Here is a 72,089-nt window from a genome sequence, read left to right as displayed (position 1 = left end):
ATTGATTGGGAGGCCTATGGATGACAACCATTATAGAGAATTCCTGGAGTCCTCGTAAGATCTTATAAGACTAATTAACATTCGAGGACGAATGTTTGAAAGGGGGGAAGGATGTTATGCCTCATAATTTTGAAATTTGGAATATTTTCTTAAACTTTTTGAAAGTTGCCATGTCACCCAGATTATCTATAATGTTATCAAATAAAGGAAAGGAGGATGTGATGCCCCATAGAAGTGAAGGTTGTAAATAGGGTCATAAGGATTTTAAAGAAGTTAGAAGTTAAATAACAAGTCGTGGAACTCGACTTACTTGCGTAAGCTAACAATTTGGAGGTCTTATATAATTAAGCTACCAGAGTACATGTTGAGCTTAAGTAGCAAGGAATGCATAGGCTCTTAAAGTGAGACGAGATTACAAACTCACGAAAGAGAAATAAAGAGACGACGCGCCTACTCGAAGCAAGTAGGTGATGCAGCTACTTGGACCAAGTAGGTGACTCACCTGCTTGGGGTGGACCACACACTACCACATGGCATCGTATGATTGGGAACATAGATGAGGTGGCGCCCTAGGGAGCTGCCACATGTCACCCCTAAGGGCTACCATGTGTCACTCTCCAAGGGAGTGTATATATACATGTCTTGATGACTAAGGATTCATTTCCTTAGTCTTTTACATAGAAAAAAAGAGAGAAAAACGTGAGAGCAAGAACAAGGCAGTCACTGGCTGCTCCAATTCAAGGTAAGCCTCCGACTTTCGTTCTGTGACTTAATTATTTAGAGTATCTCATGGCTACATGATGGTGTTAAATAGCGTAAAATTAATGTTTGGGGCAGCGAAGAAGTGATGCTAACAGCCCGCAAACTTTCAGTATGTTAAGGAGCTTCCGAAGTTGATTTTTAGCAAGGTATGGCTTGGTTCTCTTCTCCCACATTTTGGTAAGGATTTAGACATGTTATGAAGGTATAAATATGGATTGGAAACATGAAAATATACATGTTAAGGCTAAAGAACATTACAGGTCATGTAGGGCTGATTTGACGCGATTTTAACGAGTTAAAGTTTGGCTAGAGTCGTTGTTATTGTGGTGTTGTGTTGGGTGTTATTTTGTAGTGTTGCAGGGATGGAACATGACTAAAAATGACTGTATACGCTGCTGGTTGCAGCCAAATGACACCCCATTTCTTGTGGTTAAAGGTTTTACGAAATAGAGATTAAAAATCCTATTTTGGTATCCAAGTTTTAAGCGAGTTGTTTGGAGTTTGTGTTGTGTAATATTGAAATGGTTTACTTGTATATGAGCTTCTGATTGTTGTTGTTGGTTGTCTGTAGTAATTAAGGATGTAATTGCAGTTTCGGATAGGGCGAGTTATAGAGGAGATGCTGCCTGAATTCCGTTAACTTCTGAACTAGCTAATAGACTAGTCGAGACTAGTCGAGAAGTGTGATCAAGGAAGTAATTCCTATGGGTAATTAGTGAAAGAATTACTAGCTGGAAAGTCGAAGGTCACTAAACTTAGCATTACTTTCGTGTTAAATAGGTTAAAGGAGTAACGAAGCGAGTCTGGATACGATTAACCCATAACAGGTATGTAAAGCCTATCTCTCCTTTCTTTTGCCGTATCTGCAAGTTAAGTAATGAATGATATGAGCTTGAAGGTAAATCTACTCATAAATGCCAAGCATAATAAACGGTCCTTATTTACTTCTTGATGAAAGCACTTTTAAAATGATTGAACTAGGGCTTCTTAAGCCTTTCATACGTTAGAAAGTGATGAGTATGTAAAGCTATCTTTCTTTTCTCTTGGTATGTCTTAACTATAAGTGGTTTGTATGTGAAAGATGGGGACAATTCCATTCTTAAAACCCCGAGAATGATTCATACATCTTATTCACTTCTTGATATTAAAACTCCTGCGATAGTTGAGTTACTGTCTTGTAATCCTTTTACGTGATGAAAAGTATTATACGTGAAGCCTATCCCTCCCTTCTCTTGAAATGGCTTAATGTAGGTGAAACGATATGTGATAGGAGTTAGAGATAGTTCCATTTATAGATTCTGGATGTGATTCATGACTTGTACTCACTTTTGAATGACAAGGGCCTTGAAGTAGCTGAACTACGACCCTTGAGCCTTCTATAGGCTGAATAGTGATCGGGTGCGTAAGCTCCTATACCTACGGGTTCTTGAACATACTTTATGGTGATACTTGAGGGATGTTTGATATGTCACAGAGTTTTACGTGCATGTATATGCATTATGATATATATGAATCGGGCCAAACATACCTCGGTATATTTTACTATATAGGGATCAGGCCGACGTACCTCGGCGCATATTACTATATAAGGACTGGGTCGTACGTTCCTTGACACATATGTCTATGATGACTACATGAGGGAAGGTAGAGAAAATGTAAAGCTTATCATGTCTCTTCTTTTGGCATGTCTTAGATGTAAGCTAAATATGATACGATTGCTGAGGTAATTCCATTCTTAAGCTCTGAACACGCTATATGTCTTCTATTCACTCATTGGCGGGAAAACTCTCATCATGGTTGAGCCACCTTACCTTAACCGTCTATATGTCGATTAGGGGTGGGATGTAAATCCCATATTCCTAAGGACTTGGTGATGACAAATGTCCCTGATTTCCTTAAGTCGGTTGACATTACCCTAAAATATGCCTACAACTCCTGAGACTTCACTTAATGTAGCCCCAGTGGCACTCAAAGGGACCTGAGATGATTACTATCTTGATCCACGAATAATAGTTCTGTATGACTACCTTATTGCGTTTCAGATAATGATCCACCTGTGTGTGGTTGCTTATGACACCGAGTCCCATAAAGGGCCGGGTACGGTATATGATGATTATGACACTAAGTCCCATAAAGGGCTGGGTATGGTATATGATGACTATGACACCGAGTCCTAAAAAAGGCTAGGTATGGTATATGATGGTATGGTGACACCGAGTCCTATAAAAGCTCGGGTAAGGTATATGATGATATGATGACACCGAGTCCCATGAAGGGCCGGGTACGATATATGATGATATGATTACACCGAGTCCCATAAAGGGCCAGGTAAGGTATATGATGATATAATGACACCGAGTCCCATGAAGGATCGGGTACGATATATGATGATATGATGACACCGAGTCCCATAAAGGGCCGAATATGATATATGATGATATGATGACACCGAGTCTCATAAAGGGTCGGGTACAGTGTATGATAATGTTGATGACTACATGTCTTAAGATGCAGGCACAGTGATTGTTACCTTTCATACTTGTTTCCTTCATCCCTATTTCAGTTGTTATCTCAGTTATGTTATATTATGCTTTATATACAATCGTACTGACCCCCCGTTCTCCAGGGGGCTGCGTTACATGCTCGTAGGTATAGATGTTCATTCTGGAGATCCGCCAGCTTAGGATTTCCACTCAGCTATATTAGAACTGCTCCACTGTTTCGGAGCCTAACTTTTGATGCTGGTCATTTGATGTATATATTGGTTTATTCAGGGGTACGGCGGGGGACTTGTCCCGCCATATGATGCAGTTAATTCTCTTAAGAGGTCTATAGACATGTGTATGTGGGTTATTTGTGAGTGTGTCTCAATTGTAAATGTTTTTATGTAATGGCAGCCTTATCGGCTTGCGTGCCCTTTTATGATATTATACGAATGAAAGAGGCTATATGTACATAAAAATGTTGTCACCCGCTGGGATTCTTATGTTGTATATGGGGGTCCAAGTCGGACCCCAGTCGCAGCCTACGGTGTTGGGTCGTGACATTATTGGGAACTTGGTAAGCTTGTTGCTCCTCATTCACATTTGCTCTGGAATTTATTCAAATGTAAGCTTTTTATGGAGGAATGATTCTGTAATCGCAAAGAAAGATCTATAGAAGGGAAAACCTTAGAGTTCAACTCTATCACACGACATAAGAATGATGAAAAAGTGAATTTTCCTAAATGTCTTATAGCCTCCTATTCATATATGTGATGCACTTCTCACCCATGAACAAGACTCTACTTAAAACGGAATGTTAGACTCCCTAAGACACTTTAAAACCTTGTGTTATGATACCAAGTTTGTTACGGTCCAAGCTAGGCCCAAGATGTGACATGGTGATTGAGATATTAAGAGACCCCAACTGAGCCTCTTAGCATATCATACATGAGCATACAAAAGGTAAATTAGAAACATCAAGAGATAATCAAGAATACAAAATATAAGTCTCAACATACAAAATCTCGACATAAGAGAAATCAAATCTAAATATTCGAATAAACGGGAAAACATAGACGTAACAATCTAACATGCCTATACTAGTCTAGATGGGGCATAGACCAATTTCCTAGATCATCAAAACATAAGGAATGAAAGTCATAGAAACATAAAGGAAATCATGAATATTGCACCCTCAAAACATGCAGACTCACCAACAATAGCTAACAACTCAAGATCTAGCCACGAGCGGAATGAGTAGAATGATCGTCGAATCCTACATTAAGATACAATGTAGGAAAAAGTATATGTTAGCACATGGAATGTACTAAGTATGTCAGAAAAATGCATGAACACGGATAGTCAAACATAGTCAATGTGAACATGTGATGCATGACCAAATGTCTTGAAAATATGAAGTAAAGCTTGAAAACACTTGAATACTTTTAATAAGTTTAATGCATCATAAATCATCATATAGAGCTTATAGACATATCATATACATATGTGGAATATTAACCTTAATTGATATGTAAGACCATGTGATCTATAACATGAAAGTTGATGTAACTCTCACACCGAGAAGAGAGAGACTACTTGCCAAGGTACACTAGGTATAAATATGAACATGACCTATATGTGAATCCTCTAGCTAGGCCATAAAGGCATCTATGGTGGCACATAGTTCTTAACTAAGGATTGCTACTAGGGTTGCCTTGTGGATCCCTACCATGAAGTTCTCTCGGTGCTAAGATAATTCCAACGATAATACATAAATCATAGTCATTAGGAAAGGCAATAATCAGCCAATCCATATCATAAGAATAGCTCCTTGAAAACCATGATCATAACATAAACATGTAGATAGCATCTAAATCGTAATTTCTTGCATATTGTGAGAAAACCTTTCACAATTCATGGTTTCTTACTTGAAAACATACTTGAATCATAATTCATAAATTTCATAAATCATAAGTGATACATCATAAAATCCATGATCATAGATACATATATTATACTTGAAATTCATAACATAATGCATGGGTCCTTGTAAAATTCATTGAAAACATGTAATTGAGACCAAATCATATATGAATAGATCATTGTAATTGAGTAATAGCAAAATTGAATTAACCAAATGCAAATTGATCAAAATTAGGGTTTAGGAGAATTTTATTAAAAAGATAATTTGAGAAACCTATGGAACCCCTGGATGGAAGAAGATCCATGGATGAATTCTCATACACTTTGATAATCAAATCCCAAATTGAGCTCTAAGTAATGGAGAATTGACTTGATATTAAAATCCTAGCTTGGAGAGGAAGATTGATCCTTAGGAGAGAGTTCTAGTGAGAGAATTATTGTATGAAGTAGGTTTAGAGGGAATGGGGTAATTTTGAAGGAATTGGGTACTTACAGGCTTAGCAAAACACCCCAAAAGACATGATTTAAGCACTGATAGGATAGGAATTTCCCAAAATACCCTTTATTAAATGATGTTGGAAGGTCTTACGGTGAAGACCTACGGGTCTTAAGTCTTGCTATGGTCCATAGAAATGGCTCATCAAATCAGACATTGAAATTAGGGTCTTTGAAGATTACCCTAAAGTTTACCCTATGACCTTGTCCTACGGGTCGTAGGACCATTCGTAAAACTAGTGCACAAAATATGAAGCTTCTGGAATTGTACGGCTAGACCTACGATCTCTATCTATGGGTCATAGGTTCTTATACGACCCATAGATGGCCTTTTTTGATGATCCAACACTTAGCCAAAATCTCACTTCTCAAAACCCTTCCTACGAGCCTTGTCTACGGCTCGTCAAAACTTCTATGGATCGTCAACTTTCCTCATCCTTCCAACTTTTCCAAACCTAAAATGTCAAGGATTTGATCTTTCTCTATGGTTCAACCCTAAAAATCGTAGAACCTTCTACAATCTGTAGGACCTGCTCGTAGAGTGACTAGACAGTTAGCGAAATTTCCATTTCTTCAAGATCCTTCCTACGAGCCCTTCCTACGGTCTGTAGGACATATTACGATCCATAGGTAGGCTCATGGGAAGTTGTACCAACAACTTTTGTGCAACATTTCTCGCTTATTTTGGATTTCCAACTTCCACAGTCTTACATGGGCAGTCTCTCTGAAAGTTACCTAATTGACCACACTTATAACATCCACTTGTGCCATCAAGACACTTCCCCTGATGGGGCCTACCACACTTGCCACAAGGTGGGTTGCGAGTAGTTCCTTGTATCATACTGCCTTGTGTTTGTGAGCTCTGTGCCCAAAAGTTTTGGTAGTTCTAAAACCTCTGATCATTCTTGTTTCTTGGTACAGGTGCACTAGCTAATGATTGTGTAGGTCCAGATGACCTCCTATGAAACAAGGACTTATTACCATTTCCATTCCTCTGTTGATTGGGCTCATAACCTGTTGACTTCTCCCTCTTACTCTGGTGTTTCTCTCTATCTTTCTGTTTATCCTCCTCAACCTTCTGAGAGTAGACCATGAATCTAGACATATCCATACATATGATCAATATTGTTGCATAACATTCTTTCACATGCTTGCCCAATTCAGACATAAGCTTCCTCATTCTAGATCTCATGTCTGGACCATCTCCGAAGTATAGAGGGATAGTTGGGTGAACTTAAGACCATACTATCTCACGCTCATACCACCTTGCTTCAGATTCACAAACTCTTCCACCTTAACCTCTCTCAGCTCCTAAGGAAAGAAATAGTTGAGAAACACTTCCTTAAAGTTATCCCAAACTACTGGAGAAGCATCCCCACCATGATTTTTCTCCCACTTGTCATACCAAACATTTGCAACATCTTTGAGTTTATAACAATCAAGACCATCTCTATCAGTTTCAGTAGCTTGCATCACCTTTAGGATTTTCTAAATCTCATCAATGAAGTTCTGAGAGTCTTTTTCTTACTTGTACCCTGTAAACGCTAGAGGCTTCATGTTGAGAAACTCCTTAATCCTTGACGCACCTGAAGGCTTTTATGAAATGGAGTTCGTAGGTGTTGTGCCCGACTGAACAGAACAACTCAGTGAAGATCTGAATAACTCCCCTAAACTCTGCCTCAGATGTAGTAGTACAGGGTCGCTGAGGGGTAGATAGTTGTGAAACCCTCACAGTGTTAGCAGGAACAACTTGAGCCCCCAACACTTTTTCCCTGATGTGCCGAGCTTCCAAATATGCATCCTAGTCGATGGAGGCAGATTGCTTGCATCAGTTCCAAAACGAACCTCAGTACTTGCAGCATTCTTCTGTCTGGCAGTATACTTTGGAGGCATGATCTGAAATATGTGCACACACGAGTTAGAAGAAATTTTATAGAGTTAAACTCTATCGCACGAACAAGAATATGAAAGAAGGGTAGTATTTTCTAATATCATGTAGCCTCTCTATTATAGATGTAGCACGCTTCACACCCATAAGAAGGACTCTACAAGACACGACTTTATAGACATCCTAGGATATTTAAACTCTATTCTCTGATACCAAATTTGTCACACCCACCAAGCCGATATCATGGTATGGCCGACACTCATAACCATTGATGGTCCTAAGCAAACTCTTGGCCTGGCTTGCTACTATGTAAAAGAGTGAACAACTTATGCAGAAACTATATAAAAGATAATAAATCATAATTATTTAAGCAAAACCAGTGTCATCTCAACAACTTTATCTTAAAGTCATGTAAAGTCTAAATAATAATAACTGAGTATGAAAATATCTAGAAAAAATAACTTGACTGGCTTGTCTAATTCGTCTAACTCTTCTTTGAAGCCTCTACAGAACTGGAGATAGGTGTCGAGACAAGACCCATGGCCACTTGAAAACACTACTAGAAATATTTACTAAATACTGAATAAGATAAGTAAACTAGAGCCCTTCAAAAATAAGGAGGTCTCACCAAATGTTGTTGGAAAACGATCCTAGTAAAGCATTTGTTGTGGATCATGAACACTTGAATCTGCATCATTTAAAGATGCAACACCAAATGAAGTCAGTACATGAAATGTATGGTATGTAAAATAACTTAATAAAACAGCATGCTAAACTAAATATACTGAATTGAAGAGTAAATATGAAAGTAGACTATAAGATAGCTAACTGAAAGTAAAGCACACATATGTAGTTTAACAGTCAACCTTTACAACTAAAAAAGTATGCAATATTAGCAAATAATAAAAAAAATATAATTTACTTTTCTTGGGGAGTTTCTCTAACCGACAACCATCATTTTGAGCATAGTTATGATGCATGTCTTGCCCACATTTTCAGAGTCATCCAGTACCTTACTAGGGTAAAGGACAAACTAAATTATACATCCAATATCTAAGCCCTTACCAAGGGATTTTTGAGGAGTTGTCCGAACCAACGACATGATCCTATCTTATACTGGCGGCACAGTTCTAGGGTTTGCATTTCCTAAATCCTTACCCAACTTGGTGCTTAATACTACTCCCAAAACAATGCAATAATTCTCAATAACTATATGATGTCCCACTTAGGAGAGTTCCACTTTAGGGTAAAACGGATAATGTTTGTCTTGAGTTAATACTCAAAAATGCTTTTTTATAACTGTACTAAACTTGCTTTAAAAGGCTATACTTTTCTGAAAACTCATTGTACTTTCTCGAGACTAACATATTCTCTCTTTAAAACTAACTATGCTTTTCTTTTTGAAAATAATGCACTTGAAGCAATTCATGCTTTCTTGAATCTTTTTGAAATACTACTTTAAGACGAGAAATTTATTTTACTCATGAAAACAATGCATAGGAAATAATGTGTCAAGGTTTTCAAATATCTCTTTGCTAAAAAGAGTTCATGTGAAATATTAAGCATGAAAAATAATCAAAGATTATTAATAATGTGAAGTAATGAAATCTCTATATTGAAATTAAAATCAACAATGGGAATGTAGAGAGAATTTTGAACATTGGCAGCTTCTACCAAGGCCATCTACGGTCCGTGAATTGATCTATGGGTCATAGATATCTATCATGGAAATTAGGCCTAAATACTGAATTTTTGAAGTTCCATCTACGAGAACCATCTACGAACCATAAATAAAGCTCGTAAAAGACAAGATAGAATTGAGTTTTCTGAACTTTAATCTACGAGCTAATCCACATATCACAAAAGGTCTTACGATACATAAACATGATCCATAAAACTCAGGCAAAATCTCAATCTCTGAACTTGATCCACGAACGTCATCTACGAGTCTATGGTTCATTCCATGAGCCGTAAACTCCACCTGTGAAAGTCAGGAAATTTTCCTATTTCTGAAGTTGGTCTATGAGCCTCATCTATGGACTGTGGTTCCATTTATGGACAGTAGATGCTACCAGTAAACTCCAGATTCTTCTATAATTTACCCTTCTCAACTTTACATAGTTAGATATGTAGGATCTAATCTCACTTATCTAATCTCACTTGGGATTTATGAGGTGCTATGAAAATCTCATCTTCTATCCACATTATTCTAGGGATGTCATTAGAGAGAAGTGGCTTCTTAATAGGGATCAACTCCACCATATGAGTGATGGCCAATATAGAATAATTGTAGAAGGCTTCAAAAGGTTGCCAAAGTTTAGCTGAGGGGAGGCATTAATACCGGAGTGATGTTTTACGCTAGGAAAAACACTTGGCACAGTAGACAACATATAGGTCTTGAGGTATTTAGAAGGGAAAATGGGAGGAAAACTAGATTAAGATGAAAAAAAGGAGGATTGGTCAACCTTAGGAATAGACTGACCAGCGGCCAAAGCGACCATCACTGGAGAATATCAAGTTTTACATATGAGGGAAATTAAGTTTGTAGGGCGCGCTACTCATGAGGTTATTATTTAAAAAGGAGTTCAGAGACAAAAGGACAACATTTTATTGCAAAAATACCAAAAGGGAAACTGATTTTAGAAAGAAAAAAAAAGCAAAAGAGCAAAGGAACATAGGCCATTGCACCATCCCTGTAAGACCCCAAAAGTTGGAGAGTCGAAACTGAAAAAAAATATTGCAGAGAAGTCGTACCTACAATTTGTAGGAAGTCCTACGGACCGTAAGAAGGGCACTTAGGTTGGAAAATTTGACAAGTGTTGGACTTGAGTTACGAATGGCTTCTACGAACTGTACACGATTCTATGGTCCGTAGAAGGGGGTCGTAGGAAGGCCCTGATAAAATGAAAAATTGACCAAGTATTAGGTCATTCTACGAGAGGGTCCTACGAACCGTAGAAAGTTCTACAATCCGTAGAGTTGACCCATAGAGGAGATTTAGAGACTTGATTTTGGGATTTTGGAAAGTTGGCAGACGAGAAGGATCTCCGACCCATTGAACCTTTGACTATCCATAGACTTGAATCGTAAGGTCGATGTGTAATTTCAGTAGCTACTGTTTTGGTGCACCAGTTCTACGAAAGGATCCTACAACCCGTAGGGTGGTGGTCGCAGGAGTTGAGTTACTTTGGACATGGGTTTCTACAAGTGGTGTTTGACGAGCTATAGAAGGACCTACAGAACGTAGGTTCCATTCGTAGTTCACTTCGGCAGTTTTAAGTTACTTCGGCAGTTTTAAGTTAAGGGTAATTTGGATATTTCCCCTTCGTTTAGCTTCTAAACTGCGTCATTCTGGACTATTTTGAACATCCTATAACTACCCAAACCCTTCAAAGAAACCCCATTCCCTCTCACTCACATAAAATTCATCTAAAGCATCAAGTTTTCTCTCAAGGCTTCCTCACAAACTCAAGGCTAGGGTTTCCAAGTTCAATACCTTCAATCTTCTTTGCTTTTTAAGGCTTTGATTTTCAAGTATGTGGAAATTCACCAATGGATTCCATTCATCCATTGGGTCCTAAGAGAATCTCAAGTTTCGAACTCAATTTCACCCAATTCAATGAGGGTTTCATGTCAATTATCCATGGGTCTTTTCTATATTGATTCAATTGATGTTATTTCACTTGATTATGCATGAATTTACTTTACTACATGATTTTCAATTGATTTCACATGGTCACATGCATTATGTCTATGATTTTCAACTTCGAACTATGAATTATGATCATGACCTTTATAAAGGTTTTACTAATGATTTATGAAAGCAATGAATTACATTTCAAGTATGAATGAATGAATTGTGAAAGGTTTTCTCACAATATGAATGAAATCATGATTTTAGATGCTTAAAAAGGTAAGTGTCTATATGAATGATGTTATGAAATCATGATTTAAAGAGCTACTCTTATGATATTTTATGAATGTGGATTGGTATATGACCAATGCCTTTCCTTATGATGTATTTTATCCATTATGTTGGGGTTTGATATAGTACTGAGAGGACTTTGAGATGAAGGTTGGGCAAGGGAGTCCTTAGTAGCAATCTCTAGTCCCAAACTCCTTTGGCCCCGTAGGTTGTCTTAAATGTCTTAGCTAGTAAATCCACATATAGTTCATGATGTTATGATACGGAGTTTACCTTGAAAAGTAGTCTCTCTTTTTTCGATGTAGGAATTACACCGGACTTCATGTTATAAGTCACGAATTTTATTGTTAGTTATGGTCAATATCCCACAAAATGATTATGTTTTCTTATAAGCTCTTAAATGATGTTTTATGATGTATTGGCCTTATCTCATGGTTTTATGTTTTACTTCATGCTTTTCAGGTTATTTGGTCATGCATCACATGTTCATGCTTATTATGTCCATTCATTCATGTCATGCATATTTCTCACATACTTGATACATTTCATGTACTAACAAATACTTTTGCCTATTGTTTCATAACATAAGTCACGACACTTCCGCTCCTCCACGTGGCTAGTTCCGATCTCCACTTGGTATTGCTATATTTGGTGAGTCCTCATGATTCGAGGGCGAACCCACCATGTCATTTTCATATGTTTAGACTATATAACTTTATAATGTTTTGGGTGAGCTAGGCCTTGTTGTATGTCCCCATCTAAGTTTAGTAGAGGCATGTTCAGACTAGAAGTATGTTTAAGTTCATTAATTGACTTTTATGTTCGAATTATCTTATATCGAATTCTATGTTTTAAGATTATCTTCCACTTTAAAAGTTTACACTTGATTTGTACTATGTTTTGTCATACTATGTATGCGAAGAGGCTTGATTGTAGTCTTTCAAAATTCTAATCGTCGTATCACGCCTAGGTCCTAACTTGGATCGTGACATGCCCTTTGTCAAAGACAAGGCGTATGGCGCCACGCGCCTTATAAGGTGCAGGGGCCGTGGGCCTTACTCATATTTGTGGGCCACACCCTTTTCTCCGTTCTCCACTCGGTCACCTATCCGAAATAGTAGCCACACAATTATGACCAGAATACATATTACTACTACAATACACTAGTCTCGTCAATTCTACTTATCTTATATCAATATCTAGAACATTAAAGAAACTCACATCACTAAATCTTGTAAAAACATGGAAATAGAATCAACAAATATCTTTGACATACAAATTTGAGAAAATTGAATCAACAAGTTTCTGCTATGGTTAATGATAGAGCCAGAAAAGCATAAACATACTTAATGATAAAAGGCTTGTCGTCATTGCCATGCTTCAAGATCCCCATATGCCCAAACTCAACTTTCAATCAACAACAAATTGGCGAAAAATATTCCTCAATTCTCTTTTTTATTTTTGTACGAAAAAAATCCATTCTTTTTTATCTTCCAAATTGCAATGAGTAATTCATTAAGAAAATTACTTAAATAAGCAAAGCTTTTAGAATTCAAAACAAATAATCTCAACAGAGATTATGAAAATTCATATAGGGGATGTAGAACTGTTCCTTACCATAAGTAAAGAAAAAAAACAGAACAAAAAAGGATAAAAATTAAAATCCCAAGATTTGGTTGTTGAAGGAGACACTACTAATAAGGACGTTGATGATGGAGAATGGAGAAAAGGGGAGTGACCCACAAATATAAGGCGCACAGGCGGTAGGCCTTATAAGGTGTGTGAGGGACAAAGGGTAAGGCACAACTGCCTATGCGTCTTTGCCTTTGATTTCTTTCCGAAAAAAAGTTGCCTTTTTAATTCCGGACACGAAAAAAAATATAGATCCTTTTGGAAAATGATACGAAGTACTTTTACGTGAGAAAATATTTCCCCATATATTGTATATTTAATTTAGAGAAATATTTTAAGAATATAAAAAATAAGAAAAAAACTATACACTGTAATTAAAAAGTTAAAAATTAGAATAAATTGTAGTCATTTATTTTATTTTAATAAAGTAGTTATACCTTTTTAAAAAGTTGTGTCAGTGTAATTTCCTCAAATACCATTGCAAATAAATAAAAATAAAACCCCGAAAGAATAAGAAAAATAAATAAATGTGTGATCTCCACCTAAGCTGTTGTGAGAAAAAGACCAGAGCGCAGTAATAGAAGATAAGGAGAGAGAAAGGGAAGGATATGGCAAGCAGAGCTGGAGGTTGGATATCATCAAGAAGCTGCGTAAACACTACTATACCAAAAAGAGAACCTACTAAACCTTCCTTCTATTTTCCCCCAAGGGCCACCAACATCAAAGGAAATGACTTGTCATTGGTAAATTATTCTTCTTAGTAATGCTAGTAATAAAGCTATATTTTTCTTTGTTCTTTCCATATACATGGATAGAGTAGCAAACCTCTATTAATTTGGTTATTGTTGAAGATAACAAAAAGAAGCAAAAAGGGTTGTAAGCGTTTGGTGACAATTTCAAGCTCAGATGGAAGATGGCGTGGAGAATGGAATTGTGATTACATTTTCTCTCTTCGAGACCTTCAACTTGAAGATTTAGCTGAAGATGGTCAAACAGATACTCAAGTTTCCATTCAACTCTCTATCCACAAGGTACAATCCATATATTATTTTTTACACTACATCAAATGACACAATAAACATTGATTGGTCCATTACGACCATTAAAAATAACAAGAGTAGAATTGAAAGAAAAAATGAATATAAACGAGTTTTTCACCAATATTCAAATAGTGTAGTTGAGTATTTGCAAATAATAATGACCAAATCCTGAATGCAACAATTCATGAGCAGCACGCAGGCTTTGGCCTCTCCGTGGATGGAAGAATTATCACATCTTTCACCAGAAAATGTAGCAACTGCTCTTCCCCATACTGCAGAGAGGTACTTTCTAATATTATAAGCTCTACCTCTTTACTTCTATCACTTTTTTTGTTTATACCTTGTCGTTAGTAAATCATTTCATAGTTGTTCTTGCCACTAGCTCTAGTGCGAAGTGGGTGGACTTTATGTGTCCGAACTCTTTTGAGAAATAAAAGATCTAATTTTAACCCTTCAACTTTTGACTATAGTTTAAAATTACTCTCAAACGAAAGACTTTTTTTCCTAACGAGTTTAATATTAGACCAAAGCTCTTAACTATCGGCATAGTTACTCAATTCAACATACCGAAATTCTTGTAATTTGTCCTTGATCAATCTTTTCCTAACGAGTGTAATATTAGACCAAAACTCTTAACTATCGGCATAGTTACTCAATTCAACATACCGAAATTCTTGTAATTTGTCCTTGATCAATCTTAATAATTTCTTCCTCTTTGATCAGATTGATACAAGCTTTAAAGTTTGGGTATTACCATCAAGCAGAGACAAAGGATGTACAGATGAACTTCCACTGCTTAGTTGGGATGATCCATCTGTAAGAATTCTTTATATACAAATTAAACTATTAGCTTGTTAATGAACTAAGAAGAATTATCCTTTAATTTGCAGGTTATCTATGTGAAACCAGGATTTGAGGCTGGCCTTGATTCTTTGATACAAGATACCATTAGACTTACTACCTCTGTAAAAGTACTTGTCCATATCCTTTTCCTTTATAGGGAAAAGAGAAGTAGAAAAAAGAAGAAGATGATAGACACTGATTTTATTTTATTTTTGCAGGAGACTTGTTCAGAATCATGTGAGAAATCTGAACCTAAATTGCAGCGTAAGAAACTCCTCCTTGTATTATAAGTGAAGTGAAATAGGAAACTCAATTCATATAATATTAACATCAGTTACTTGTTTAAATGCAGCTTTGGGTAAACAGAATGCTGCTTCCATTGATAGGAGGTGGTCCAGATTATTGGAGCTCAAGAAGGAAACTTAACTTCCATGAAAATCTCAATAGCTATACAAGGCAAGGCACCTGGATCACAGTAAAAAGAAAGTATATTAAACATATTACTTTCTCCTTTTGTTGAAAGTATTATGTTTTCATATCCTATAATACTATAGTCGTCCAAATTGAATGTATACTGAAAATCGGTTGCAGTAAAGGAATATCAACTGTTTGCTCATTTTGTTGCTGGAAAAACTATTATAGAGGATTAGTTTTTCAGAAATAAAACACCGAAAAGACAAAAATACTCACTTTTCATTTACTTGGACGCAAGGGTGAAACTGTAAGCTTTTATATCGTTCAGAGTATCCAATTTTAACCAATAAACCAACTATTCTCAATAAAGATCATATACGCTAAACAATACAGCGATTGTTAATCATACTATAATCTTAACCAATAAACCAAGTATTCTAAAATATATATATATATATGCTAAACAATACAACAATTTTTAATCATATACTATAATCTATTTATAGCTTTGTCCACAAACCAAACAACCTCTAACTTCATACGTGAAAAGGGGTATAGAGTATAGACTATAGAGGGGAGAGGGATGGAAGGACGGACAGACGACTCATCAAGATGCCATAGGTAAATGAAGGGTATGGTACATAAACAGACCGCACTAGGATATTTGAATGTCATTTATCCAAAATATTACACACTGCCTATTGAAAATCAAATTCTATTGTTGAACTCTAATGATTTTCGTACTCTGGCTGGCTCTTGAATGAAATAAATACCTATAAGAAATTCAGCAATTTAATAAGACGCAGAAGATCTAGGTCATTTCCAAGCCCAATCTATTTGTTCCTCATCGTGATTTCTTACCACCCAAGCTCCTTCAGCAATTTCATCAAATAGCTGGCCCCAACCCCAACTCGAAAATCCCAAAAAGAACCACAAGTCATCGATAGACTGGTTTCCTAACCTTAGCTCTTCTATGACACCTACTGTGGCCCTTTGGTCAAGAAAAAATGTATTTGGAAGCACTTCCATGGACTGGTTAACTATATAATTTCTGGAAAATGCAACAAAAGGCATTCCACGTTTCATGACAGGGCCACCAAAAGATAGAGGAGCCTCCTTCAGAAGCTGTACTCCATCTTCAAGTTCATCAAGAGAGTCCCAACTGATATGTTTGTTGACAATCAGACCTTGAAATCCTGCGTTTTGATCCACTTTCACAATAAGTACTTTGGATCCATCAAATGGGTGAACATTTAGAAGCTTCTCTGTAGCAACAAGAACAGAACCAACAATCACGCGAGGGGCTTCTTTCGCTGAGCTACTAAGAGTAGCTCTAATTTGGTTGAACTGAACATCTAATGTTGGTGATCCTTCTTTTAGTATAATTTCATGTGGCGAGTTCTTAAATGGAGCCTCTGAATTCATGTTATAATTTATCCGTGGTTCACCTCCAGTCCACAGTATACCTGATGTAGGAACAGGGAAAGATAAACTTGGAAACATAAAAAAAATAACTTGTAATATGCAGAGTATAAAAGATAACTGCGCCAAGAAGCAAATCATCAGAAAAACTTGTTGATGATAGGTTTCAACTGGATACTATAGGAATTTTCATTTAAACAAGTATTCACCAGATACTCTATGAATAGTCTTATTCTTTTCTCTTTTTACAGGAAGGGGGGAGGAGGAGTTGTTGTTGATACTATGGAATTGGTAATAATTCTCTCCTTTTGCGTTCATTGTAAAGCATTGGCGTCTCTTTACTGTTTGACATGAAATGCAAACCAGTAACATATGGAATAAGAACAATAGAGGATTGAGTTATATACTTTTATAGCATAAGAGAAAACAATCTCAAATTTACTACAGGTGCCACTAATTTCCTTTCCTAAACATGGTGGGGAATTTTCGATAAAATTCTTGAAGCTCTGGAAATTGGAAGTTTAACTATTTTAAGGATCCATTATACTATATGCCTTCGGGGTTAATTCAAGTGGCAAAGGTTGAGGGATTTATGACTTAGATTTCAAGTTCGAGCCCTGCACCGTGGTAACTAAGCATGGTATTTAAGTGGCGAAGCGTAGAGTGGTGGACCCATTATCTCCAAGTTTTGAAAGCTGTAGTTGGTCCCTAAGGGTTGGTCCACAGAGATTTCTTCGTAGTCAAAAATTTTTTAAAAAAAATTAAGACCCTCATATTGTACAGGTTTCTTATTCTACCAGGCATTGGGTCCAACCGTAATTTAAGTTTGAATACTTTATTCTCAAGTTAGGAACGGGTTCTAGCCTTGGAAACAGCCTCTGGCAGAAATGCAAGGTAAGGGTGCGTACAATAGACCCTTGTGGTCGGGCCCTTTCCTGGACCCTGCGCATAGCGGGAGCTTTAGCGCACCGGGTGGTCCTTTTTTAGGAAACTCAGAGAAATGATATAAAAGTAACTTTTAAGTCTTGAATTAAGAAAATGTGACTTTGGTCAACCGATATCAAATGAAAATTAGTCTGATTAGGGTGATTAAAAACTTTGGGAGGAAGATAAAAATTTTGAATTTTTTAAGAAGGTTTCCCTCCTACTTTTGAATTTCAAATTTAAATTCCCGCCTCTTTACATTTTCATCTTATTTTTCCTTTTCCTCCTCTCTGCCATTCTTCTTCTTTCGCTTATTTTATGGACTGTTTTGCTTTGGTCATGAGTGTGGAGAAGATTTGAAAATAACATAAAATTCAAGCCATTGAAAAAAACCCTGCAAATCCAACAAATTGTAGAAGTTGTTGTTCCAACAAATTTCAGTAATTACTGCAACTTCAGAATTTAATGCAACAACTTTCAATGTTGTTACAACAATTTACCAAAGTTGTTGAATTTTCTGCAGAAGGTGCAGAGGTGAAAAGAGAGGTGAAAGAGGTGGAGGAGGAGACCGTGCAGGTGGAGGCAGAGGAGGTGGTGGCGGGGGAGGTGGTGGTGGAGGCAGAGATGGTGATGGTGGCGGAGGAGGAGGTGAGGGGAAAGGGGAGGGAGAGGGTGGAGGTAGGGGCTTTGAGTAAATAACAAAATCTGGTGGCCTTTAAAATTAGTGCATTAACATTAATCTCAAGAGACTCACCCCCACCTAATAAAAATAACTTGTGACAACCTCGATTGTCAACATTAAAGCTTTTAACGTTTTTTAGAATCACCACCATCCTATTACATTGCTCTACTGATTTGCAGACCTTTCCATTTGATAGCCAGAATTATATGATTGTTCTATCATCCTAATATTATTTCCTTTTTTAACACCTAATTTTGTAGTGATATAGCTGACAATAAAAAAGGCATGTACTTACAAGATTCAGTGTAATTTTAGATGGTAATGATGCATTTAAATTAATTATAAGCTATTTTTGTGTACTAAGGGGTCATTTGGTAGTGTGTATAAGAATAATGCTAAATAAAGTGTATTAGTAAGCATTAGTAATGTTTGCATTAGTTATGCTTGCATTAATTATTTTTTAAGTATTGGTATATTAAAAATAGCATGCATTGCATAACTTTTTTAAAAATATATTTATTTACAAAGACACACTACTACACAAATATGGTGGAAAAGATGTAAAAAAAGGTTTTTGATGGGCAATTGGGTCCTTAACCATGCTAATGTATGCATTAAATCTCATTACATTACTAATACCTATAGATCTGCCGTATTAGTAATACACACTTTAATACCCAATAAAGTGTATAACTAATGCTTATACAGAGCATGAAAAAGTGTACCAAACAAACTACAACTAATACGCCAAATTAATGCATGCATTATTTTTGCTAATGCACTCTACCAAACGACTCCTAAGAGGTAGTTACGTAAACCAGATAGGTGACATTTTCAATTTATCCTCTCTTTCTTTTAGAATATCAAATTCTGTAGATTTTTGGGACCTTCAATCAAAAAATCATCTAATCCATAATTCTTTTTTTCGATAACCGAGAAATCCTCAAACTCAACGGCACACAGTTCAAAACTTAATGGATAATGGACTCTTCACTCTACCCTTCTCCACTTAAACATAAGGCTTTTGTCTGTGGAAGGGTTAGAACCCCTCACATGCTCCTAATCCACCCATCACAAGCTACGCTCTTACCCCTAGACCAAAGCCCAACGGGCATCAACAATTGTCCTCTTGTTACCTTGTTATAACCAGAATTCACTGTGAAGCTACAGTCTTCTGAACTTCTCACAACTAAACCATCTTATCTACAAAGGATTTCTCTTGTACATTACTCCCATCATGTCTATAGAGATCTTTCATTTTCCACTTTTACAAATTTCTTCAAATCTGTAGATCTCACAATAGTACACTTCCCATAGTAAACAAATTTGAGACTTTTGTTGTATATTGATTGAGTGGATTTTGTAGAGAATCATATCCTTTGGTAGATTCTTTAGCTTTTAGTATACCGCTTGTATATGGACAGCTTGGTCATGTTTACAAATGTACAAATGAAAACACATTTACTTGATCGAAGAAAATGGTAACCTCTCCGTTAGAAAGAGAGATGGAGAATCGTCTCAGCTTGCATTTGGTGGATAACTTGGAAAGAGAGAAATCAAAAGTTCTTTGAAGATAAATGCAGGACTAAACAGAAGCCAAAGATGAAGTGTCTAATTTTTTATATTTTATTTTGGTAATTAAGGGTACCCCGAAGATCTTGAATCTATTTTTTTGCGTTTATAGTCCTTGTGATTAGACAAAGGATTTGAATCCTACCTGCTCCAAACTGTAATTATGGGTGTTTACAGATGTTGTGTGCAGTCTTTCTTATGTATATACTTTACAACATATGTTGCCTTCTAAAAACAATACTTTCATATTCCCGCCTCTCCTTTTTCACAGCAATGCTAAGAAAGATGCATTGAGGTTCTTCTCAAAATTCCTCGTGGAACGGAGGTCTTCTATGGCACCGTGGCATCCTCATTAACTAGTTTGTGACATTGATGTTGAAGGCCATCGTGAAGCAATTCTAACCTAGCACTTTATCTCCTATACAACTCCTAAGCTAAGTTGCTCAGACTCAGGTGCAAGTGTCTCATACATGTGCAGATGTAGAAGCCAGATCCTTCATGATCTAAATTTTAAGATTCAGGAGTATGGATTCAGGTGTGGGTACAGGTGCAGGGACTCGGCTAAAAATAATTTAAATATCCAAAAATAGAGTTGTATAAACATGCCTTAATTATGGTGGTCTATTTGGAAGTAAGGAAATGAACGCATTTTCGAGAACAAGTTTGAATCTGTAATTATTATTATGTACAAATGCATCTCCTTACTGTATTTTTGGTGTTACAAGGTTATCCCTAAAGATATAGATTGCATAACATACTTCTTGAATTCATTAAAAATTCTTTCTTCTTTTTAAAAAATTAATAGGGTCGCATGGTCATTTTATTGCAGAAAAAAATGTCGACAACTACAAGAAATGAAAAAAGAAAAAAAAGCTACACTAGTAAAGAAAACAACCACCACACAAAAGATATATCGACATTTAGAAGCTTCCTTCAACAGTGATGATTTAAACAGTTATATTGACCTTTAAATATCTTTAAAGTACCTTCTGGTTGCTGACTTTTGGATACAAATATCTTTTAACGATATAAGCCTATATTATGATTTCACCCTAGTTGTCGTTTTGATTTGAGAAAACATTGTATCTATCTCGAATTTCTCGATCAATTTTGGTCAAGGTACCCAAAATTGATTGACCAGATTCGACACGGGCGCGGATAGAAGGTGAAGAGTGTTATACCCCGTACTTTTGTAAATTGGAACGCGTTCTTAAGCTTCTTAAGTTTCTTGAAAGGCTCTTAAGTTTTTTGAAAGGCTCTTAAGTTTCTTGAAAGGTTCTTAAGCTTCTTAAGTTTTGTGAAAGGTTCGTAAGCTTCTTAGAAGTTACATGTGAGCCGGATAATCTATAACGCTACCAAACAACTCTAAGGAAGGGAGAATGTGACACCTCATAGTAGGGGAGATTGAAAATATGGTTATAAGAATCTGGAAGAAGTTGGAGGCCAAGTAATGAGCCGTGGGACTCAACTTACTTACGTAAGCTACCAACTTGAAAATCTTACATTCTTAAGCTACTTGAGTTCATACCAAGCTTACGTAGCAAGAATTACATAGGTTCGTAAAGTAAGACGAGATTACGAACCCATGAGGAAGAAGAGAGAGTGCCACGTGGCAGCAGCTGAATTAAGGGGGTAACCCCCACCTGCCACGTGGCAGCCCATGAGTGGAGGCTTGATGCGTTGGCCCAATAAGGGCTTGACACGTGTCACCACCTAGGGGCTGACACGTGTCACCCCCTAAAGTAGCCTATATACATATGTTTTATGACTTTTAGTTCATCTTTATCCCATAATTTCATTCTTATCCAAGAAAATTATAGAAAAAAAGAGGAGAAATCCTTAAGCTAGAGAGAGAGAGCTACGGATTTGGGGAGGAAAAAAAAAGGTAAGTTCTCCGATTTCGTTCCGTGAATTAGTTATCTAGGGTATACCACGAGGGTATGAAGGTGTTCGTAATGTAAATTTATGGTTTGGAGCAGCACCAAAAGGATAACAAACAGCCACAAAGTTTCAGCCGCGCTAGGAGAACTTCCGAGGCGAGTTTTGGCGAGTTTCGGGCAAGGTAAGGTTTTTCCTTTCAAATTGGAGTTTATGATGTTGTTATGCAGTATATTACATGCCTTAAATGAGGCTGGAAGAGGAAAAATTGTATAAGGATGCTTGACGTTAGAAACAAACTAAATTGAAGTTGTTATAGTCAAATCGAAGTTGAGTAGTGCGTTGTGATTGTGGTGCTGCGGCTGCAGCTGGTTGGATGGCGTGTTGCAGGGCTGGAAAGTGTTCTAAAAGGGGTGTGGGTACCGCTGGTTGCAGCCACACGACCCTCCGTTTCGTATTGTTAAAGGTTTTACGAAATAAAGGTTAAAAACTCTATTTTGGTATCATAGTTTTGAGCTAGTTGCTTGGAGTTGTATTGAGTAATGTGGAAGTGATTTGATTGTATACATAGCTGCTGGTTGTTCTTGGTAATATGGCTGCTAAGATTAGCAGTGGGATAGGGCAAGTTACAGGGGAGATGCTGCCCGATTTCCGGTAACTTCGGAACTAGTAATGAACTAGTTGAGGGAAATGGATACTTGGTTGTAGAGTTGGAAATTGGAAAGTGAAAGGTTATTAACCTTAGTATTGCTTTCATGTTAAATAGGTTCAAAAGACGACGAGGTGAACGTGGTGAACGGTAATCCATAAGAGGTATGTGAAGCTACCTTCTTTCTCTTGGCATGTTTTTGGCATAAGTATGCAAGCTACCCTTCTTTTCTCTTGATATATCCTTGACATAAGTTATGATGTTATGATGAGATGTTTATGGTACCGAGTCCCTTGACGGGCCGGGTATGGCATATGTTACTATCTAAGGATCGGGCTGTATGTTCCTCGGCATATGTTACTATATAAGGATCGGGCCGTACGTACCTCGGCACATATGTATATGATGACTACATGAGGGAAAGTAGAGAGTATGTAAAGCTGTCCCTTCTTTCTTTTGGCATGTCTTAGAATTAAATAAGAATTAATATGAGCTTTGGTGGTAATTCCATTCATAAGTCTCGAGGGTAATTCATCAATCCTGTTCTTAGAGATTCTCTGATAGTTAATGTCCTTGGCTTTTATAAGTTATTTTGTATCGTCTTGATTCATGCCTATGATTTCTAAGGCTCTTTTGATATGATCAATAGTGATATTTGAGGGGTGATTGATATGACTATCGTCCTGATTTTTAAATGACAATTCATCTTTATTACTTCATTGAGACTTTGACAATGTTTTAAATTGCATATGGTTACTCACTACTCTACTCGTGTATACTGTAACCCCTCCTATCACCGAGTCCCGGGCCAGGTACGTAATCGTGCGCAGTTCACTGCATTATCCACTGAGTCCCTCACTAAAGGGTCGGGTACGCTATACGAGGACATGATAATGCAATGACATGAACAACTCACCGAGTCCCTCACTAAAGGGCCGAGTATGCTATACGAGAAAATGATAATGCAATGACATAAACAACTCACTGAGTCCCTCACTAGAGGGCCGGGTACGTATATATATATATATGTATGATGATGTGATGTGATAAGGTGATGATGGCGCCGGGCCTTATGATGGTCCTACAGTTATGATTCACCGAGTCCCTGAAAGGGCCGGCTATATGGTATAATATGAACATGCATGTTTTTATGATTCACAAGGTACAGGTACCATGTGAATCGTACGTAACGAATTTATCCCCCTGGCTCTCTTTATTTCAGATATGCTTCCAGTTATGCTTTGTATACTCAGTACATATGTCGTACTGACCCCCCCTTTCTCGGGGGGCTGCGTTTCATGCTTGTAGGTACAGATACACACTTTGGGGATCCGCCAGCGTAGGAGTCCCACTCAGCAGTTCAGAAGCGCTCCATTGTGTTGGAGCCTAGATTTTGGTACTAACCCTCGATGTATATATTTATATGTTCACGGGTACGACGGGGGCCCTGTCCCGCCTTATGTTACTGTTCTTACTCTTAGAGGTCGGTGGATGTGTACGTGGGTTGTGTATACGTGTATGTGGGTTGTGTATACATGTATGTGGGTTGTGTATACATGTATGTATGTGTAGTTGTGCCTATAAGATGGATGTTTTGGGACGTCCCCTTTGTCTTCCAAGCCTTGTCGGCTTGCGCGGGTTTTATTATGGGACGACCCTATATGTTACGATGGCCTCGTCGGCTTATATGTTATCATGCCTGCTGATACATTATAACCCAAACAGGGGACAGACTTACTTATAGTTAGCAAGGGTATATGCGAGTGTCCAGTTCGGGCACCCGTCACGGCCTACGGGGTTGGGTCGTGACAAAGAGTCCGTGCAACTTAGCTCCTAACCACCTCCCAAACTTCTTCCTCCCCAACCTCTCTCCAACCACTTCCACATCATCTTCCCTCCAATATTGCTGAACTTCACTCCCTCTAGCCTCAGCCTCTACTCCACGTAGTAATTCTATCAGTGTACAACTGTAAAAGATCAAGTGGTCCCTTTCCCATCCTCTTCCCCCTCACACTCAACAACAACAACATACCTAGTATAGTCCCCCTCACACTATAAAGTGTAACCCCTCCCCCCATCTCAATTGTGCTCAAAAGATATCTCTAGGTGTTGCCCCTTGGGGTATCCTGAATATACTTCATTACTTCAGAAAAAAATGAAATAATATTATATAACAATCATTTATTTAATCGGGAAGGTATTATACTCGATTCATTCATCCCCTTTACACACTTCTTTATGCATCTTCCCTCCTTCCTCCCACCTCCCTCCCTTCCCCCCCCCCCCCAAACCAAATCTCTTTTCCTTGTTTAAATGTGTGATCATTTATGAAGCATGTCAAGTTTTTCCAACCCCTCACTTTTTCAGTTTTGCTCCTAGATGGAATGATATTTTATGATCATGTGCTTTGTTGAGCTGAGGGTCCTTCATAAACAACCTCTCTACCTCCACAAGGTAGGGGTAAGGTTTGTGTACACTCTACCCTACCCAAAACACACTTTGTGGGAGGATTTCACTGGGTATGTTGTTGTTTTTGCTCCATGAAATGCCTCCTGTTTCTAAATAATTGGGGCATGTACGTCTTATTAGTTATTACAAAATTTACGGCCATTTATTTCACATCACAGATGCATTTTCCCCAACACTGTTTCATTAAACCAGTCATAAAATGCATTATAGCACCTATCCAGTGAGATATTTCTAATGAGGAAGGCACATAACATCTAAAATGATATTGACTGATTTAGACAACAGCAATCTATGTAGGTTGTCAAACTCACAAATATGAAAGATAAAGAAAAGAAAAGGTATATCAGTGAATCTTGACTATCAACAATTTTCTTATTTCAAAATACATACCCAGTGGAATCCCACAAGTGAGGTCTGAACCGAATCCGAGAATCCGAGCCACTGCTCGCGGACCACGCTCTCGCACGATGGGAAAAGGAAGGCATGGGATGCAGGAGCGGCTTTTGGGTAAAAATATCAACAATTTTCTTATTTCAAAAGACATACCCAGTGGAATCCCACAAGTGAGGTCTGAACCGAATCCGAGAATCCGAGCCGCTGCTCGCGGACCACGCTCTCGCACGACCGGAAAAGGAAGGCATGGGATGCAGGAGCGGCTTTTGGGTAAAAATAAATAAATAAAACAAGAACAATATCCTATCAGATTGACGGCTAAGTGTGAATATACCAATGATAGAAAACATACGAAATTTTTTTTTATGAATAATACGGAAAATTAATGATATTCTCCTTCCCTGCTTCTTTTTTTTCGGCTGCACTCAGATGGGTGGTGAGCAACAGTAGATATTTTAAAATTGGGAAACTCACCATTCTCCTGAAGAAGATCGTAAAAGTCGCTCCCATGGTGAGCAAGAAAGTTAATGATATTAGATACTGCCATATCTCCAACATAATGGATAGCTTTCTTCCTCCCAGCTGGAAATAAGAGTAGAGATGGATAAAGTTCCCTCTGCAAAATGACAATGAACAGGCATACGGTTAACACTCACACACATATGGATGCATGACTGAGCACTGCTTGAGTTTAGTTTGGAAGCATTATAGTTTAGAGACTACAGAAGCCACTAATTTTCCACCTGCATTTCACATGCCAGGAAGAAATTTGTAACAAGATTTCGGCGCAGAAGAGAATGATTTTCAGCCATTAAATTTTATTTGATTAACAGGATCACCCAACAGCAATGCCCTTTTGAATTAGTTAAATTTTATTTCAGAACATCTGAGCATGGGAAGCATTGATCTTCTTTTTTTTTTTTTGATGACCGTAGTGTACATGCTAGCTTTCGTGCACCTCAACTATTTCCACAGGATACCTGTCACCAGCAACAAGTATCAGGTAACTCTGTCCACCAACGCAAGGACAGATGAGAAGAAGCCACATAGCCTTTTTTTGTCTCTGCTGGGATTTGAACCCGAGACCTAATGGTTCTCAACCCACTTCACTCGACCACTAGCCCACACCCGTGGGTACAACATGGGAAGCACTTATCTTGGCAGATCCCTAACTATACAAAGAAGATCTGAGCCCAAGCGTGTGAGATAGTAAAAGTGGTGGCATCTCTTTGCAAAAGGGTGAAAAGAAGGATGAGAAACCAGATTGCAGAAAGTTACTGCGTGCCTTTGAGCCCAACCATTTGGCAGCCAAGTATGCTAAGTTGCTAATGGAATAAAATACTTCTACAAGTTAGATCAGTCAGTTTATGCTTCTTCCCAAAGAGAACATCAAGAGGCTGTGTACCGAATTTCGAGATACTTGAAAGGCTCACCGAAAAAAGGGTTCTTATTAAAAAACAGTGATCAAAGGAGCATCGAGGCATACACAGATGTAGATTGGGCAGGGTCCTCTACAGACAGAAAGTCTACTTCTTGGTATTGTACAGTCATTTGGGGAAATCTAATGACATGGAAGAGTAAAAGCAAAGCGTTGTGGCACGAAGAGTGCAAAAGCAGAGTACAGATCCATGGCTCATGGAATCTGTGAGATGATTTGGCTTAAGAAAATCGAGGAACTAAGAAGACCTATGACACCACTGATGAAGCTACATTGCGCCAATAAAGCTTCCATAAGCATTGCCCACAATCCAGTTCAATACGATAGAACAAAACATATTGAGGTGGATAGACATTTCATCAAGGTGAAGCTTGAAGAAGGAAGCCTGTACTTTCCATTTGTGCCGACAGATCAGCAAACAGCCGACATTTTTATTGTGTGGTTGTTTGAACCGAGATTTGACGGTCTTGTAGGTAAGTTAGGCATGTTATATATCTACATGCCAACTTGAGGGGGAGTGTTGAGTTGATTATCTGATTATGATCACATGGAGTCAAATGAGATCAGATAAGTTGGAAAGTTTCAGATCTTTTAGGGATTACTTTAGATTAAAATTATCCCTTAGTTCAGGACTATCTAGAATCAAGGATTACTTCATTTTTTATTGATTTGTTTTCTCCTATAAATTTTATACTCTTCGAATGAATAGAACATACTATTCTGATACCAAAAGGTTCAGTTTTCAAATGTAAAAATTAATTTTTAATACCCTCAAACGCTCTCCTATTTCTCTGCCTCCATCCCGTACCCTTTGTCTGGACTCTGCATCTCCTTGATATCTTCTTATCAAATACTCCCTCCATTTCAAAATAAGTGGTGTTTTTACCTTTTCATTCTGTTTCAAAATAAGTGGTGTCTCACAAAATCAAAAAAACATTGATTTTTTTCTTCCAATTTTACTGTTACTTAAATAAATGCAATTTTACATAACTAAGAAATCATTAAAGAGCTACTTTTTTCAAGACAATTGATTAAGGTTAAATTAGTAAAAACACTTCTTACTTTCTAGGAGCGAGTAATTTTCTCAAGGGTCTGACCAAGCTAAAAACACCAGTTATACGAAACGGAGGGAGTAATGCCTCTTGTTTACTGTTCAAGAGAAATAAGAGTGATCAACAAATGAAGCATGACATAATTACTCTAAATGTGACCTTAGAATGATATACTTTGTAATTAACAGGAGTACAAACATAACAAGTATACCAATGCCAAAATGACAAATTTTAGTCAGTAAATAGTCACACCTGAAGCACTGATTTCAGGATTAAGCTGCAGTCATTTAATGTACAATCCATCAAGTAAATCACTGGAAACATCAAGATCTCATTTCTCATCTCATCTGCCACAAATTTAACCACCCATCAATAAAACAAAGGATACTAAAATAAAGCAAACCCCAAGCATGTTGCCACGATGGTTAATCAACATTGCTTTTTACCGGAACCAAGATTTCGGCAAAGATGTGCACAATAGCACAGGAAGGATGACATATAGCCAAGCTTTTGCACTAACTTGATTAATTTGTAATGCAGGATATCACCTGAACAAACTAAAATTGGTTTGTTCCGATATTATTATGTTTATTATTTTCTTCCATATGGACTAAGAGAGAGAATAGACATGGAAGCAAATAGCTTCTTTGCTTTGAAGAAGTATATATAACACTTGTTTAGTAACTTCTAGCAGAAAATAGGCCATTTATACGATGAGATGAAATCATGCGGATTTTATGTTTTAAATGATATGATAGTTTAAAACAACTTTTTTTTCGACAAAATTGTTTAGAACAACGTTAACCATTATACATGCTTACAATCATAATCTCAGACCTAGTTTTATATAAAAATAGGGTATCTTACAAAATTATTAGAATATAAGTTGGCTGGAAACCCAAAGAAGAGCAAATATGGGCTGAACTTCTTACCCCTATTCAACGACAGTTTCTCAGTCTTAAACCCATTCTTCAGGGTTTTATTATACCCCTTGATTGCACGGTATACTTCACGAACAACCAGTTCCATCCTCTGGCAAAAACCACACCAGCTATTGCTAAAAAGAACTAAAATATCCATATCTCGAGAACTACCAGAATTTCTGGAATCAGACTGATTATAAAGGACCAGCTCATTGAACATATGCCCTGTCACTCGAGGGATAGAATCAGCCTCATGAAAATCCGGATTAACAAATGGTGGAATTGGAACCTCCTTAATGGTTGGAACAACATGCTCAGACTGTTTATATGGGTTAAGACTTCCATTGAGAAAGCTATCAAGAAATTCAGATAGCAAATTGCAGCTGAAATCTACTTGCTCACTTAAAACATAGTGTTGCTGTGAAGTGGGATCAATTAGTACCACAGATGGTATTTTTGAACCTGATGTCAGAGCTCTAAGACGTCTAGAGTGACCATCGAGAAAGAAGAAGGAGCCTCTGAAGTTTTTATTTTCCTTCTGCTCATTCAGCTCCTTGATTGTTTCCGCTGCAATAGGGCTATTAGCAACCTTCTTCATATCATCATGACCAAAATTTTCAGATATTTGTGAACTATCATATTCAAGGAAATTCTTCTCGACATTTTGCTGAGGCAATTCAGCATTAACAGGGTTTGATTGTTCGATGTGTTTCCCGTCCTCAACATGCAGCTTTCGATCCGTACCTGAATCAGTACGTTCTTCTGGAATACCTTCTAAAGGACAGAGTTGATCTGACTGAAGCTCTGTGAGTACCAGTATAGTTTCAGAATACTTTGGGCAAACATGAGAATGCTTGGCTTCATTTGATTCAGACTGTTCATTGTATTGCTTCCCCAAAATGGTATCTCCAAGCAACATTATTTTTCTATCTGGATCAATAATACCTTCAGGAACATCTTCCACAAGGATCTCTGAAACCTTGTTTGACTGAAATTCTGTTTGACCTGGTAAAGCTTGAGCAGTTTTGATGTCAAAATCTTCAGATAAAAGTTGAAATCCTGCTTCTTTCGCAAGTGAGCTCAATTTCACTTCCTTCTTTTGCTGAAGTACATATGTCAAGATTTCATGCAATGTACTGCCTTCTAAACCTGAAACCAGATCTTCTAGGATGACTTGTTTCCCCTGACTCACTACAGCAATTGACATCTTGTCTTTGATATTTATCTTTTGAGATGCTGTCAACAGACCCACTTTAGGGTGTCTGGAAGTACTTCTTGATGGTTGAAAAGCCTTGAGAGATGTCTTTTGTGATCTGAATGCTTTTGGTTCACTCTTTTCATTTGACAGCTGAGCTTTCAGGGCAAACTCTCTAAAAGAATCAAGAGAAGTCCTGCTTTTTTCTCTAATCTTCAACGAGTCAGATGATCTATCAATAAAAAGAACAACAGATGGCTTATTTGCTGGAAGAGCATTCTGAAGATCATCCACATCATCCTCCAGCTGCATAGTAGGATATCAATGAATCAATATAGAATGATAGATAAATGAACTGAGAGAGCAACCACGTCAACACAAAGAAAATTATTTGATCATCTATACATATAAAAAAAAATGATGCCAAGCATTATCTGCTTGGACCATGACTTAAGTAGGTCTCCTTGCATTAATATGTTAGCTGTGATGATTAACTACAATTCAACAGGTCATTAATACCCATAGTTCTATCCAAAAGAAAATTAATATCCATAGTTCTATAGTTCCTAGTTTTTCATTTGGCTTCCCTCAATCTGCCCTTCCAACCATAGCCTTGCTAGTCAAAACTTCATCTCTCTGCAACATTGTCCTCCGTTCTTTTCTAGAATTGTCTCCTTTTCTTTTTCTTTTTCTTTTTTGAGAAGCTAACATATATATTATAAAAACAAAGAACTTCACCAAAGGTGTATTCCAGTAATTATTACAAATAGTAGTCAATAAAGCAAAACCTACCACCTATCTACTCATAAGTAATTTAAAACACAAGGAATGTCCTCAGCTTCTAAAAGGATATTCATGTTTACACCTAAAGTAGAAAAAGCACTAGACAGTTCATCTTTAAGATCTAAAAAGTACAACTCTTATCCTCAAAACACCTCTGATTCCTCTCCCTTCAAATAATCCACCATATGCAATCTGGGACAATCTTCCATCTATTAGGTAAATAATTTGTCTCCTTTTTCTTAGGTAAATAATTAGTTGATTTTGGGAAGGTCTCTATATACAAGCAATATACCAGAAAGTAAACAATCTACAACATAATATGATTTTCTACAAATGACAATCTTCTATACAAACTGAGTGCTACAATACATAGATGTTCTCTATTCCATCAATGTTCTCTTATTTCTTTCCTTCCACAAGATCCACATGAGTGCCAATGGTGCTAGATCCCAGAGTCTTCGACTACTTTTCCTTCTTCTAAATTCTAACTAAAGAGTGCCTCCTTCACTGAGCCTGGCATCACCCATTGCAACCTGAACCATCTCAAATCTCACATCACAAACAAGTTGCCACCTGACAATGTAGGAGGAGGGTGGTCCACATAATCACCAAAACATTTGCGCACAAAGCACCAGCTAACATATGTAATCCTCCTTTTTTGTCAAATTCTCAGCTATCAAGACTGCTCCTTTTGCTCTAGTCAAGTGAAAAAGCTCTGGGATCCAAACCAATAAGTATGGGAAATTCGTTTCTTCCCACACCAGGAGCTTATGATAATATGACTGTACCAATAATGATCCATATCTTCCCATCCCATAATTGAGCTTATGATTGTACTAATAATGATCCATATCTTCCCATCCCAGAATCCTTTCTTCCCATCAATTTTCATCTTATGATCTTTGGAGTTGTTTCAAGCATTGCAACACCAACTTGTGATTATAATTTATATCTGGTTAATTTTCTCTTCTTTTTTTCTTATGAATCCCCAAGTGGAGAAGCTTAAACACCAAGATAACATATTCCAAGCTGCTTGTGTCCTGTAAATGAAGGCATGTTGATCACACAAAATGAAACACTCTTATCTTCTAAGTCAAGGTTCTCTCCAATATATCAGCTGAGCGTTTCATGATGTTTGGGACTTCTTTTAGCCACAATTTCAGTCTTCTGTTTGATACAGATTGATAAAGGATGTACTTATAACATAACTCACACATCCACAACTTAGCCTTCTCTTGAATTGTTAAAGCTTTTCTAACAAAACTAATAAAAAAGGTAGCATGTAGCCCCCTGTACTTTCAAGAATAAGTTTTTTTACATGTGCAAATATTATATTGAGAAAATTGGCCTCCAAAGTTGTCTCCATGCCCACCTACAACGACACAAAATAATAAGTATATGATTGGCAAATAGATTTTTTAGCTGTTCCGGAAATGAATGAAGCAGCACTTTTTTCTTGCATTACGTATATATGTGTATTTTTTCTTCTTTGCACCTTTTTTAACTGAAGTCTACACGTTAATTGTTCTTTGCAGTTAAAGCCCGATAGACTTGGAGCTCTTTTTAACGTTTTTCACTTGAACAACATTGTTTTCAAACCCCACACCCCCTACCCACCTCCCCAAGCAATCCTCTAGGAAATTCCATGTCATCCACATTCATAGTAGTTCAAGTCACGTACTCCCATAGTCCATTTTCTCTTCACAAAATTCCCTTCAAGCTGGCAGAAAAGCAAGAAAACGACTATTACGTTATCAATATCTCTACGTGTGATTCGGTGAGACCTAAAATTTCTCCAAATTCTTTTCTTTCTAGAAACAAGGATAAAAAGATTTGATTGACTATATATGTTTTTATTTTTCTTCAGCATTTGAGTTGATGAACTAAACCAAATTCATGGAGATTCCATAACTATTCCAAAATGGAAAGTTCGACACAATTGGGATTTATTTTTTTTGGAAATTGGAAGCAATTACTAATTCATGATCATGTAGATAAGAAAGGAAATTTGTGATTCAACTTTTCTAAATGAGAACTATTGAAGATATAATTAAGTAAATAAGAGTGTGTTCTCTCTAGCCACTTAAACTTTTAGAAAAGATGGTAGAGATCCTGCGTTCAAATCTTATTGCCAACTTTCATCGATAAATTTTTTATGTGCTTGGTTCAACAAAAAAATTAGGCCCGCACGTGAGAGGGCGTGTTAAAGACATATAAAAGTATGTCCTCTAAAACAGCTTAAGCTTTTAAATGAGATGGTCACACATTTCCAAAAAAATAAAAATTAATTGATAAAAGAGAGATTTCCACAAACATAGGAAGGAGACGAATCAGTCTCACTAAAGTGCGAGTAATAAGGCTACCAATGTAGCACACCGTCGTGTAATATTTGAAGATAAAGGACAAAAGTAGAGAGGAAATTTATATGTCAAATTTAGGAGAAAAATAAATACTTCCCCAATTAAATGAGATCTTGAAAATTTAATTGTTTGACAGGGAAACCTCTACATAAAGGATGTACAAGTATGGTAGAGAGTCCACATGGGAAAAGCGAACAATTAAGTAGACTATCATGAGTAATACCCCCACTGAAGGAAAATTCAAACGTGTAACTAGGAAAATCTAGAGAGTGCAATTTTACACAAAAGTAATCAAGAATCCAAAACACAAGTTTCCAGTCATTTATGCAAAGCCAAATGGTCCATTAAATTGCTGGATCAACATAAGGACAAAGGAAACAACAAAAACTTGCCTCTGCAACTGGCCAAGCTTGAATCTTGGCAAAGGCTTTGAGATCATCACCTTCTTTGAGAACCTTCAAACAACTGGGGCATCCAGCAAAATGCAATGTCACCAACCAGGATCCAGAATCCTTAACGTTCAATGATGAAAGCAACGCTCTATCAGGAACCAGACCAAATTTTAGCCTTTCAGGAGGAAGAAATAATTCTCTAGAAACTGTCAAAAACTTTGGTAAGAATGATTCAAAACGTTGTAAATCATCAATTTTACAGGAAGCCCCACTAGTAAGACTTGTATTATCAGCCGCGAGGAAAGCACTACTGTTTGCTGAGGCAAACTCACTAAGACAAGGCCTATCACTAAACAGATTGTCAACACCACAATCCACCTTCGCATTTTCCATCCCCTATTATTAAAAACAAAAAAAAGGGCAAAGTCATTAAGTAATATGTATTTCACAAATCAAACAGTAGTTTCCTAGTCATAAGCAATAAGAAGCTACCATCTGCCACCTGATTTTCATTCTCTTTAGCTGCAGTTGTTCCATTAAACTGTTTGTGAAATCCTGTTGCAGAATAAGCATGTCTATGTTATTGATGCATTTGTCGGGAAAAATTATTAAAGACGCAAGAACTAATAGGACGGATAATAATTAATATACTGGATTATTTTGGTGGTCGAATAGAACTTCCCTGAGTGGATTAGGATTCTTATTATTTCAGTTTTATAGGACTTCTGCTATTTCTAATTTATTAGGACTGTCTCTACTGTAAGCCTCTATTTAATAGAGTTGACTTTATTAATAAAACAATTTGGATTTTATCAAGTTATAGAGATTCAGAACTTTCTCAAACAAGTTTCCAGGTCTGCAATTTCCTAAATAAATTGCAAATTTCAGCAGTCATAGGCAGGTCAAGGAACAAGAACAAGGGCTTAGACCTGGTGTTGAGCCTGACTTTCCAGTTTATCATCCAACGACTTGATCCAAAACTAGGGACCTTAATAAATTGGTATCAGGGCTTGTCACATGGACGAAAAATATTGTAGAAGCAATGTTGCAAAATCTGTTATAGGAAGCTCAAACTCAAACCAAAGCAAAAGTAGCAACTTCAAAAACAAGGATGGACACCAAATTGCAGAAACTATCGCAACAAATTAAAACCTTAATCCGCACCACGGCACGTGCGAAGGGAGTTGAAGTTGGAGTAAATAGCGTTACTTCTATCCAACGAACCAGCAAGCCAGGTGAACAGCTAGTTGTGTTTCTAGGAGGAAGAAACAACAATGGTAACTTTGGTACTGATGACAACAACGGAGGAAGAGGTATAGTTCCCAGATACACTAAATTAGACTTTCCTACTTATGTTGGAAGTAAAGATCCTCTTATTTGTCTTCACCATTCTAAGAAATTCTTCGCTAAACAGCATACAAACAACCAAGAAAAAATAGGTATAGCTGCTTTTCACATGGTAGGGGAGGCGCAATTATGGGTTTATGAAATGGAACAGGAGAAACCCAATTTAACATGGAGTGTCTTCAAAGAACATTGTACTCTTCATTTTGGCCCACCAATTAAAAGCAATCCATTAGGCGAATTGATCAACTTGAAACAAACTAGTTCTGTTGAACGTAATCAGAGGAACTTCCAAAAAATGTTGGCTCGTACATTATTTGTACGTATAGACCAACAAGTAGATATGTTTATAGCAGGGTTGGTTGATTTGATTAGTCTCGATGTTGAATTGCACAACCCATCTAACCTAGTACAAGCAATGAGTCTGGCAAGAGCATTTGAGAAGATACAATAGCACACAAAGGGGCAATATTTCCACCTCAAACATTAGTGCAAGGGCTGCTACTACAGCAGTTACTCTGAGTGCTAAGGTAACTGCTTCCAATCGTTTTGTGAAAAAGTTGACTCGCGTCGAGATGGCTACCCCACGTGCAAAAGGGTTGTGCTACAACTGTGATGATCCTTATGTTCAAGGCCATCAGAGCAAAAAGATATTTTGGCTGGAAATAGAGGATAAGAAATCTCAAGACTTACCAACGGATAGTAGAGAGCCTGCCATTTCACTCCATGCTATCACAGGCAAACAACATGCAAATACAATGCAGTTGCATGTTGTAATTTATAAGAAGTTGTTGCTTAGCTTAGTGGATTCAGGTAATACACAATTTTATTAGCTCAACGGCGGTCCAACATTTAGATTTGCCTATCCAACATAGAAGAAATATTTGTTTATCAGTGGCAAATCGCGAGAAGATTTCCAGTTTGGGCATTTGCACAGTAGTGCAATTTTGTGTAGTTAACCATTCCTTACATGTTGATTTATGTGATTCCTTTGGATGCTTTTGATATTGTCCTAGGTATCAAGTGGTTGCAAACACTAGGGCCTATTCTGTAGGATTTTGCATTATTGACCATGAGCTTTCAAGTAAAGGGAAAGCAGATCATTTAACATGGACAACAACTATATCAGCCACAGCTACATCTTTTGCACGATTCTAAGCAAGGTGAGCTCGAGAAGGTATTTGACCTATTCCAAGAACTTGTAGGTCTGCCTCCATTGCGTTCATGCGACCATTGCATATGTTTACCACCGGGAACTGGTCCGGTGGTAGTTCTGCCCTATCGCTACTCTCACTTTTAGAAAAAGAGGAGATTGAGAAACAGTGTGATCAAATGCTGAAGCAAGGCATTATTCAACCCAGTCGTTCTCCATTCTCATCACTTGTACTCTTAGTCCAGAAACATGATGAAACATGGCGCTTTTGCATGGATTATAGGGAGCTAAATTCCAAACAATAAAAGGTAAATTCCCTATTCCATGGAGGAATTACTTGAAGAATTGCATGGAACACAATTTTTCACCAAGCTTGATCTTCGCTCTTGTTATCATCAAGTCCACATGGAATCTACAAATGTTAAGAAGACGACTTTCAGAACACATCATGGTCATTTCGAGTTCCTTGTCATGCCATTCGAATTGACTAATGCTCCTTCTACCTTTCAAGCATTGATGAATAAGGTAGTACGAAAGTACCAACATCAATTTGTACTTGTATTTTTTGATGACCTCCTAGAAAGACTTGGAAGGATCATTTGTCACACATGCAAATCATCTTTGAGTTGTTGCAAGCTCATCGCCTTTATTTTAAAAAATCCAATTGTTCCTTTGGCGTAAAACAAGTAGCTTATCTGGCCACATAGTCTCAAACATTGGTGTATCAGCTGATGTTAGCAAAATTTAAGTCGGGTGGACTGGCCTCAATCGCAATCAATAACAAAGTTCTGTGAATTCTTAAGATTGACAGGATATTACTGTAAATTCATCCAGAATTACAGTCTGATTGTTGCCCCCTTAACAAGCATGCTTAAGCGAAATTCTTTTAAGTAGAATAATAATGCACTTGCTTTTTTTGTATCTCTTAAAAAGGCACTAGTGGCTGCCCCGGTGTTATAGTTACCACACTTTGAAGAAGAACTTCTTGTTGAGTGTGATGTTTCGGGTGTTGGAATAGGAGCAATCCTTCAACAGAAAGGACATCCAATTTCTCTTTAAAGTCGTAAGCTAGCTGACCGACACTTGAAACTTCCAGCATATGAACGAGAATTGATAGGCTTGACAAAGGCAGTTCAACATTGGAGGCCTTATCTCTCAGGTCAAGCCTTTCTAATTCAAACAGATCACCACAGCCTTAAATACTTGTTAGATCAACTTCTTACTACTTCTCCTCAACAACATTGGCTTAGCAAGTTGATGGGGTTTGATTATCAGGTGGAATACAAGGCGGGGTGATTGAATACTGCTGCATATGCGTTATCACGCCGAGGAGAGGCTGAAGATATGTTATTTGCTATTTCTCAACCAGAAGTCTTGATATTTGAGGAAGTTCGGGCAGAAGTCAAGCAGTCACCAATTCTTGAATTTCAAGCTAAAATTGAACAGGGAGAGATGGATGGCCATTGGGTATTTCGGGAGAGGTTATTGTTCTTCAAAGACAGGGTCTATCTCTTGCCAAACTCACCATTGGGAAATTCTGTCTTGTTTCATGATAGCACACATGAAGGTGTTCAGAAGACTAAGCTACGTATTCGCAAGGATTTCTATTGGACAGCTATTAAGACAACTATCAAGGATTACATTGCTGCCTGCTCAGTTTGCAAACGTAATAAGGCTGTTAATTTGAGTCCAGTAGGACTGTTACAACCTTTACAACTTCCTAATCAAATCTGGTCGGATATCTTGATGGATTTTGTAGATGGCCTGCCAAAATCAGGAGGTAAAACAGTGTTATTTGTGGTAGTGGACAGGTTCTCTAAATATGCACATTTCATTTCCCTAGCTCATCCATATAATGCATCTTATGCAGTGTTTCAAAACGTGTTGAGCGCTTCGCCTCACTTTATGTGCGCTTCAATGTCATCATCAAGGTTCTAAGGTAAACTTTTCCTTGCCAATGAGCCTCTTTTTAAGAAGTGACACTAAACAATTGATATTTCACTTTATCATAATTGGTTTTCAATTTCTTTGGTCATATATTTGTCATTCATGTTTATAATTATTAGTCTTGAACTAAACATATATATTTGTATTTTTTTCTCCCTTTGCGCCTTTTTTCATTAAAGTCCACGCTTTATTTGCGCTTTGAGCTTAAAGCCCCAACGGACCTTAGAGCTTTTTTGCACTTTTCGCCTTTGATAACACTGATCTTATGTAGCAAGGATTTTCTTTGAGAATATTGTTCGTTGCATGGTATACCAGAATCAATTGTCAGTGATTGAGATGCCCTCTTCACTAGCACATTCTGGAAAGAATTGTTTCGTTTATGTGGGACTAAATTACACTTATCATAGGCTTATCATCCACAATCGGACGGTCAAACAGAAGTTGTTAATTGCAAGATCGATATGTACTTGCAATGCTTGGTAGGCGATCGTCATACAAAATGGATAGACTAGATTCCCTGTGCTGAATTTTGCTACAAAACTTCTTACCATTCAGCACTTCACGCATCCCCATTTCAAGTTGTTTATGGCCGTGAACCTCCCCAGTTGCAATCCTACATGTTGGTTCATCTCGGGTTGATGCGGTAGAACGAGCATTAATAGACCGAGACGTTGACTTACAGGACATTCAAGCTAAGCTCCAACAGGTACAGCACAAGATGAAAACAGTTTATGATAAGGGACATCGCGATGTGGAATTTTCTCCAGGATCGTATGTCTGGTTATGTGTACATCCATATGGCCAAAAAACTCTAGCTAGTCGTGGCTATCATAAGCTTGCACCAAAATATTATGGTCCTTTTGCGGTCTTGAAGTGCATCGGAACTGTTGCTTATCAGCTTGGTCTACCTGCAGGTTGCAAGCTTCATGTGTCACTTCTTAAGCCATTCAAGGGTGAGGTACCTGCAACTCCTTCTACTATTCCTCCAGTTCAAGAAGGACGTGTTGTTCCCACCCCTTGCTCTGTGCTCTGATCGCGTCTTAATCGTGGTAATTGGGAAATTCTGGTTCAGTGGTACGGCCTATCTGTTGAGGACTCTACTTGGAAGACAGCACATCATTTCAAATCTGTCTTTCCAGACTTCAAGCTTGAGGACAAGCTTTTTCTCCAGGAAGGGAGTAATGTTATTGATGTGTTTATGGGAAACAATATTAAAGATGCGAGAATTAATGGGTTAGATAATGATTAATATTTTCTGAATTATTTTGTTAGTCAAATAGAACTTCCCTGAGTGGATTAGGATTCGTATTATTTCAGTTTTATAGGACTTCAGTTATTTCTAAGTTATTAAGAATCTTGCTACTGTAAACCTCTAGTTAAGAGAGTTGACATTATTGATATAACAAGTTGGATTTTATCAAGCTACAGAGATTCGGAACTTTCTCAAACAAGTTCCCAGGTCTGAAATTCCCTGAATGAATTGCAAAATTCAGCAATCATAGGCAGGTCAAGGAACAAGAACAAGGGCTTAGACAGTTAGACCTGAGTGTTGGGCCTGACTTTCCAGTTAATCGTCCAACGACTCGATCCAAAACTAGGGACCTTTACAGTCTATTTAGTAGGGGTGTACAAAAAGCGAACCTACCGATAAACCGAACCGAAAAAAGTGTTATTGGTTTATTGCTATTGGGTTATTGGGTTAACAATTATTTAATGGTTTTATAAAAAATAATTATTGGGTTATCGGTTCAGTATTGGTTTTATAATATTGGGTTATTGGGTAAACCGATAACCCATTAAGACTATAATAGTTTACTAATTTAATTTTTAGTTTTTTACTCATAAACAAATATTAAACAAAAAATACTAATATAAATTTATAATCAGTTAATCACTATATAATACTATTTAGTATTTTAGTATTTACCCTTTAGGCTTTGCCACTTTAGGTTCTGCGACAAGGATTTGCAAGTTGCAAGTTTGCAAGTTGCTACGAAGGCGGTTCCAGGATTTGTATATTTGTTTTAAAAGTTTTTCTCATTGGGTAAACCGAAAACCGAACCGTTAAAGACCAAAAACTGATAAACCGAAAACCGATAACAAATATCTTATTGGTTTGGTTATAGGTTTAGTGTATTTAGAAACCGAAAATCGATAAACCGAACCGATAATACTTAAAATCGAACCGAACCGACCGATATACACCCCTACTATTTAGACCTTTCTAAGCTATCATTCAAGCACTTAATAGAAGAAAGAGAAAATGCAAAGAGAAACAATCATACTAGTTCATGTTTATCCACACAATATATCAATCCCCACTTAATAGCATCTTATTTGCATTTCACAGGAGCAATTTCTAGTTACTAAGCAAGAATGATACAAAAAATCACATAAAAACATCTACAAGATTCTAGAAACAATGGATTCTGCGAAGTGTTGTACCACCCAAGACAAAGGCATCTTTTCACTTCAAGGCTCACAAAGACATGCATAACTAAGAGCTCTAAGAAGTTGAGCCCTTCTGGTGGGCCCCATCCAATAGTTCTAGGAGCAGGAGATTTTAGCATGTTCATAAGTAGGTGGTAGATATAGAGAATGCAACAGGATAGCATTTTCAATCACAACGTTGCAGGAAATCAATACCTTTCCCAAATTCAGAACACATGCAAGGACACATGTCCTTTCGGAACTTAAATGCTTAGACATAGAAATGCATACATTTAAGAATGTTACTTTATTGCTCCCCAGACCAACTAAGCCTCTATTGAGATGTAAATATGTAATGACTACTACACTTTTAAAATATAACAACATCATTAATAATGATGCCAGAAGAATCGTTTACATTAGGATGACAATGACTTTCCCACCTTTATTAAAGTATAACTAGGACCTGTCAATCATACTATGTCATTGTAGAACAGTTTTCTGTGGATGCTCAAATATGGACATAACCAATCATTCAGTTGAAATTTCAGAGAACAAGGTTTGTTAAATGCTACACATTGTTAAGTACAGTAAGAACTTTGAAAGTATTAGAAAGGACAATAAAATCATTTCAGGGTATGACTCTACTACTTATCTTCCATGAGGACATTTCACTTTCTTTTTTTAATTCTTCCACTTTTTAAATATTAAAACATTATTCACCTTTCCATTACTGGAAATAAAGCAATAAAAACCTGAACTGAAATTCACAAGTTACCAAAATCACATTCGCTGCTGTTATTGCCACCTGTTGCGAGCAATTTCTGGGTCCATCCACAAAATTCAGAAAGAATCAAAGCCTTGTCGGTTGAACCAAGGAAAATTTCTAAGTCTTCGGGTGTTTTTAGAATTTTGAAGGGAAGCTGTTCTGGCAACAGAGACATAACATAATGGACAGATGACAATATATTCTGCACACGAAGTCTTCCCATATACTTGTAGGAGTGTGAGTGATGATAATAAAATATTGTTATTCCATCGTCAGCTCCAATTGCATCTGCCAGCATTCTCTCACTGTTCCTATATAAAACCATCAGCTTCAGTGATGCAAATCCTCCTTGATCATGGGAAACTACATCAGTCAACTCCTTCATAAGGGACCGAGACTCCCCCGACCCTAATCAATAAGCAAACTCATCACACAATATATAGAAGTGAATAAGAATCTAATGGAATATGGTTGCACCCACCTGTCCCATTTACCATGTCTCCAACAAAACAAATCAGAATCAGTTTTCTGTATTATTAGAGCTAAAGGATGGGTAGAGGAGTAAAGCATTAAACTAAAAAAATAGAAAAAGGAAATTGTACAAAAGTAACAAAAATAGTCTAACTCAAGAGTCATTCACTAATTTTAAATCAACTCAAAACAAATAGTAGCAGAGCGGTGAGAACCAACCGAACCATGGGTGTTAAGCCGGATAGGTAATAAAGTTGTACGTAGCTAATGACAAATCGGGTGCCCCCCTTTAGAACCTTAAATTGTATAGTGATGGCAGATTAAACCTACAAAGGATATTAAGGATTTGACAGATTATTGTGTTATACTCCAGAACCACATTTAATACTGATAGATGATTCAAATGGTTTGTAGCTCTTTAGGTCCTTTTCTCTGACAACTTGAGCTTAAGCTTCAATTTTTAGGTATACTCCGGCCCACATTTGATACTGATGGATGATTCAAATGTTTTGTATCTCCTTGGGTCCTTTTCTCTGACAACTTGAGCTTAAGTTTCACTTTTAGGAAATAGAGGATGAAAACATATCTTGAGCCAAGGGTCTATCGGAAACAAACTCCCTACCTCCCAAGGCAAGGCCGCAGGGGTAAGGTATGCATACACACTACCCTCCCCAAACCCCACTTGTGAAATTACACTAGGTATGTTGTTATTGTTGTTATTGTTGTTATTGTTGTTGTTGTTGTAGAGGATGAAAGCATACAAGATATTTGCACCTATAGCTGGACCCAAGTGACAACCAGAAGTCCATTGAAGATATTAAAAATATGGAACAATGACAACCTAATTTCTAGCACTACACTCAGTTTCAACGCAAAGCAGCCACCTTGCACACCTCTCAAAGCTTCTTCTCTTTACTGAACCAAAACCATAATGCTTGAGTTGACAAAGTTCCTTATAATGTCCAGAAGTAAAGCTAAATAGCAATCTGCACAATCCTTTTCGAATAAATTTTTTATCAAAGAATAGCATCTAGACAGTGCAATAGATGAGTAGTCCAACCCCCAGCCATATGCATCTTAGTACACGAGTTACATGTGAAAAGAACTACGGAAGTTAACCATCCTATCTATTTACTGTACATTCTACTTCTTAAACCAAAAGGCTAAGAGGGCTAAATATCTAGGTATTGAGGTACAAATATTTTTTATTTTTTATTTTTAAAATTGGTAACTTGTGTGTATAATAGACAAACCAGTACATAGGTTGTATTGATACCATATTTAGTTATTTACACATGCACTTCAGGTATTCAAAGCTAAGTTGTAACATGGGTGATTTTTTTCGTTTTCACCACGGCAAGGCAGTCATGCAACTCAGCACAACTTCAGCAACACACACACAATCGTCTAGGAACTTAGAATAATTTAAAGGCAACAATGAACAGCAAGAACACAATGTTTACAGGATGAATCCTAACCTTTTTTTTTGAACTTGGTAAATTTGTATTATATCACAACAGAACATGGGTAGTACTAAACCTTATATATAGATGAACTCCAAACTCCACTGTTCTAAATCTATACTGAGTATAATTGAAGCAAAAACATAACAACAAAATGCAATTAAGTTTAACTTTCTGCATACATTCTCTATTCTCTCAAAACACCTTGAATTCCTCTCTTTCCGGATTGCCCGCCATATTGAAACAGGGATAATTCTCTTTAGCTAGCACACCTGCCTCCTCCAAACCTTTTAGAGCTTCAGTAATTCTTCTAGGAATAGTCCGTGATATGCCTTTGAGATTCAAAAATATCCTCCATAACCGTTGAGTAAATTTGCAATGAAGAAAAAGATGGTTAACAGTTTCTAATGTTTCTCCACATAGAAAACACCTAGAACATAAGATTATCCCCCTTTTCATAACATTATCCTGTGTCAAAGCTGCTTCCTTAGCTAGCAGCCATATAAAACATGAGACTTTATAAGGAATTCTGCATTTCCAAATTTGTCTCCATGGCCAGGTAGGAATCTGTTTGCACCATCAACCTGTAAGCTGCACCTACTTTAAATATACATTTGCTACTGCCTTCCACCATAATACATCCTCTTCTGCCTGGAGTCCATTGAAATTTCCAACAGTGTTGAGAAATTCTGCCAACCTCATCACTTCCCAGTCTTAAAGTTGTCTCCAGAAATGGAAATTCCAGCCCTCTGTTGTCCACATCTCTGCAATGGTCCTTTGTTGTGAGAGAACTAGGCTATATATGTCTGGAAAAAAGAGTTCCAGATTACCCAACTCATGCCATTCTTCCTTCCAGAATTTGGTCTTGTTCCCATTCCCCACTTTCACCTTGGGGTTGGGTTTGACTTCCTCCCATAAATCTCTTATGGATCTCCATAAGGTGAATTCACATCCTTGGTCATCCATCTGTCTTCAGCCTCATATTTGGCACCTACTACTCTTTTGCACAGTAATTGATCTTCCACTGAGTACTTACACAGCCACTTCATTCCCCAACTAATGTGAGACTTTAACCCACTCTAACATAAGAAACTTCACCTATCTTCTCAACAACTTCAAAAACGGTTACTCTTATTTGTTTCCAAAGTTGCGGAGTAAGTTTGAGCAGCACCTTGTCGCCCACCTTGAACTCCAATGAGTGTCTATGCTGATCTGTATACTTCTTCATGCGTTTTTTCAGCCTTACGCAAACTGTATTGCGCCTCGGCAAGCATCTCATGCTTGTCCTTCACGTAATAATAAGCAGTTGGACACTTTCCTTGACTCTACTGATTAGTCACATCTACTGGTGTCATAGGTTGGTGTCATAGGTTGTCTGCCTAAGACCAACTCAAACGGACTCATCTTTGTTGCCGATGACTTATGCAAATTGTAAAAAAATTGTGCCATATCTAACAAGTCCACTTAGTTTTGTGGACTCGCTGTCAAAAATGCCTCAAGTATTCCTCTAACAAGTGATTAGTTCTTTCTGTTTGGCCATCAGTTTTGAGACGATTGGCCATTGAAAACTTCATATCAATTCCCATCAAGTTGAAGAGTGTTGTCCAAAACCGACCCGTTAATCGAGCATCCCTATTACTCACAATATCACCTGGACACTAAAGAACTTGACTACATGTTCATAGAACAAATCTACAGAAACTTTCGATGGGTATACAACTGGTAGCAATAAGGATAGATTACTTAAAGAATCTGCCTACTACAACCATTATAGGTGCCTTACCGTCAACCTTTGAAGACCCACTAATAAAGTCCATAGCAACGGACATCCACTACCTTTCTGGAATAGGAAGAGGATGCAACAGCCTTCGTATGTTCAGTCTTGTCCATTTGACACACAAGACAAGTCTTCACATAAGTTTCAATGTTGTCTTCCATCTTTGGCCCGAAATGAACACGGGATAGCAAGGCTAGCATCCGTTCCACACACAAATGACTAGCCCAAGTAGTATTTCTGAAAATGACAAGTTAAACACTACTACGATGTACTTGATGAGTAATGCAAAATTGTGGTGGAGAATTAGGAACACAAAAGATGAGAGTGCTAACAATTTTTTAGCATTTGAATACTGTTCTTGATTTTCTGTAGCCGGCATGTGCCAGGCACGCCCCTCCCCTTTGTAATTGCCGACAAGCAGATACCTTTCTGTAGGCAGAAATTGGCCAAGGCATTATTTAGTTGTAAGCCTTCCAAATGTTGAAATTCCCTTTGTATATATTTGAGAGATAATAAAAAGGTTGAGATTCAACCTGTAAACATTGTGTTCTTGTTGTTCGTTATTGCCTTAAATTATTCTAAGTCCCTAGACGATTTTGTGTGTGGCTGAAGTTGTGCAGCGTGGTGTCACTACCATCCTAAATACAACTCAGAACATCTTTAATATCAACAGAATCTTTTGTATTTTGAGTAGGTCTGTTTACACGAAAAATAAAAATTCAAAAAACAATTCCACTTGATCTTTTGCAAGGAGTTGCCAACATCCTCAAAGCATATGGAATTTCTTTCGTTCCAAATTGTCCACCAAATACTTTCTAGGGCAGTCCTCCATCTATCCCTGTCTATTGTCTGAGGACCTGCTTCCTCCCAGCTATTTAGAGCATCAACAATAGGCATTATCCAAAATATTCCTCTACGGTTGACGAACATTCTCCAAAGTAGTTCTGTAATTTTGCAATGTAAGAATAGATGATTAATTATCTCTACTTTCTCAGCACATAGATAGCATCGCAAGCACAAAGAAATCGTTCGTTTTGCCAAATTCTAAATAGCCTCTCTAGCCAGAAGCCAAACAAAACAAGAAATTTAGTGTGGGATTTTAATTTTCCAAATGTGTTTCCATGGCCAGTTTGTCACCTGATTGATGGTCTGATTCATTGAGCTATATGCAATGCCCGCCTTAAATGAGCCACTATTGTTTCCCAGCCACCATGATTTATCAGAAGACCACTGAAGAGTTCTAGTGCCTTCTAAAAAAAATTCACCCTCTGAGTCTCCCAATCATTAGTAATTTTCTTAAGGTAAGAAGATCCCATCCTTGGTCTGGACTAAGTTTTGCAAGAGTCTTCTACTAGTGAAAAAATAAACAAAAATATTAGGAAAGTTCTCTTGTAGTCTACCATTTCCAAGCCAGATGACCTTCCAAAAGGCAATTTTGTTTTCATCATATACTCTAATGGATGTATTGTTCTTCAATTCAGGACATGGAGCCCTTATGGATCTCCATTATCCACAAACTAACTCCATAAGGTGTATTTACATCTTTGGTCATCCATTTATCTTCCTCCCCATACTTTCCTTTAATGACTCTTCCCCATAGTAACTGGCTTTCTTAAGTGAATCTCATAGTCATTTCATTTTAAGAATTTTGTTCTGAATTTTCAGAATTCTAATAACCAATCCTCAAGAATTTTTGCCAATGATAACAACTTTCCACTTAACTAGGTAAAAGCCTCTCTTTTGCTTGTTTCCTTGCCATAGAAATGACCATCTAATTTTATCAAGTCTACTGATGCTACAAAAATGTATGTTGGAAGTGCAACTAATACAAAATTGATAAGAGTGAGCCTACCTCCCACAAATAGGTACTTTGACTTCCATTTGGTCAGCTTCCTTTCAAATTTTTCTATAACATTGTTCCAAAACACCTTAGATTTTGACTTAGCTTCTAATGGCATTTCCCAAGTATATAGTAGGTAAAGAGTCAATATCACCATCTAGGATTGTGGCCAGTTGGGCCATATCCTGCACTTCATTGATAAGATAGAGGTAGCTCTTCCTCTAGTTAATGTGAAGCATAGATATTCCTTCAGATAACACCAAAATTACTCTTAAGTACTCTAGTTGCTCTCTATTAGCATCACAAAAGAGGTGTATCATCAACATATTGCAGATGAGTGACTCTAAGTTGTTATTGTCATTCCCGTTCATCTCAAATCCTTTTATCCAACCATAGGAGCTTGCAGTTTTAATCATATTCTTAAGACCTACCGAAGCCAAAATAAATAGAACGGGAGACAAGACCTTGTCTAAGACCTCTATAAGCTCTCCCCGTGATGAGAACAGAGAAGCTCACAATTGAGATACAATGTTCAACCCATCTGATCCATTTGGATCCAAAACCCATCCATTCCATAATGTTAACCAAGAAATCCAACTAACATGACCGTATGCTTTATCAATATCCAGTTTGCAAAGGATTCTAGGTTTCTTAGTATGATCCTAGAGTCAACTGCTTCATTGGCCACCAAGAGAACATCTATGATTTTTCGTCCTTAAATGAAAGTCATTTGTTGAGAATCCACAAGCTTTGATACTACCCCTTCTAATCTTTTGGTTAGTGCTTTTGCAAACAACCTGTAAACATTACCTATCAGATAAGCCTGAAATCTCCCAATTCCTTGGCACTCTTCTTCTTTGGAATTAATGCTATGAATGTTGCATTAAACTTCTTCCAGAGATTTTCCTTTTTGCCTTCAAAGTATCTCTTTCTTCTTCTCTTCCACATAATCCACCATCAGGCATTGGTGTAGGGTTCCATAAATTTCTTTCCTTTGAACTCTTGATGTACGCCCTACCCACACATTGCATGACGCATCCTTATTACTGAACCAAAGCCGAGCTATTTTCTCTATACTTCAAATTCAAATTCTTTTCAGACTACCATGATCCCTCCATTCAGTAATCTTTTTCTCTTTCCATTTCTTGTTTCTTTCTAAGTTGCTTGGACTCGAGTGCGGGTATCCGAGACGAGTGTAAATCCAAGAGTCAGATTCGACAAAATTTAAATTTTAAGATTTGAGGATACGAATCTGAGTATGAATAGGGGTGCGGGGATTCAGCTAAAAAACTTCAACATTATAAAAATATAGTTATAAAGATATTCTAAATTATCAAAAAAGTTGACATGCTACTAATTACTTTAAAAAATATCACTCATTTTATAAGCAAAAAATAGTTATAAATAGCATAACCTAGATATTTGAATAAAATTTGATTATTTACGTATCGGTATCACAACTCAGAGGAATAAAAGGGTCATATACAGTGAACACAGTACAATTTGTAATTAAAGTAATATGTTTGTCTCTTTCTTCTTCCAAGAAATTTGTTCTCTCTTTCTTCTTCCAAGAAGCCTTTTTCACTTCTCTCTAATCTCTACTTCTTTTCCCAAGACAATTTATAATTAAAGTAATTTGTTTGTCTATTTCTTCTTCAAAGAAATCTATCCTCTCTTTCTTCTTCCAAGAAACCTCTTTCACTCCCTATGGTCTCTGCAACTTCTATTAGCTACTCATTTATCAGTTTCGTTGAAGAAAATTTTTGTTCTTGACTCTGGTCAAAGTATCCGGATGGGATTGACTGAATCTGAGACGCACCCCGCACCCGCGTCTGCACCAGTGTCGTGTCGAGACGGGTTCAGCAGAAAAAATGAAGAGTCCGTGCAACATATGTTACTTTTACCAACCCCTTCAAATCGCTAAAATACACACAAACAAAAACTACAACTATTCAAGTGAATACAATAGCCGAAGTTGACCATTTGATGGCAAACACTTACTATATTTCCGTGCTAAAAGATGCTCACTTTACCCTGAGTTTTTAGCATGAACTTTGGTTAATCTAACCATATTGTTTCCCACAATTAACATTGCAGCACTATATGTTCACAAAGTACATTTAACAAAATATCTTTAAATAATGGACGCTAAAGAACCTTCGTGTCAGCACCTCTTCTAACCCTAACAACTATACAAACATCGAGGCAATAAATGATATCAATTTTGATTTGATTCAGAATCAGGTCGTCTGTCTAGTAGAAAATCCTCAATATTAAGAACAGTTCTACTTTAGCAGACAAGTAAACTAGAAACTAATTTCAATGTAAAAGAAGATTAAAGGGAAGTGGGATTACAAGGGACAGTAACCAAAAGAAGAAGATGGGGATGGAGGCGAATCTGGGAAGAGTAGTTGAGCTTCGACAGGATCTGCCATTGGAGTAACGAGTTGCTGCTGCCGGCTTCAGCAGCATCGGCAAGAAGAAACGCCGCCGACGGCAATAGTAGCAGTAGAAGCAGGAACCTAATATTCGTCGTCATTTTCCGACGAGAAATATCTCAGGTTGCCAACGACCTCATTTTTACTTACTCTCACTGGATGCCTTCGGCACGGGCCCAGCAATTTGAGTTCTGATATCCTAATTTGTTTGCGGTTCGTTTAACTAGGGATTTCCTGATATGTTTTGTAATTGTGGTTTAATACTAAAATTTATATGTTTTGTAAGATGGATATGTCAGTTTATACAGTACTTACATACTGATTATATAAATATTTAAAATTCACCAAGGTAATTTTTTTAAGCAAATTGATATTTAAGGCATGTGACAAATAAATAAATAATAGTATGTATTACTACATAGTATAAGAGTCTACAAGTAGGCATCTGTTCGTCAATATGCCTGTTTGTATGACAAGGGTATTTTTGGTATTATTTAACTTTTGCTTAATAAATTTTTTGTATCTTAATGCTTTATAGATGTACCTTTTATCTATTAGACAAAAAAATCAACTAACATTTACATAATTACACATATATTCCATCAAAGATTTGTACTTTGAGTTGATATTTGTGGGGCCAACCTACTTTATTTATAGATTACCCTTTCGAGTAAAGAAGAATTTAGATGTCGGCTGAGAATATTAATATGAAGATTTCCTTTAAAAAAATACTGATCCCATTCTGACCATTACTATTATGTATTTTATTTATTTTAATTTATGTTTTACTTTTATTTTAATTGATTATATTTAAAAATTATATAAAAAGTAGTATTATATATTATAATAATTGATAATTTAAAATACTTAAAACTAAATTATTTGTTTAAATACAACATAAAAAGTACTACATATCACAATAATTAATAATTATTTGACTCTCCAAATTCTAGCACAACATAAATTAGAATAGAAAGAGTAACATATATTATTGTAAAATATACGTACAAAGTAGAAGAAATAACAATAATTAACAACTTAAAAAAAAATTAAAAACGATATAAAAAGTAGGTAGACTTTTCAAATTTGATTGTGCCATATAAATTGGGAAGAAAAGAGTAACACACATTATTTGAAAATATCGTAAAAAGTATTATAAATCACAATAATTAAAAAACTTAAAGTATATTTAAAACATATAAAATATTTAATCGACTCTCCAAATTTCATCCATATCATATAAATTGAGATTAAAACAAATTATTGAGCCCGTGCTGGCACGGTTCCTGTATCTAGTAAGATAATATAGTCCAAACACTTGTTTTCACCTACTCAAATAATATTTCAAATAAAATACTATTCCTTATTTATTTATTCTCATTCTTGCTTTAAAGCTTCTCAACTGTTGCATCCCTCTAACTTTCCATTGCCTTCAAATTTCTTGAGTTTGAACCATATTCCTCTATTTCTAAACCCAAAATACATCACTCAAAACACATCCAAACTTCAACAATGATCAAGAAGGATCATGAAAAGGTACTAAATTTGTATTTCAATCGATGATTAAGGGTAAATGAAACGACTCATTAGGTCGTTTTGAGAACTAGAATTTTTTATTTCATAAAAGACTCATTTTGTAAAATTTTAATGGGTATTTTGGACTATTCGATAATTATGATTATTTAGTTGAGAGGTAAATTTAAATAACTAATTAAATTTATGGGTTAAAATGATAATTTATTTAATATCATATACCACATGTTTCTATTTTTATTAAAATAAATAAAGATCTAGGTTTTGAGTCATAACTCAAAACCAGTTGCAACATCTGATGAGAAAAAAGAAGAAGAAACATAGGGAATCAAAGTGAAGGTACCAAAGCTTTGTCCTTATGATTTTATATATGGATAAGTGATTATGTTGTTATTATTATACTAATAATTGAAATGGGTGAGAAATTGGAAGTGCAAATTCACTATACGTTGTGTTTGTTTAGATTTTGAGGTTCTAGAATGGTCGTTTCCAGTGAATTGTTCATCATTATTCTTCGTATATTTCTAGATTTTCTTATTATTATCACATTATAATTCAAGTTTTGATATATTGAGATATGTAATTAAATAAAAAGTGTATTATATGATATGAATACCATTAGAATTATGATATTGGAGGAATTAAGACTTAACCCTAGGCTTGAGTTTTAGGGAATTGATTATAGAGTTGGGTTTGTTGGGTCTAGGTTAAACATATAAATAATATTTGTGCCTACGGACTAGTTTACTTATAAATATTATATATTTGATAGATTGGAAACGGTCTGAGGTATTGAAGAAAGGAAGGACATTGATGGATTAGCTTGCTTTACTTCGGTTAAGGTAGGTTATAGTTTATTTTATATCATAGATAGACTCTTAATAGCGATTGATAGTCATTGAGTAATGTGTGAAGTTTACCATGCAATTAATTATTCTGGTTTGGATGGTTGGTATGTTGTTGTGATTGGTCTAAAATTCCAAGACCGTGAAATCCATAATCTTGAACTTGTTTCCTCTCAAAAGTGATGCCTTGAATAAAGAAGGCTTGATGAAATATTATTAATAAAGTGGGAATTAATAATAAAGAATAATAAATTAATTATATTAGGATAGGGTGTCATGTTTCAACACGGTATATTTAAATCGGGTGTCACGAGCCGACACGATATTATTAGATCGGGTGCCACATTCCTTTATGGTAATATTAAAGAAAAACAAATTAAAATGACTTAATGCTACCCAATCTCAAATAACTCATTTTCCAAAAGAGAGTGATGTGGAGGCCTGAGTTCTCATGTGTGATCTTGATATTGTTGACTGGTTATGTAATTGTTCATTGCATTGTCATTTGATCTTGATCTTGATCTTGTTGGTTGTCACCTGTTAAGTGTTATGGTTGATTTTTCGCTTTTACTTTATACATACTGATTTCTATTTTGAGTCGACCGACGATACCTACTTAGTACATATTGTCCTGTACTGACCCCTACTTGTATTCTTCTTTGTTTTATTTTGTGGAGTGTCGTGAGTTGTCCATCGACTTCGACTCGAACTTTGCTCTAGCCAGTGTTCAGCACATTAAGTAACAGGGTGAGCTATTCATTCTAGCTCGTGTTGGATTCTCTCGGACATGACATGATGTCCTTAGTTTTCGGACATATTAAGTTATTTATTTATTATGGTGTTTGATATTTTCAGCCTTAGTATTTTAGAATTAGATGTCCTTGAAGTGATGACTTTCAAGTTTTGGGAAAACATATGTAATAGACCTTAGTAGTTTTATTACTTTCTTTACTCTCATAAATTAAGCTTCCGCATTATTGTCATACTTATAAGTTGGGGTTGTAACGTTGGTTCTTCCACCTAAGAGGTTAAGTGTGGGTGTCACTCATGGCCCATTTTGGGTCATGACAGTAAATTATTCCATTCATAGTCAAGGATTTTGATGACTACTTTTCAAGAAAACATAAAGAAAAAATGAGAAATATATATGAGAAAATTTTTATGTTATAGGGTTAAGATGAGTGTGATTAGAATTTTTTTTGGATGATTGAAAACTTGAATTCTCAAGGTTGGCTGACTATGCAGACATGATTAAGATAAAAAATCGTGATTCTTCTTGTTAGATAAGGACATATTATGTATTTGGTAAGAATTTATTCATGTACTTCTATGTTTTTTTATGTAATAAAGAAAAGGTGATTACATAAATGTAGAAGAATCATTGGCTTTGATGGCTATTTCCAAAAGGTGTTGTAATGGAGAACTTTGTGTAGCAATCAACGAAAATGAAATCAAAAAATATTTTCTATTTGCTTGGATTGTGGTGGATGGGGAAACAAAGCATTCATGGAGCTGATTCGTCAACTACCTAGTCTTTGATCTAGAATTGGGACAAGTAATTGGCTTGATTATGATGTATATATTCAAAAAGTCAAGTTTTTTTCTTTTTTTCTAGCTTTTTAAGTTTCTTTTTTAGTCTTTTAGATTTTGTTTTTTTTAAAACTTTTCGATTTTTAGTCCTTTATAATTTTAATTTTTATAAACAAAAGTACTTATATTAATCAGAAGAATATGCATTGTGACAAGATAGTCACAATTGCATGACCATGAGTTGATATAAAGTTGATCTTGGGCATATTTATATTCCATTTGCTATGTTTTGCCAGCATGTACCCTATGTTTTAAGAGCATTTTTTACCTTAATTGTCATGTTTTGATGGATATCGTGATAAGTGTGCACTAAAAATTTGATTAGATAATGCAGAAACTTTGAAGGAAAATTGAGCATGCGGGAGTGAGATGCATAGGAGAGAGCGTGGATGGGACTCAAAGGAAACGCAAAATAAACCATAAAGAGCAAATCTAGGTTGGGGCGAACTACTGGCATGTCTCCCTAGACCCCAAACTTCATACACACTTTCCCAGTCGCAATAGTGGCACGCCGCGCCAGGACCAAACTCCTGTAGGTCAAGTGATGGTGCACTGCAGGTGCATTGCGCTAGAGGTCAACTACTGAAGCACCAGTGTTGGCGCACCGCGCTAGTGTCAACCCGATGTAAAATTTTTCCAAATTTTAAGAGTTTGAATCCTGGATGGAAAAGGGATTAATTTCTCAAACTCTATAAATAGAACCTTAGGTCTCTTTTATAGGTTTACGTTTTATTTTTCAAAGTGCAAGAGCAAAGAATTGGAATTCACCCGAGGTTTCTTTTCTTCTACATTCTTTTTGACATTGAATTGCAGGAAAATAATTTACTTTATGTTTTTGATTAGTATGAGTGGATAAACATCCTTGTTCTGGGACTGTAACTTTGAATGATTGTTGAACATCATTTTATGGATGAAGTTGGTTATCGTATAAATTATTCTTGTGTTTTTGAATTAGTATTTTGATGCATGGCTGCCATTGAAATAAATATATTATCTACTCTTGAACTCGGGAGAGGAATAGAGAGATAGATAAGGAATACAAGGAACATGGTCTTCTTCTTGCATACCACTTGAATTGATTTGTATGTAGGATAGGGATATACCTAGAACCATGCTTAGTTCTGAAACAGGATGAAAACTAAATGCTCAATAGTTGATTCTATCTATCCCTACTCAATAATGTAGTTAGATAGTCAATTGGGTAGACGGTTAGAGGTTGGGAGATCATGACCATAATATCAACTCTTTAAATCAGTAATTTAATAACCATCTGAAATTCATGAAAAAGATGTGAATCATGAATTCTTAGTACACTGCAACTCTGGAATTGTCCTAATTATTGTAAAACAACCAATTCGAAATCAAACAATCTGAGTTAGTTTAATTCTTAAATTTTTGCACTTGTAGTTTATAGAAAAAAAATCAAACTCTTGAATTACACTTGCATTAATTTGTGGGTTTAGTGAAAGTGAATATCTATTAATCGTAAATTCTTTGGGTTTGATAATCCGATTTTTAGAGCCACTTTATTACTTGCGCGACCACGTACAGTTGCATGTGCAATTAGGAGCCACCAAAAGTATCAATTAAAGTAGAAAAGAATAAAAATTCAATGCAAAATAGAGAAAATGAAGTTTTTTAGACTTAAGTTGTTAGATTCTACACTTAAGAAGTTCAAAAGTAACATTCATTCATTAGTAATCAATTTTTAGTATGTGAAATAAGACAATGAGTTGCTTGATAGAGAAAAATAAGACAATGAACAATTATGAGTACTATAATTATTTATCTTAAAAGTTTTAGTTTCACATACAAATTTATTAAATTTTAATTATTTTTATTAAAATGGACTTGGAGCCCATTTATGAAAAACAATAATCTATATAAAGAATAAAAGAGCCCAAAACGGATCATTTCCTGAAAGAAGCTAAGACACCAAAATAGAAAAGGAAAAAAGAGTAAATGAAAAGGCAGTAGTTGAAAAATATCACGATCCAAGCCTAGGGTCTAGGCGTGACACGACGAATAAGACACTCGGAGGTATCTCACCCAACCCTCTTAGCGTTAAATTTAGCTTTTTAGAGGTAATGATATTTAACAATAAGTGGAAATAAAAAAGAGAAACAGGACCAAGGAGAAACATTTAAATGAGAACCAAATTAGTCAAGCCTTACTTATACATGTCCAACAATACCTCTACATCATAGACTTGGAGGGGGCTAAGACATATCCCTAGCTCACCCTCAATCAATATAACATGAAAGTTAAAATATAATGTCGAGAAGTCTCAATATTTAATAAGCTAGAAAGACAAAGGACTATTGTTTCTGAAACATGGGAACTCACCCCAAAGTAGTCTTCAACGATCCCTAGTAACCACGTGGAGGAGAATAAGGAGGAACGCTGGTCCCTACATGGTGATATCATATATGCAAAACAATATGAGTTAGTACTTTGAATGTACTAAGTATGTAGGCATGCAATGCAATGAAAAACGTTAAAGCGTTATAAGTCAAAGTACATGAGTAGATGCATACATGAGCAATCAACATGAATAACATTTGAAACATTCATTTTATGGGAAGATGACTACAACCGACATTTAAGACTATGCGAGCTTACATGAAATCCAACATAACCCCCTACGTTGGCATGGGGAGATTACTTGCCGGGTAGAGCTCTGTTAACTTCATTCGTTTCTTTAACATTTAAGGCTATTTGTGGATCCACTAGAATAAGCCTATAAGGACTCCTATATTGGCACATAGTTAATGAGACAAGGGGTTGCTACTAAGATTTCTTTACCGAATCCCACCTCAATGCCCCATTTGGTGCTAAGTCAATCCCACAGAATAGTTCATATAACATAAGAACATAATCATTTGCACAACTTTAGATCATTAAGACATCATTCAATGAAATAGCTCATTAAAAAACCTTTCTTTGATTCACACAAGTGAGAATCGACATTTCACAAGTAGAATCCATTATTCATGATCATTTCATCATTGTTCCATTCATAAGACTCATTTGATCGTATACATTGCCTTCACAAATATTCATTTGGAGTTAAAGCTTTTAATTCAAACTTCTTTGAGGATATAGTAAAACTAGGTGGGTTTTATTCAATCAAGTTTCAAATAATTTAAATCAATGCTAGCATGCATGAGAGTAATGAAATGCATCAATTAAGACATCTTTGAAAATAACCCATTAATACACCTTCAAACCCCTTTTCATGCTTTCATAAAGGACCTTGATAAACCAACTATTTCATAAATTTAGAGTCAATATAAGCCAATATAGGTAAATAAACTTCAAATAGGCAAAAATCTATGCATTTAGAATCATGATATAAAATTCCATAAAATTTCATCATTTGAAATTGAATTGCTAAGTTTAGGAAAATACTTAGGCTCCATGGGTGGAAGAACCCATGAATGAGACCCACATACCTTGGGGAATAAATCCCAATGCAAGCTTGAAAATGGAGGCTTGAAGATTTTGGAATGAAACCCTAACTTTCCTTGGTGAAGAAGAAGACCTTGAGAGTAGCTTGAGAGGTTAGAGTTTTGAGTCTTAGAGTTTGAATGAGAATAATGAGTTGGGAAAGGATTAGGGTCAATTAGATAGGTTGAATTTAGTCCCCAAAATGACCTCACTTTACTGATAAAACACAGGAAAAAACCAAAATACCCCTCTTAAAATAGGCTGGGCTCAGCTGCACGGAGGACCTATCACGGTCCATGATCACCACCACAGCCCGTGGTGGTATTCTGTGATAACTGACTTAGAAGGAAAAATATCGAGGTTTGCAAGAAAGTTTCAGTACTGCTCCACGGAGGCATTCATAGTCCGTGGAGGGCATCACGGTCTGTGAACAATAGTCATGGTGCAGGACCTGCAGGAGGGCCTATAGAAGTGACCACTATAGAGCACACCACGATCCGTGGTGGTCACTCGTGTCCTTGCTTTGGAAAGTTTCCTAAGGGCCTTAGGGGAGGCATGATGGGTTTCAGAACCTCCACCACAGTGGCTCACCATACCCCGTGGTATGTTCCTGATGGTAGATTTCAGAACCTCCACCATGGTGGCTCACCATGAGGCATAGTGAGGACCACAACCCCTGATGGCCTTCGTGTTCATCACCTAGTGCCAATTTCTGCATTTCTCTAGAATTTCATCCTTTCTTCTTCATTTTAGGACTTTCCAACTTCCGGGATCGTACAGAAAAGCATTCTCAAAACATTAGGAAAGTAATTGGAATGTCTTTGCTCCAGCAAAGCTCTGATGACTAATAACCCTCAATTATACTTCGTAATTAAAGTATAGGAGGTCATGTGCAAAAATAATACTCAACTTTATAAGCTGGGATGGAACCACAAGAATTGACAGAAAAAAGTATGCTCTATTTGATCATAAATTCAAGACTAACAAGCACTTTGTTGTCAAAACAAAAATGTAAAGGCGGGGGAGTTGGATAATGCAAGATTTGATTTAAAACTACGACCATCATGCTTGCTTAGGCAACACAAAGGGAGATTCAACAAGTTGGAAATGATTAAGGGTGTGTGTAATATCGATGGGGGTCCAACTTAATAGGCAATGATCAACTAGTTCCAAACCAATTAACACATGAATAACATTTGGTCAATAATATATCCAATATTCTCTCGAATTAATGAATATATGTATCTTGGATTCGTCTGAACACTAAGACCGTGCATACAAAGCACCAAACATTACTTGAGTGGGTTAGACTATCTCTAGCTCTACCTTTAAATGAGAAATTAATCAGATTAGACTATCTATAGCTCTAATCCAATGACTCTCAAGTCCTCACTAATTAGGTCTTACCCACTTCACTTTTTTCAAGACCAAGTAAAGTTAGAGAGTTCAACCAATGTTTACAACTATTGATTTTTAGATTAAATCTTGAAGACAATAATAGTCCATGCAATATAACTAATTTAGGAGCTGTTTAATCACTACCCATTCTAGTTTACACCCACATCATGAACACACAACCCTAGAAAGAGAATTAGCTACTCATAAGTAAGTAAATAGAGAATATACCATGATAGTAATTATCCATTCCATTCATATTTTGCAACCTAAATCAAATCCAAGCTTGGAGATGTACAATTTTCTATTTTCTTCTTCAACAAGTAAAAATCATTCTTCTTCAATTTATATTCTCTACTCAATACAATAATTAACTATTCTAGAATATTCCCGATTAGGAAGAAGATCATAGTACCTAAGGATACATATCCCCACAATATTCTTGGAGCCTTCCAAAGAAAGCCTTTTTGCATCAAATACATTGTTTTCCTTAAATTCCATCACCTCACTTGCGCTACACATGCGAAACTCAAGTGCAAAACCATTCAGCACAAGTGTGGTACAACTCCATCATGCCTCTAATTATTGGCACCTGTGAAATACAGGTGCAAAACTATTCAGTGCAGATGCATCAATTATGGCTTCACTTTGAGCCTATGTTGCACCTATGGAATATTGGTGAACTTTTGATGGACGTTGGTTCCTCGACTATATGTTCAGTAGTTTTCATTTCAAATCTTTTTTTTCATGTTTTAAGAAATGCTTGCACATAAGAGAACAAGGCTCTAAAATCTCTTTTATTAGCATTAAAACATAGCAATAATTCATGAACAAAAGTCTAATAAATTTGTAAAATACCAACTCATCAAACCTTTAAACTTGAACTATCGTTTGTCCTCAAGTAAAGCACTCACAAAGCATAGGATTGAACTCGACTATACATGATATAGGATATGCACAACTAAGTACTATGACTCAAGTAAAACAAAACCAAGAGACTCAAAACAAAAATAATCTATGTACACACACTAACCATAATTAATTCCACCATTATCATAAGGCAAATGCCATTTTATTTTGAAATCTTTTCTTATTTAAAATCAATGTTTCAAGCAAAATTCAGGAAACATATTTTATTCAAGCACATTTCTAGGTATCTCAATTCAATGACTTCAACCTTCAAGATTTACCTAAGGATTCACATGAATTTATCGTATTCATTCAGCTCAATTGAAATAAAAATCTCACCATTCACTTGAAGGATGCAATGCCACTCAAAACAAGAGAGAATCTCACTCACTATCATGAATATCATATCAAGGGATTGTAGATAATTCCAATACACTCAGTCTCATAAATAACTTCATGCATACTTTGAATCATAGGCTTGTCTAGTATATAAATTGCACTAATGTAGAATGGAAAAGCTCAGAATCACCACGAACTTGTGGGTCAAACATAGGCTAGGGGCAAAGGGTAGGATATTATTTGGTCAAAGTGACTTGGAAACCTCCCTAATGCTATCACATCTCACTTTGAGCATACCACTCATATCATTTACTTATTTTTACCTTATTTCTCTCATTCATGATATCAATCATTCCTTCAAAAATCATATTTTTCTTTTCACATGAGGCATGTGCACAAGATGAGCTAGTACCATTTCTTTATTTTTCTTCTTTTTGCTCTTTCATCCATGGGTTCACTAAATATTTTTCAATTGAAGCTTATGGCACTCTAAACAATTTAGCTCATTCCTTTTTTATTCCTTAATGCACACACCCCCAAACTTAGGCTTTTGCCTACATCACATCCCTATTCTTTTTTCTCTCTCAAATTTAGGCTTTTAGCCTACAATCTCATCATTATCAATTGGGGAGATGAAGGTGCTAAAATAGAGGATTCAAAAAGGTCAAGGTGTGTAACATGGTGACCAAAGAAATTAGTTAAGGCTCAATGGGGTTAACTAAGATCAATGCTAAGAAAGGGAGAATGTGGGTAAAATGACTAGTCAAAGAAGGCCTAGGTTCATCTTCCAAGCCAATCCATATCTAGAATTTTGCCTTGAATCATATTTTGAGGCAAGTTCTAGACAATATGTATACACATGAATTATTCAAAATCTTACCAGACAAGGCATCACAAACCAACAAGGTCTCAAGCTAGTCTCAAAATTAATTAAATTAAAGAACTTTTGATAAGCTATAATGGGTTAATCAACACCCACTTGTCAATTGCAAAGCCAAATGGAAAATGTACAATCCATGACAAGATATTGCTTTACAATTCACCTTTTCTCTTATTTTTTAAAATCTTTTTCATCATTCTTTGATAATAAATATTTTGGTGGTCTCGCTTGTGAGAAGTGTGTTAAGGACTCAAAATAAAACTAAAATTTAGCATTTTTTGTTAAGAAAGTTGCATCTCAATCTATTATAGGAAAATCCCAACCCAGTTTGACACACAAAATAAGACTTAAAGAAAAGAAAATTTTTCTTCTTATGAATAAATTGTCATATGAAAAAAATCCCTCATAGTTAATTTAATTATCTACTATTTACAAAGGCGATATTGAATTGTGCAACCCCAGGCTTAAAGCAAGATATGACCTTGTGAAAAGATATATTCATACCTAAGAGAATAAGAAAGGACTTACCTAGCATTAAAGCGCATACGCTTGATTGACGATTCGCAGGTAGACAACAACAATCACATGTCTAACATAGGCATAGAAAATAAGAAGTTTGAGCTTCAGTGATCTTGTCCCTACCTGCATTGAGCAGAATTGCAATGGCATTTCAGATATGAAACATTGAATATGTAATGAAATCCACTAAAAGCTTTAGTGATATGTTAGCAAACTTGTGTTGCGCCTACGTTGAATGATTATGTACTATTATTTGTGATAAACGCTCGACTATGTCCTATTTTTAAGACATAGGCAGTTGTATGTAAAATAATATCCAACTTATGAGGTCGGAGTCGAATCCAAAGGGATTGGCCGATAGGATCAGTCTCAAATTGATGTCTTAACCCAAAACAAACTAGCACTCTAAATTCTCAACAAGTGTATAATAAAAATGAGGGGGGGGGGGGGATTTAGGGATCAATTAAAACTAATCAACTGATCATGGGTCACTAAAGTTAGGAGCCAATACAAATGAGTTCTACCAAGATTAGAAACGACTACGGGTGTGTGCATTATGATGGGGTGTCAACAAAAGAGGCAAATAGTATTCAATATCAATTTGGTATAAATAGTGTTTTTTTAGGCTATATTCGATATTCTCTCGAACTATCAAACGTATATCCCTTGGATTCTTTTTATAATAACTCGTAACTTAACATATGTTTGTGATTCATAAACACCAATACATCAACATGATATCGGAAGAATATTGTTGCAAATGGTTAAGAATATCAAGTCTCACTTAAATTAAGTAATTTGAAGTGTTAAACCAAAGCTATAGGACAAAGAGATCATTAAAGAAAAGGTGCAAGTTTAAACGTTCATTGTGGAGGAATATTTCAAATGATCTCATTTATCATCAAACTTTGGACGAGAATATCTCCTAATATATAAATAGTTAGAAGGCCTAAAACCTATCAAATTAAAGGTATTTGAGTCTAATTTTCAAAAAAAACAATTCGCTTGTGATTATGACTTTATAGTAAAATGCTATGTGGATTTTACAACAGACATGTGCACTACACAATCACTACAGGACATGTGACACTTTAAGGAAAGTCGGCCAAACTTGTTGTTTTTATATTAGAACTTTGGGATTTCATTTCCCATATACTCCAGAATATGTAAGGACTGGTTTTAAGTGCTTTCTTTAATTCTTGATCATCTCCAATCCTCCCAAGCTTAAGGTTAGTTGATTTCTTCAAGAACCAAGTGTCTTCCTCCATAAGTATCATAAATATATACTTAGCTTAGTATTTTCTTGAAGGAAAATGTGTTTTTCTTAAAGAATACAAAGTGTAAGGATTGGTTTTAAGTATCATAGAGGTACGGATCTGGTTCTATCTCCATAAATATGATTCTAAAAAATATTTTAAGTTTAATTTACGGGTAGGGCTCACAGAACGGTGATCAAAAGTCATGAGTCTATGTTTTACCCATTGTAATTGATGTGCTAGTTGAGGAGCGCGTATGAAGAAGGACGTATTGACTATTTTATCAATTAAAGGAGGGTTGATTATATTTTATTGGGGAAGCAAGTTTGTTACGATAAAATAAAAGGTTAGGTATAGAAAATGCCAGTTTTATAGTTGTTGCTAGCTTGTCGCTCACCAAGTGTTTAATGAAATGGCTGAATTACTTAAGAATATGTTGTAGTTATTTATATGATCTCCTATTATTGTCATTGATGGTAGTATTTCTCTCCCAACTTAATCTATGAGCTTATAAGGGAATTTGACATTGTTTGATAAAGAACTCACGAGATAGAGTTTGGAAGACATGAGTTTGAGTTATATGTATATTTTGGATGATCAAGGGGATGTTTTTTGTGGATTAAGGAGTGGGGAGTAAGATTGACCTATAGGGTGGTCATGAACTCACTTGGAAAGTAGATAAAGAGAAGGGTGTGGAAATAACTGTTGAGCTTGTAGCTCATGAACTGTTACTATGTTTTCAACCTTGTTGTGTGAGACCCCAAAAATTAGAAAGTCCAAAAATGAGGTTTAAATAGGAGTTTCCAGAAAATTTCAGCTTTTTGGCACTAAGTGGTCCTCACCAAGCCCTTCACGGGCCATGAAGAGGACCACGGACCATGAAAGGGCATCGTGGTATAGCTTGGTGGAAATTAGAAATTAGGTATGGACCACGACTCGTGGTGCGCACCACGAGCCATGGTGGCCTCTGTGAAGATCACCCCTCCAAACTCAGACAAGGGTCCCCTTACCACGATTATCAACATAACCCGCGGTGAGCTTCATGGGCTGTGTTGGTCCTTCCGTGCAAGAGCCTAGACCTAGTTAAGTTAGGGGTGTTTTGGTCTTTTTCCTATTCTTTTATTTAGGAATGTGGATGGTTTTTAAGGGTTTATACTATCCTATTAACTATCCTAAGTCCTTCTAACCTTCTCATTCTCACCCTAGCACCCAAATTCCAAAATCTTCTCTCTCTAAAGTGTTTTCTCAAGAGTCTTCTTCTCCCTCAAGCAATTCAAAGAGAAAATCAAGGTCAGGTCTCCAAGTTAAGAGAAAATTAGGGCTTCTAAGATCTAAGGTATGTGAGTATTCATCCATGGTCCCTTTCACCCATTGTGTCCCAAAGTTCTTCTCAAATTCTCTTATGAATTCTTCTTCTAAAAGCTCTAGTTTTCATGAATTTACATTGAGTCTTCTCAATTATGATCTATCTTATGATTATTGATTAAATTATGCAAAATTCACATCATATTGCATGATTTCAAGTTGAATTCCAATGACCCATAGTATTGTTATTTCAAGTATGTTTTCAAGGAACTATGATCTTAAATTTCAAGTGATCTCAATGAAAGCTTTATAAATAACTACCAGGCTTAAAAATTACTCATGAAAAGTTATGTTCAATGATGTTTTAAGCAAGAAATTATGTGTGAAAGGTAATTCTCACACAATCATATCAAAGAGGTGAAATGATATTCTCACCAACTCATGGATTCTTATGAATCAATCATTTCAATGAGCTATTTTTATGATTTCTTTATGATGAGGATTAATATATTTTATTATCTTTTCTAATGATGTTAATGACTATGTTTTCATGAAATTCTGTTGGGATAATGACTAAGAATCGAGAGGACTTTAAGGTGGGGTTCGATCCGGTAGCCATAATTACTACCCAAGGGAATAAAAACCTTTAGTCCCTAACTATGTTGCGCCGTAGGTTTATGATGCCAATATGAATTAGCTAGTGGATTCACATATAGCTCATGATTATGATGTTCTCACAGAGTCTACCTTGGTAAAGTCGCTTCTCTCTTCTCAATGTGGGAGTTACATCTGATTTCATATTATAGCTCGCATGATCTTATATGCCAGTTAAAGGTCCTATCCCGTACCAAGGTATATGAAAAGGTACAAAGTTTTCATGATGATGTTTTGATGCATTGACCATATGATTATGATATTTTAAGGTTTTCAAGGTTTTATTCATGTTCTTAAGATATTGGTCATACATCTCATAATTCATATTAATTATGTTCTACACTCATTGTTAATGCATATTTCTCACATACTTAGTGAATTCCATGTACTAACGCATATTTTTGTCTATATTATATCATAATGTAGGGTTGGATGATCATCGTTCACCTCGTACTCATTACTAGAGTTGAGCTTTACTTTTATTTTGTTGGTGAGTCCTCATGCTTTGAGGACAAGCAAGAATTTTATTTTTTTATCATTCTTATGACTTTTCATATGTTGTCATGGGTGAGCTATAAGCTTGTCTTATGCCCCCATCTAGTTTGATAGAGGCATACTGGATGTCATGGAGTCTATGTTGTCATTTTATTTCGAGTTTGAGACTTGTTCTCCTTTATTGAGATATTCCATATTGAGACTTTAATTCCACATCTATGTCTTAGCTTATTTTTGTACTTACCTTATGTATGCTAATGAATGATATGCTAAGAGACTTGGTTGGATCCCTCGGGATTTTAATAGATGTATCTCACCTAGGGTCTAGCTTGGGTCATGACATTGTGCTTCTTGATTAGCTTCTTATACTGCCCTATATGATGTTATGCTATAGATAAAGTTGTCAAAAAAGGAGTTTGACGTAAAACTAAAATCATTTTTACCATTAAGGCATGACCCAGCATTGCATGTTCCAACTATAAATGTCATTTGGGATTATATGATAAAGTCTTCCTATTTTACAAATCATTCCATGTTATAGGTCTAACCTAAAGAGTTATAGTACTCTTTTTCGAGTTAAATAATTGATAATCAACTTGAGTAGCCAACAACCAACAATCATGGATACAAGTATAACAACAAACTTCTTGTAGTACTCCTAAGCTTTAAGGAAAAATGTAGAAAAAAGGAAATAACCTTAATATAGCTTTCAACTAAAGCCTCAAAGGCTCCTGTATGAAACTCGACCAACCTTGATAAAAGGATTTGAAATCCAAATCAAATTAGCTACTTCTTTGCAGTAACAATGACCAAAGCCAAAATTGATGAGAAAACAATACCACAATGATGAGCTTGCGACTTAGAGAAACTTTCGTTAAACTTCTGTGTTGAGAATCCTAGACGTGCCTTCTTGCACCGTCTCACAAAAATGCAAATATCTCTCTATTCTAAAGTCGTATGGATGAATGGTTTGATGTATTGGAAACTAGACTCGTAGAAATTTGATTTGATAGGTGTTGGTAGTCATAAATCTTTATGTATTGGATGAAAATCTCTGAGACATTTGACCTAAATTTTAGAGAAATCTTTATAAATGAATTTATGATAACTTTCACCAATTTTGTTTCCAACTTATTTGACTTCAAAACTTGAGATACGACCCTTGAACAATTTAAATGTTCTATACCACATTTGTCTTAACGTATTAATCCCTTTTTGTGTTTCCACAAAAGTACCGGTTAATTTAGGCATTTTGAAATGTCGTGGTGTTACATCCTTCCCCTCCTTACAAATATTCATCCTTGAATGAAAAATATGAATAACGTGGTTAAGTCCTTATGAGTTGACAAAATTTTGGCACAGTTTCCTCTGTAAATATGACTATCCAGGAACTTAAAAAGTAGAAATTCCAACCTAGGCATCTCATAGGATGACAAAAATAGCTAAGCACCCTTCGCAATAATAGTGCGAGCTACTTTCCCACAATAAGGACCATAATAATAAGAAAAAATATAATAAAAGTTAGGTATCTTACCTCACTGCACTAATATAAACTTATTTGCCATCACTTTAGAGTATGAAACAACTGAGGATATTTGATTCTCATGCTATCCTTACCTTCCCAAGTCACCTCTTCTCTATTCATGTTTCTCCATAATACTTTAACCGATGCCACATCTTTGGTCCTCAATCTTTTGACCCATTGATTTGATATGGCAAATCGGAGTTTCCTTATAGGACAACTCCTCTGTGATCTGAACATCCTTAATTAGGATAACTTGAGAAGGGTTTTCTATGAACTTTCTTAGCATCAATACATAGAAAATCGGATGAACAAATTCTAGCCCCAAAGGAAACTCAAACTCACTAGCCACTTGTCCTACCTTTCAAAGTATCCGGTATGGCCCAATGAATCTTGGACTATGCTTGCCTTTATTATCAAATCTCAAAACACCCTTCATAGGCGAGACTTTTAAGAATATGCAATCATCTATACAAAACTCTAAGTACATTAATCACATATCTAAGTATGTCTTTTGTCGGCTTTGAGCTATCAACAATCTCTCCCGAATGAGCTTAACCTGCTCCACTGTTTGTTGTACTAAGTTGGGTCCAATCAAGGTGCCATCCCGATGCCATAATGATAATTATTATTATATGTGAACTCAATAAGAGGCAAGTGGTAATCCCAACTTCCCTTTAAGTCTAGCACGCACGCCCGTAACATATCCTCGAGTGTCTGAATTATGCACTCATCTTGGTTATCTGTCAGAGGGTGAAAGGATGTAATGATATTAACATGCGTCCCAGTCCTTTCTAGAAAGACTTCCAAAAATTATTGGTAAATTGATCCCCTCTATCAGAGATAGTATATACTAGGAGATCGTGCAACCAAACAATTTCTCTAATATAAAGTCATGCATAGTCTTCGGTTGTAAAAGTAGTCCTGGCTAGTAAGAAGTGGGTTGATTTTATTAGCCTATCAACAATTACCCAAATAGAGTCAAGCTTATATCGCGATTGAGGTATTCTAGTAATAAATTTCATACTAATTGCCTCCTACTTTCACAAAGGAATGGATATCTCCTAGACTAGCCCACCTGGCTTTTGGTGCTCAACCTTTACCTATTGGCAATTAGGACAGTGTGCTACAAACTCAACAATGTCCTTTTTCATTATGTGCCACCAATAAATCTCCTTAATATCATGGTACACTTTGGTGTTGGTGGATCTTGGGTAAATAGAGTAATGAGAACGGTGTGCCTTTTCACAAACCTGTTGTCCAAGCCTATAATATCTGAAACACACAACTGATCTTTTAATCTAAGGACTCCATCTCCTACTGAATCCAAGGCTAAAAACTCCTTTTGCTGAGCCTGTCTCAAAGATGCTCTAAGCTAGGATATTTGTATTATTGTGCCTTCACCTCAACAACTAAAGGTGATACATTGTTTACTGATCTATGACCCCAGCATCTTCAGAGTCTAATAGTCTAAGCCCCAAGCTAGTTAGCTGATGGACCTCTCAAAACATCTCTTGCTTCTCCACTCCCAAATACAATAGATATTCAATAGACTTATGACTTAGGGTATCCACTACTATATTAGCTTTCCCCGGATGGTATAAGATATCCATGTCATAGTTTTTAAATAAGCTATCAGCATAGTCGCAGGTTCAACTCTTTCAATCAAAAATATATAATGGAGTCTCCTATGACCTATATAAATATCAACATAAACTCCATACAAGTAATGCCTCTAAATTTTTAAGGTGTTTATAAATGCAGCCAACTCTAAATCATTGGACGGGTCGTTCTTTTCATCTTTTTTTAACTCTCTAGAAGAATAAGTAATTACCTTTTTGTGTTGCATCAAAACACAAACCAACATAATGCCTAAAGTGTCACAATATATTGCATATCCCTCAGGATGCTCTAGTAAGGTCAAAAATCGTACTGAAGTTAATGTATCTTTTAGCTCCTAAAATCTTCGCTCGCATATTATGGTATATTGGTACTTAGTTGCTTTCTAATTTAACTTTATCAAGGGTCCTGCAACTAAAGAATGTCATTCAAGAAACCTTCTATAATACCCTGCTAAAAATAAGGAGCTTTTGTTGGGGTAATGGGTCTATGTCAAGTCTTTACAACCTCAATTTTCTATAAATTAACATAAATACCATCTTCTGATACAATATTATCCAAAAGAAATATATAATGCAACAAGAACTCACACTTTGGGAGCTTAGCATACAACATCTATTCTCAGAGTACCTGAAGCATTTCTTGAACATGGTCTATATGTTTGGTCTCTGAACTAGATATACCAAAATACCAATAATAAACACAATGATAACAATTCTAAGAGTGGCCTGAAGATATTATTCATCAGGTCCATAAATATTGTTCGGGTGTTCGTCAGCCCAAAAGATATCACAAAAAACTCAAAATTCCCATATCTAGTCCTAAAGGCTATCTTGAAAATATCTCTCTCCAAAACTCATACCTAACCTAAACATGAATCAATCTTCGAGAAACATCAGGCATCTAGAGCTAGAAAAAAACTAGAATCTTTGGTAGTGGATATTTTTTTATAGTCACCTTATTCAATCTTTGGTAGTCTATACACTTTCGCAACAACCCATATTTCTTCTGCTCAAATAATAGTGGTGCACTTCATGGTGACGTACTAGGCTTGATGAAGCCCTTATCTAACAAATATTTCAGTTGCTCCTTTAATTTTTTTGGTTCTGCTAGTGCAATTATATATAAGGAAATTGATATTGGCTGATCATCTGATAATGTAGCGATAGCTAGCAATAGCAAAATCAATATCTCATTCTAGGGTAATACCAAGAAGCTTGTTTTGAAAATTATTAGGCGCTGAAATAAATTGAAAATTTGGTAGCTCAAAATCAATATCTTAAAATCGAATGGTATGGTAATTTCTACCTTTGGCGATCATTTCATTACTTTAAGATATAAAATAAACCTACCTTTTAATGTTGTAGTATTACCCTTTTACTCTTGAACTACTTCCCAATGAGTAATGGGATAACATACGATACTGTGGAGCCTAGATTTATTAAAACATAAACACAATGGGAGCAACCACTCAATATACCTATCACAACATCTGGCGATGACTATGAATCTTGATGACCTGTAGTGCATATGTGAAATTCTAGCCACTGCAAGAACTAGATGATCCCTCTTGGCATCAACCTCTACCTGTTGAAATTTGGAACCCCGCTCTACAATATATATTGAGGAAGATGATCTTGTTGCTAATATGTCTATTTTTGTTGAACCATGCTTGTCCCCAAATTGACAATATCTTTGTATCTGACCCTCTTGGACACAAAAATATCATGTTGTAGAGCCCTGATGGCATTTCATGACATGTGTTTACAACATGTATCATAATGTGCTGCAAATAATCTAAACTTTTCTGGGTCCACGCATTGCTGCAAGCCTGATGCTCATAAACTCTTACTCAGACCTAAATGCCCTCGAAGATCATCCTCTACCTCAGAACTTCTGTTGTGGGGGTATAGGTGGTCCCTTATAATCTCGAGGTTTGGAGAAACCCTGGCCTCTATGTAAAACCCGTGGACCTAGACCTCCTTGGTGCACTTTCTCAAATTTCTCAGTCATATACTACTAATTTCAAAGCATCCCTATGTTCTACACAGTGGCATGAATTTTCTTGATGTCCATATTGTCATTATTCTCTATTTGAGACCCAATAACAACCCTAATCCAAAGAACTCAACCCTTATAACTTAGCTCTATAACACAATATGAGTAAGGAAAAGGGTAACCACTCTAACTTTCCCTATAGCTTCCTGCTTATAGAATGTGGTGCACAACATATTTATAAACAAGACTCTAGTAGACATGGATTGCCGACTCCCTAGGATATGACATTGCTTTGATACCAAGTTTGTGATGCTCCAAATTCAACGGGTGCAACTGGTATCTAATGCCAAAACTTAGGCCCGAGCCGACCTTGCTGAACCAGTTTCTATTAGCGCATGTTAGCTACATATAATTAAGGAAATAAACAAGTATATCTTAACTTAAAATTAAGCCTCTACCGGTAAGTCCCCTCTCAAAAGATTTATAAAAGAAATAGCTACTCCCAATAGTTCATATAAAAAATAGCCAACCAACACACAATTCATAATTTGGCCATTAAGGACACCTTTATCTCTATACTGAAACTGAAAGCAGATATATGTAAAGACAATACATCAAACAGTTGACAAGCCTCAACAAACGAACAAACTAAGACATCATAGCCATAATGTATCTATACAACCCACACACTAGTCTGCAAGCTTCTAAGAGTAGTAAAGCTTGGAAGGACAGGGACCTGGCCTATGCAAAAATATATACAAAAAAAGCTAACAAACCTTCAAACTCTGATAGCTCTAGAAGGAAGGGGCTAGCCAACTTGATAGAAGTAAACATTGCTACTGAGGAGGTCTACCGAGTTGTCTATTGGAATATGCAAGCATGAATCTAGAGCCCCCAAGCATTGGGGCATCAGTATGAAAAATTGTACAGAGTATGAAAGGCGATAGAGTATGAGCATGTATCATGATATAATGAGAAAAATCAAATTCATAAATCAAGAATAAATTAAGTGTACTGACCTGCTCCTGATTCTAAACATATAAAAAATAATTAAACAACAACCTAACGAAGTTTCCATAAGTTCGGCAGGTACAAACAATAAACAAAACCACTTGCCTAGGCCCCCATAATTCCAGAAGATGCTAAATTTGTTTATATACCCCTATCGGTAGTCCTCTAGCCTCGTAGGCAATCACATAGCCCTCTTAGGCAACAATATAGCCCCGTAGGTAGTGCATAACACTCTTAGGCATCAGTATTGCTTGTGTCAACTCATAGCCCTCTTAGGCAACAACATAGCCCTATAGGCAACACATAGCCTTCTTAGGCATCAATATAGCCTCCTAGGCAACTCATAGTCTTCCCAGGAAACAACATAGCCTCGTAGGCATCATATAGCCGTCTTAGACACCAATATAGCCTATGTGTTGCCTATAGCCTTCTTAGGTATCAATATAGCTCTGTAGGCAGAACATATCCCTTTTAGGTATCAATATAGCCTTGTAGGCAGAACATAACCCTTTTAGGCATAAATCACATTATTGAAGCTAACCACAATAGCCCCAAGGGAAATAATAAGAATTCAATAGGCTAGAAGCAGGTTGTTTAGCTATCAACAACCTATACGAATAACCTCTATGTCGTTCTTTACATAGGGCCGCTATTAACTAAATTAGAATACCGACAAGAGAGGATTATATCTACTTGAGTAGCCAAAAACCAATAATCATGGCTACAAGTATAAAAATAATAATAACAACATTCTTGTATTGAGCCTAAGCTTTAAGAAAACATGTAGAAAAAGGGAATAACCTTAACATACCTTTCAACTGAAGCCTCAAAGGTTCCTGTATGAAACTAGACCAACCTTGACTAAAGGATCTGAAATCCCAAGAAAAATTAGTTGCTTCTTTACAGAGACAATGACCAAATCCAAAATTGACAAGAAAACTATACCACAGTGATGATCTTGCGACTTAGAGAAACTTTCGTTAAACTTTGGAGTTGAGAATCCTAGACGTGCCTGGTTGGGTCATGTCATGAAAATGTAAATATCTCTCTATTCTGAAGTCGTATGGATGAATTGTTTGATGTATTGGAAACTAGACTCGTACACATTTGATTTGATAGGTTTTGGAACCCATAACTATTTATAGACCGGGAGAAAACCTCCGAGATATTTAACCCAAATTTCAGAGAAATCTTTATAAAGGAACTTACGATAACTTTCACCAACTTTTATTTTTCAACTTGCTTGACTTAGAAACTTGAAATACGACCCGTGAAAAATTTAAATGTGTCATACCACATCCTTCTTAATATATTAATCACTTTTAGTCTTTCCACGAAGGTATCGATTAATTTAGATATTTCAAAAAAGTTGAGGTGCTACATTATTAATATTTTTGCTGAGATAATAAATCTAGTTTTGTCAAGAGATTATTATTATATAAGGTAGGATTTATTTGAAATAATTTTTTTATTAATTATGATATATTTTAAAAATTTATATGTATTTTACCGCAAACCTATGTCATATCCCAATACATATGTAAGGGGATAAACCAATTTTGAGTATATCATCTCCACTTTCATGTGGAAGTGGAGGGA

At 36.3% G+C, this 72,089-nt stretch overlaps 2 protein-coding genes and 1 long non-coding RNA gene across 6 annotated transcripts in view; 1 reads left to right on the top strand and 2 right to left on the bottom strand.

Moving 5' to 3' along the window:
* The window catches only part of LOC129872055 (uncharacterized), a 21,713-nt gene extending 13,473 nt beyond the window's left edge, over positions 1–8,240 (bottom strand). Inside the window, exons 1-2 of the long non-coding RNA XR_008762404.1 lie at positions 8,180–8,240; positions 4,460–4,521 (exon numbers count right to left, since the gene is read on the bottom strand). This is a non-coding gene — a long non-coding RNA (uncharacterized LOC129872055). The remainder of the gene's footprint in view (positions 1–4,459; positions 4,522–8,179) is intronic.
* A 5,394-nt stretch (positions 8,241–13,634) lies between these two features.
* On the top strand, positions 13,635–15,607 carry LOC129873108 (large ribosomal RNA subunit accumulation protein YCED homolog 2, chloroplastic). Its single transcript, XM_055948116.1, has 7 exons — positions 13,635–13,851; positions 13,960–14,139; positions 14,341–14,430; positions 14,872–14,964; positions 15,039–15,119; positions 15,210–15,255; positions 15,344–15,607. The coding sequence occupies exons 1-7, from the start codon at positions 13,717–13,719 to the stop codon at positions 15,415–15,417; spliced, it is 699 nt and encodes a 232-aa protein (XP_055804091.1). The 5' UTR covers positions 13,635–13,716; the 3' UTR covers positions 15,418–15,607.
* LOC129873107 (uncharacterized) lies at positions 15,340–49,430 on the bottom strand. 4 transcript variants are annotated; one of them, XR_008762647.1, is made up of 9 exons: positions 49,087–49,430; positions 41,190–41,588; positions 34,040–34,092; positions 33,538–33,933; positions 28,817–30,308; positions 28,137–28,231; positions 25,869–26,010; positions 25,392–25,657; positions 16,784–16,871 (listed from the first exon to the last, which is right to left on the bottom strand). XR_008762647.1 is itself a non-coding variant. In XM_055948115.1 (8 exons), exons 1-8 carry the CDS (start codon positions 49,268–49,270, stop codon positions 15,401–15,403), a joined length of 2,817 nt encoding a protein of 938 aa, XP_055804090.1. In that variant the 5' UTR covers positions 49,271–49,429; the 3' UTR covers positions 15,340–15,400. The 4 variants fall into 4 exon arrangements, 3 of the variants coding, with proteins under 3 accessions (XP_055804090.1, XP_055804088.1, XP_055804089.1); XM_055948115.1 differs by lacking the exons at positions 16,784–16,871; positions 25,392–25,657 and adding an exon at positions 15,340–15,456 and having other exon boundaries at positions 49,087–49,429; XM_055948113.1 differs by lacking the exon at positions 25,392–25,657 and having other exon boundaries at positions 15,873–16,871; positions 49,087–49,428.
* Positions 49,431–72,089: the final 22,659 nt, after the last annotated feature.

This window comes from Solanum dulcamara, chromosome 11 (assembly GCF_947179165.1).
Source record: "Solanum dulcamara chromosome 11, daSolDulc1.2, whole genome shotgun sequence".
Classification (NCBI taxonomy): domain Eukaryota; kingdom Viridiplantae; phylum Streptophyta; class Magnoliopsida; order Solanales; family Solanaceae; genus Solanum; species Solanum dulcamara.
The sequence above is the reverse complement of the archived record's forward strand: the minus strand, read 5'-3'. Positions and strand labels throughout refer to the sequence as shown.

Excerpts from the sequence above, each read along its gene's own strand:
- LOC129873108 (XM_055948116.1), top strand. The coding sequence starts at position 13,717 with ATGGCAAGCAGAGCTGGAGGTTGGATATCATCAAGAAGCTGCGTAAAC. Across the intron at positions 13,852-13,959 it reads AAGGAAATGACTTGTCATTG|ATAACAAAAAGAAGCAAAAA; the intron begins GTAAATTATTCT and ends TTATTGTTGAAG. Across the intron at positions 14,140-14,340 it reads TTCAACTCTCTATCCACAAG|CACGCAGGCTTTGGCCTCTC; the intron begins GTACAATCCATA and ends ATTCATGAGCAG.
- LOC129873107 (XM_055948113.1), bottom strand. The coding sequence starts at position 49,270 with ATGACGACGAATATTAGGTTCCTGCTTCTACTGCTACTATTGCCGTCG. Across the intron at positions 30,309-33,537 it reads AAGCTTGGCCAGTTGCAGAG|CTGGAGGATGATGTGGATGA; the intron begins GCAAGTTTTTGT and ends CCTACTATGCAG. Across the intron at positions 28,232-28,816 it reads GAAACTGTCGTTGAATAGGG|ATGAGATGAGAAATGAGATC; the intron begins GTAAGAAGTTCA and ends AATTTGTGGCAG.